The following is a 72,089-nucleotide window of genomic DNA, read 5'->3' on the forward strand; positions in this document are numbered from 1 at the left end:
TTTCATGGCAATAAAAACTAAAAAAGAGATGGGATGTAAAAAGGTGAAAGGTGCTCGCTGCGCTCTTCCTCCTGCTGAGAAGGCCTTCCTCTCTCCTCCCACTTTCTCTCTCAAGGCTTGGGAAGCTGGCGACAGTGCCAGCAGAGTCACATGATCTGTCACATGATCAGCAGCCTCGCTCACATGCCGTCACGCAGCAGCAAACAAAACAACAAACAAGTGTACACATGATTTAAATGTTGTGTCTGTGAATGCATTAGTGGTTACACAACACAAAACAATAACTGCTATATGCATTTATCCTTATAAATAAACCAAAATTTAGACTGAAGAGGAAACTGTTATAAAACAGTCAATTCATGATCCTGTGAAAGATGCTGCTGGATGCGATGTGACTAATGTGAGAACATGTCAAGGTTTCAGTGATTTCCTCTTCATACCATGGTACGTCCTTTAAACTGTGAGGCTGTCGTAGGGAGGGGCCAAATGTCTCTGCTCACATTCCTGACTGAGTTTTGTGTGTTTGTACCTGGAAGAAGGAGGACGACGATCTGCTGTTTGACCACGTCTCTGTGTCCTTCTTCATGATGACGGTCATGATGGGGTCAACTGAGGAGACAGAAGCAACACTCTGACCTAATATAGACAAATAATATGACCCTTACACTCTGACCTGTGTGTTCACCTGCGTGTTCACCTGTGTGTTCACCTGCGTGTTCCGATGCGTGTTCACCTGCGTGTTCACCTGTGTGTTCACCTGCGTGTTCGATCGTGTTCACCTGCGTGTTCATCTGTGTTCACATGCGTGTTCACCTGTGTGTTCACCTGCGTGTTCACATGCGTGTTCACCTGCGTGTTCACCTGCGTGTTCATCTGTGTTCACCTGCATGTTCACCTGCGTGTTCATCTGTGTTCACCTGCGTGTTCACATGCGTTTTCACCTGCGTGTTCACCTGTGTGAAGGCTGACACGTTTTTACACATCTGATCCACTGAGCTCAGTGTCATTTAACCTGAAAACAGACGAATCATGTGGAACCAAAAGTTCCTGACAGTCATAGTTAAAAAAAAAAATGCAGAGCATCAAACTTTAATAGAGCTGCTGCCTTCAGAGAACTGTCACTTTATTTTCTCTCCCTTGTTGAGAGACTTGACCCGTCCACTCCAATGACCACACTGTGTACATGTTAGTTAGTAACACTGTGTTCCATTTACATCAGAACACGGAGCTGGGAGTGATGTCATCTCTGAGTTCACTGCAGAGGGAAATTCTGGGAGAGTCATTGTTAACAATACTTGTCATTAATACATTTTTACAGTTTCGGAGTTTGAAATTTTGAGTCACAAATGGAAAACAGTATTTGCTCTTATTAAGAAAAATCCCTTCATGGACGTAATCACCCTACATACGGCTTTTCTTTGAGCTTCTTTGTTCTCAGTTGTTTCGTTTATTTTTGCTGCCTTAACACTTTATCTTATAATAATAATAATAATAATGATAATAATAATAATAATTTCAGTCAGGCTTTTACAAGTAAAAATCTCAGGTCAGTCAGGTTAATTTTGAATTGACCAAATGCAAATAAGGCATGTCATTCTTCTAATGTTACTAGTTTATACATGTGATGTTTTAAAGATGTAAGAATTAATTGATTAGAAGTTCAAATTGTTACATAAACAGTTGTTACAGTCGGGCTCTGATGAAACTCTTTTTCACTGAGGCTGGTCTGGCTCAGTGGACTGAATGGACCATCAGTAAACCTACACTGGTGGGACACTGCTGACCTCCCGGTGTCTGTCCCAGCTCTGCTCCATGCTCACAATGTCAGTGACACTCATCCTTCTCTGGTTTCAAAGACAAGCAGTACTCTCGGGCCACTAGAAAACCTTTTACTCCTCTGACCTGACCTGACCTGAACTGACCTGACCTAACCTGAACTCACGTGACCTGACCTAACCTGACCTGACCTGACCTCATCTGACCTGAACTGAACTCACATGACCTGACCTAACCTGAACTCACCTGAGCTGACCTGACCTGACCTGACCTCATCTGACCTGAACTCACCTGACCTGACCTCATCTGAACTGAACTCACCTGACCTGACCTGACCTGAACTGAACTGAACCTGACCTGACCTGACCTGACCTGAACTCACCTGACTGAACTGAACTGACCCTGAACTGAACTCACCTGACCCTGAACTGAACCTGACCTGACCTGACTGAACTGGACCTCACCTGACCTGAACTGACTGACTGAACTGAACTCACCTGACCTGACCTGAACTCACCTGACCTGACCTGAACTGAATTCACCTGACCTGACCTGACCCTTCCTGAACTGAACTCACCTGACCTGAACTGAACTCACCTGACCTGAACTGAACTGAACTGAACTCACCTGACCTGAACTCACCTGAACTGAACTGAACCCTGACCTGACCTGACCTGACCTGACCCCTGACTGAACTGAACTCACCTGACCTGAACTGAACTGAACTCACCTGACCTGAACTGAACTGAACCTGAACTGACCTGAACTGAACTGAAATCACCTGACCTGACCTGACCTGAACTGAACTCACCTGACCTGACCTGAACTGAAATCACCTGACCTGACCTGAACTGAACTGAACTGAACTGAACTCACCTGACCTGAACTGAACTGAACTGACCTGAACTGAACTCACCTGACCTGAACTGAACTGAACTCACCTGACCTGAATTGAACTCACCTGACCTGACCTGACCTGACCTGAACTGAATTCACCTGACCTGACCTGACCTGACCTGACCTGACCTGACCTGAACTGAACTCACCTGACCTGACCTGACCTCACCTGACCTCACCTGACCTGACCTCATCTGAAAGCTAAAATGAAAAAACATTAAAGTCTGTTTTAATCAAAAAAAAAAAGATGGTTGCTGGAAATGACACGTACTTTCTACCATGAAAACATAAACGTGTTATTGTATCTATGAAGAACTTGGACACAATAAGTGTTCAGAGATATAAACCACTGAAACTTTAACACCATTGTTGGCTCAGATTGGTATATATTACTATATTACTTGACATCATGTGAACTTTGAACTAAATAGTGAGATGTTTCATGTTTACGGAACATTAGTTATCACATTTGTCAATAATTACTGATTATTCATCAGTAATTCAATTCAATAATAACTGATAAGTAAATCAAGTAATCTGCATCCTTGCACAGTTCAGAACTGCATGTGAATGTCCCTTCACGTCTATCTTTGTAACAACTGCCTGCAAACTAACTGCAAATGAACCTAAAAATAATCTTTTAAAAGAGTCAGACAATAAACACCATTAAACATTAAACACTCATTGTGGGTGGAGCCTATCAGAGATGGAAACTACATCCACACTACCCTGTTTAGTTTAAACACATTAACAACAGAGTTGTCTGAAAACAGGCAACAGTGTGTGGCAGAAGCAGCTAAGGATACATCCTAAAATGTTATGATTTAATCACGTGTAGATGAGACAATCCGTCGCGCTGATGATCCTGACGACTTCAGCTTGAAGAAGCATCTGAACTCAACAAAGTGACGAGCACCTTTAAACTTTAAATTTACAAAAACGACATGAAAATTTGACTATTTCCTGGCTGGAAGTAAATGTAGACCATAGGAAGCCAACCTGAAAGTAACAATCTGGTGATTAGCCAGCAGGGGGCGACACCTTGGTTGCAAATATAATTCTGTTTGATGGGAAGTTTAATTTCTAAACGTCAGTAAACTTTTCCAGAGGAGCTAGTTGTTGTTTTTTCTTTTTGTGAATGATGTTCCTGTTTCGAGGAAAATGGATGAGTAAAATAAGTACAACATACACTATATGACTGGCTGATTATTGCAGGTGACGACTGGTTGTCACACAACTTTATGGAAGACGATCAGAGATCTGAGACTCACTCAAACACACATCCTGGCTTCAACCTAAACCAAGTCAGACGAGCTCGAGAGTTCCAGATTACTGTTTAGAATCAACAATAATCATGTTGAATCCTGATGTTTCTTTAAAGTGTGTCTGTAAAAACATTCCATTATGTTTCTCCTCTGTGTCTCAGTCATCACATCCTGGACCTGTTCACACCTGTTAACACATTAACACACACTCTCATTGTCGTCTTTACGTAACCTTGAAGAAAATAGTTTTAAAAAGAAAACAACACACAAACAAAAAAAAAGTGCCGTACAAATAGAAGCCTAACATTTTTGGTTTTGGTTTTGTGTGAGTGTACTGTACACCTGTATAATGTATATTTTAATATTTATATGCAGCTGTTGTATTAAAGTATATTTTTAAAATAAAAGTACATGGCTGATTATTTTACAGGATATAAGAGGATGAAATGATTCTGTCCCCCACCTCCTCCTCTGAGTCTGCTTCTGTCAGAGACTGATTTTGACAGTTTGTGTAAATCTGAACTTACTGATGGAGGCAGCAGTGGATCAACGTCTCCTGTGTGCTGTACACGAAGTACAAGAAGTACACGTTTATAAACTCACACAAACTTAAGTTTCCAGTCAAAAAAGTGGACTCAGGATGTAGCATGTGACCTGGTTCTTGTTGGTGGGGTCAGTCATAGATGCTGCACAGCACCACCTGCAGGTCAGTTATGAAAGTGGTTTTTACATGACTTCAATGAAGGCAATGATTATGACACAAAATGTGTGGTCTTCCAGGAAGCTACACTGATGATGTCATCAGCCTGTGACAACACATGTTAACTGACCAGGACAATCATCGGTCAAATATAACCCTCAGACATGACATGACATCACATGACATGTGATGTCATCATAATGATCTTAAAGTAACAGTACTTTTACTCGAGTCATAATGATCTTAAAGTAGCAGTACTTTTACTCGAGTCATAATGATCTTAAAGTAACAGTACTTTTACTTGTCATAATGATCTTAAAGTAACAGTACTTTTACTTGTCATAATGATCTTAAAGTAACAGTACTTTTACTTGTCATCATGATCTTAAAGTAACAGTACTTTTACTCGAGTCATAATGATCTTAAAGTAACAGTACTTTTACTTGTCATAATGATCTTAAAGTAACAGTACTTTTACTTGTCATAATGATCTTAAAGTAACAGTACTTTAACTTGAGTAATAATGATGTTAAAGTAACAGTACTTTTACTCGAGTCATAATGATCTTAAAGTAACAGTACTTTAACTTGAGTAATAATGATGTTAAAGTAACAGTACTTTTACTTGAGTCATAATGATCTTAAAGTAACAGTACTTTTACTTGTCATAATGATCTTAAAGTAACAGTACTTTAACAATAATGATCTTAAAGTAACAGTAACTTTTAACTCTCGAGTCAGTAATCATCACTTAAGTAACAGTACTCAGTCATAATGATCTTAAAGTAACAGTACAGTACTTTACTAGTCATAATGATCTTAAAGTAACAGTACTTTTACTTGTCATTGATCTTAAAGATATAAAGTAACAGTACTTTTACTTGTATAATGATCAAAGTAACAGTACTTTGATCTTAAAGTAACAGTACTTTTACTTGTCATAAATCTTAAAGTAACAGTACTTTTACTCGAGTCATAATGATCTTAAAGTAACAGTACTAATAATGATGTTAAAGTAACAGAGTCTTGAGTGATGTTAAAGTACAGTACTTTAACTTGAGTAATAATGATGTTAAAGTAACAGTACTTTAACTTGAGTAATAATGATGTTAAAGTAACAGTACTTTTACTCGAGTCATAATGATCTTAAAGTAACAGTACTTTTACTTGAGTCATAATGATGTTAAAGTAGCAGTACTTTTACTCGAGTCATAATGATCTTAAAGTAACAGTACTTTTACTTGAGTCATAATGATCTTAAAGTAACAGTACTTTTACTCGAGTCATAATGATCTTAAAGTAACAGTACTTTTACTTGTCATAATGATCTTAAAGTAACAGTACTTTTACTTGTCATAATGATCTTAAAGTAACAGTACTTTAACTTGAGTAATAATGATGTTAAAGTAACAGTACTTTTACTCGAGTCATAATGATCTTAAAGTAACAGTACTTTAACTTGAGTAATAATGATGTTAAAGTAACAGTACTTTAACTTGAGTAATAATGATGTTAAAGTAACAGTACTTTTACTCGAGTCATAATCATCTTAAAGTAACAGTACTTTTACTTGAGTCATAATGATGTTAAAGTAGCAGTACTTTTACTCGAGTCATAATGATCTTAAAGTAACAGTACTTTTACTTGAGTCATAATGATCTTAAAGTAACAGTACTTTTACTTGAGTCATAATGATCTTAAAGTAGCAGTACTTTAACTTGAGTAATAATGATGTTAAAGTAACAGTACTTTTACTCGAGTCATAATGATCTTAAAGTAACAGTACTTTAACTTGAGTAATAATGATGTTAAAGTAACAGTACTTTTACTTGTCATAATGATCTTAAAGTAACAGTACTTTTACTCGAGTCATAATGATCTTAAAGTAACAGTACTTTTACTTGAGTCATAATGATCTTAAAGTAACAGTACTTTTACTCGAGTCATAATGATCTTAAAGTAACAGTACTTTTACTTGTCATAATGATCTTAAAGTAACAGTACTTTTACTTGTCATAATGATCTTAAAGTAACAGTACTTTAACTTGAGTAATAATGATGTTAAAGTAACAGTACTTTTACTCGAGTCATAATGATCTTAAAGTAACAGTACTTTTACTTGAGTCATAATGATCTTAAAGTAACAGTACTTTTACTAGAGTCATAATGATCTTAAAGTAACAGTACTTTTACTTGAGTAATAATGATGTTAAAGTAGCAGTACTTCGTCTTTTACTCAGTTCTAGAGTTGTGGAGGGTGATTCTCTGTCGTAGTCTTGTCTCGACATGTACTGAGGTCATTTTTTTCACAGTGTAGAAGCTGCAGTTTAGTTTGTTTTTTAAGAGAAAAATGATTTTGGTAAAATGGATCTTTAATTCAGAAGCAATTACTAAAGGCTATAAAACTGGAACCAAAGCAAAGAAACTAGAACATAAATTCACATTTTATAAACTGGAAAAACAGAACTGATTAATCATTGGTGATTAGTCAATTAATAATTAATTGTTGCAGCAGTAAATTCTACAATTGTCTTGTTTTAATAATAGAAATAATTGTATTTAGTCATAATTAACATCTCACTAAATATGCCAGAATTTGATGTATGTATATTATCCCAGTAATTAGGAATATGTAGTAAAATGTTGTAATGTTGTAATGTTGAATAAATAAATAAATGAATGAATGAATGAATGGATGAATAAAGAAAGACAGACAGACAATCCTGTCTTTCTTCCACAGCTCCATCTCTTCACCGACAGTAATAGGAAATCCTGACAACAGAACAGGAGACATGAATATAAACAAACTCAGTGATCAGTCTAACATTTGTTCAGCTGTGTAAAGCTCCACAGCTGCCACTCAAGTCGTTTCCACAACAAGACTCAAGAGTCTAACAATGAGAGTTTAATGGGACTAAAGGGCAGTTTGTGTGGATCAGTAATGATGCAGAAAAAACACACACAAACGGACCAGAGTCAAGACTTAACACAAGAAAACGGAAGGACGTTAAAAGGATTTAATGTTCAACACTGCACGTCGCCAAACTCCATCACTGTTTGCTGAGCTCATCGCGAGGAGCAGCAGAAATCAACATCAGGGGGAGGTCAAAGGTCACTGACTGAGGAAAAGAAGGAAAGAAAGCTGCTCTGAAGAAAGTTTCTGTTTGTCATTATTGTTGTGAATTCACTGTTTATACTGAAATCATGGCTGAGTGTGTGAACAGGCCTGGTAATATAAAGCCTTGTCAAATCTATAAATATGTTACTTGTCCAAACACAGTCCAACGATGCAATATGGGGATTAGGTCAATTGGATACTCTAAATTGACCATAGCTAAATGGTTGTTTGTCCCTGCGAAGGACTGGCAGTCTGTCCAGGGTCAGCTGAGACTGTGGATGGATGGATGAATGGAATTTCAAACACTGAAGACATAAAATAAGACATTTGAACTTAGTGATGGAGGCAACAGTAGGTCAACAACTCCTGTGTGCGGTCATGTAAAATCACTCATTGTCTTTGTGGAGTTTGGTGCACTAGCTATAGGAGTTTATAAAGTGACACAATCCAGAAAATCCACTGACCCATAGTTTAGAGAGAAGCAGCTGATTTAACATTAAGCAATAATGGCTCAGCATACAATAAAATAAAATTTACAGGTAGAACAGGTTGTTCTGCTTGATAGAACTTGTACAGCCTCTGCCACACACACATTTAAAATGAATGGGTTTCACTGTAATACAAATACATGCTCCTCGTACCAAACACGCTAATGAGGATCACCTCATTAGCAAGGGGGCGGGACAGGAATGTAAGGACAGCAGCAAACAGGAAGTTAGTGAAAATATGACATCACTAAGAGGTAAGAGTGACAGGTTAAAAACAACAGTCATCATCGCGCTGACAACATTACTGGGAAATTACAGACAGTTTTTTCATTAATATTATTATTGTTATTAACAATAACAATAATACTAATAAAAAGCTCCTACTGTGGGATCAACACACGATTCAACATCTCAAGTTTAGCCTTGTGCATCCAGGGTCTTGGTCTGTTTTCTGGTCCCTAGACTGAGCAGACTTCGGCTTATCACAGCTCGGTGTTAATGCCGACAGAATGTGGACGTCCTGGCAGGATAACAGTAGTATTATTCAAGTATCAAAGCCCAACCTGAGGCTAGAGCTCCACAGCTGACATCATCCCATTGGGGATGCACAAATGCTCAGAAGAAACACTATCTGCCGATGGCGGCCACTCACTCACTCACTCACTCACTCACTCACGCTGAAGATCAGTGTGTGGCTGTGGAAGCTGGTGGTGGTTCAAAGAAAAATCAGCACCAGCTTCATCTATGTTTTTCCTGACAGAGCAGCAGTGATGAGACGTGCAGCAAACGTCACACAAAAACACTGACAATGAAGAGAGACCAGGAAAATAAAAGCAGAGTCTGTGTTTTTTTTGCCCAGCACCCCCATGACCCACATGACCCTCATGACCCCCATGTCGAGGATAAAGCGAGAGAAAATGAATGGATAGTTTTTCCAACATCACGACTGCAGCTAAATGTGACGTTTACACTAATCAATCATTAATGTGGCAACATGCTAAGTGTCCTGTTAGCTCCTGGTTCAATGACATCATACTAACATTTGACATTGTGTAAAGCTAGCACTCATGCCTTCAAATGTGTTTATGAGAAGAATCCTCCCTCATGAAGCTCATTATTTGCCAGATGGTAAAATTAATACATTGTAGTTCAGGATATTTTAATATGTCTTTTTAGCTGAACAATGGTGTTATTAACTTTTACTATCTGAATACCAAACATGTGACAGCGAAGTTCTTATTCCATAAGATCATGTGTCCTTGGCATGTGTCGCTCCATGTAAACATGTACATATCTGCCCTCAGAGGAAACTCATGAGCTCACAGTTATGGGTGTCAATCATAAGAACACTGCTGCTAGGCAACAACACGAATACCAGTGTTACTGTAACGTCACCAATAAATCTGTTGATTATTTTCTCGATTAATCGAGTAATGGTTTGTTGTTTGTCAAACCTGGAAATGATGATGCTCTTATATGAGCAAAGAAATTAAGAAAACATTCACATTTAAGAAGCTAAAACAATCAGAAATCTTCTTTTAATAATGAAAAAAGCTTCAAAACCAATTAATCAATCATCAAAATAGTTGACGATTAATTTAGTAATCGATTAATCGAGTAATTGTTTCAGCTCTGACAGAGGCTAACATTTAGCATGCTAGCAGGCAGCAGATGAGGCCTACAATGTCTGCATGGCAGATGTGTCACTTTTTTTGGGGGGGTGGCGTTTGACTAATACTAAGCATGCTGTTGATGACAAGATTTTTTTTCTTACAATTCATCTACTTAATGACTTTTGCTTGAGGATGATCTGGAATCACAGATTAACATTGTTCATTCGTGTCGACATTGATGTGAAAAAGTCCAGGGTTGTCAGTGTGAATGTGATTGGTCATGTTATTGAGCAGCCACCACCATAAAATGCACCTTTCTGAAACAATCTCCTCGTCACTGATTATTACCGTAAGCAGTAAAGACGCTGAACTCAGTTTCTCTGTCATCTGAAGCAGAAATGGTTTGTGTTTGATCGTGCAATGAAGAGGTGATTCTTTTCAGCCCAAATTGTCATGAAGAGAAGAAAGTGAAACCCAGAGAAACCCTGAGATGAGCTCTGAACTTCAAGCTGCATGATTAAAGAATAAAAAGAGGAGTTTGATTTCCAGGCTCATTAAACCATTGCAGAATCGCCCTGCAACATAAAAGAGTGATCTTTGATGTTGTTGGTGGGTAAAAAGAACCATTCACAGGTGTCTATCTCAGGGGAGGAGGGCCTCTCCCTCCTCAGCCCACAAGAGGTTGAGGGCCTCAGCCTGCCGCTGCTCCCGCTTGTGGATCCTCTGCAGGCGCAGGATGTAGAGCAGGATGGCGAGCACCACTACCAGGATGCAGAGTGAGAACAGGTGGTGGTTGTAGACAAAGGACGAGCGCAGCCAGTTGGGGTGGCTCTGCCGCAGTGTTTCCTGCTGCAGATCCCTGGAGGAGAAACACATAGGTACATGTCTCATTAGAGAAGAAAACATCTGATGTAACAGTGTTCTGTAGTGTGTCCTCCTTTAACATGATTTGTCTGTTTGATTCATCCACCCTGGAAAAGACACAAAGTTCCATGTTTAAATATGATTGTGTGATTTAAGACATACGTTACAGGGATAGTAGTCTCATAGTCTACTGTATGTCTGAGGTGTCGGCATCCCTGCTGGAATCCTGCGCCAAGAACAGGCATGAGAAAGACATGCATGCTCTCAGTGAAAACATAGCTAAAATGTTTCTCCCTGTTCTCTCTGCCTTTTCTAACTGAACTGTCTTTGTCGCTGTGTAAACCACTCACTCTCCCACACCAAAATCCATAGAGAAGATATGTGATTTAGCTCAAAGACAACAATTTAGCAATTTAACAATTTAGACAACAATTTAGCTCTTGATCAATGGTGTCAAATGCAGCACTAAGATCTAACAGGACAAGTAAAGAAACTAGACCATTATCTGAGTTACTAACTTTAACTAGTTTCTGTGCTATGGTTTAATCTTAAACCTGACTGAAAATCTTCAAACAGGCCATTAATGTGCAAATATTCACATCATTGATTAGCAACTGCCTTTTCTAAGATTTTAGAAACAAAGGGAAGATTAGATATAGGTCGGTCAAGGGTCAAGGGTCAATATCTGGGTCAAGGGTCGCTTTTTTGAGGAGCACCAGTTAATGAGGATAGATTAATTTGAGTTAATATAGAGCTGTTAATTAAAGGAAACACATCTTTAAACAGTTTGGTGGGGATAGGATCTAACTGACAGGTTGATGGCTTAGATGATGAAACTAATGATGTTAACTCAGGGAGATCTATAGGGGAGAAACTGTCTAACTGTGCACCTGGTGCTTCTAAAGCTCTTGTGCTAGAAGATGAGTCAGTCCCAATATGAGGGAGGAGATTTCTTCTCTAATTGATGTTATTTTATTCACAAAGACGTTGATAAAGTCATCACTGCTCAGTGTTAAAGGAGTAGATGGTTCAGTGGAGCTGTGGCTCTGTGTCAGCCTGGCTACAGTGCTGAAAAGAAATCTATGATTATTCTTATTTTCTTCAATTAGAGAAGAATAATAGGCAACTCTAGCTTTGTGTAGGGCTTTTTTGTAAGCTACAAAACCATCTTTCCAGGCTATATGAAGTTCCTCTAGGTTACTGGAACACCATTTTCTTTCTAATCTACGTAACGTCTGTTTAAGAGCACGAGTATTGGAGTTAAACCATGGTGCTTGTCTCATCTGATTCACCACTTTCTTTTTCAGAGGGGCAACACGATCTAATGTAGTACGCAGTGAGGCTGCTGTACTATCAACACGGTTATCTATGAGGGCGGGAGTAAAATCACAAAAGGTACCTTCAGATGTACTGACATATGGCACCGAGTTAAATAAAGGTTGCACTGTCTCTTTGAATGTATTCATATTATTATCAGACAGTATTTCTTATTTATGTTATTGTAGTTCATTATTGTACAATTAAATGTGAGTAAATGATGATCAGTAAGGAGAGGGTTTTGAGGAACTATGTTTAAGTTATCAATATCAATACCATAAGTTAAAACAAGATCAAAGGTGTGATTAAGGCAATGATAAGATATTCAGAGAACTCTAATAGGAACTCTGAATAAGGTGCAGGTGGACGATAAACTGTGACTATCATAACTGGTTTCTGTGATTTACAACTAGGATGAGATAGATTAAGAATAACGCTTTCAAACCATGAATATCCTGGTTTGGGTTTGGGATTGATTAATAATCTAGTACTAAAGATGGCTGCTACTCCTCCTCCTTGGCCTGAGCTTCTAGGAATATGGGTATTAGCATGAGTGGGTGGAGTTGACTCATTTAGACTAATGTAATCTTCTTTATGTAACCAAGTTTCAGTTACACAGAACAAATCAATACACAGGTTAGGGTTAAAATGTCCTAAGCTGCTAGATAAGAGAGCTGCTCCATCCAAAGTGGGATGGACGCCGTTTCTCCTCATGAGACCAGGTTTCCACCAGAAGTTTTGCCAGTTATCTAAAAACCCAGTGTTGTTTTCTGCACACCACCTCGACAGCCAGCGATTGAATGACGACATGCGGCTATACATGTCATCACTGGTTACATTAGGCAAAGGACCAGAGAAGATTACGCTGTCAGACATAGATTGTGCATACCTACACACAGACTTAACATTAACTTTAGTGACCTTCGATTGGCGTAATCGGGTGTCATTACTGCCGACGTGAATAATAACTTTACTGAATTTACGATTATCTGTAGCCAGCAGTTTCAGATAAGACTCTATGTCGCCCGCTCTGGCCCCGGGAAAACACCTGACTGTGGTCGCTGGCGTCGCTATTTTCACTTTCCTCAGGATGGAGTCACCAATTACCAGAGTTGGTTTCTCAGTCTGTGTGTGTGTGGTGCTGAGAGGGGAAAACTTGTTTGAGGTGTGAACAGGTTGGTGGTGGACAGGACTATTAGGCTTAACACTACAGTCACCCAGCTGCCCTGTTTGTCTCCCGGCTGCACGGGAGCTGCTGAGGGAGCTAATGCTAATGCTATTTGGTCCACACCGACTACAGGGGACTGGCTGACTGATTTAGCTTCTATGGTGCGGAGCCGAGTTTCTACCTGACTAAGCCTCGCCTCCACCCTAGCCAGTAAGCTACACTTTTAACAAGTACTTTTATCGCTAAAGGAGGCAGAGGAGTAGCTAAACATGTGGCACACAACACAGGAGAGAGCAAAAGAAGAAGAGGGAGAAGCCATCGCTGCTAAGCTAACTTGTTACGCTAGCAAAGAAAGAAACACCGTACGTGAATCTACGTAAACGATAGACTTTAAGCAAAAGTAGCGAGTGAAAGTATTAACCAATTTATCAAAACGCACTCCAGTCAATCGATCGTTACAGTAGATACTCATTCGCCCAAAAAGCAATTTTCCCATTGAGCACAATAGTAAAAGAGACGCCTATAAAACTGGAGACATGAAAAACTACTACTCAGTGTGGCAGCCCACTGCTCCTAATTCTAGGATAGGTCAAAATGCAGAGGAATACTTTCCCTAAGGGGATTAATAAAAACTAACTAGCTAACTTTTATGGACACAGAACACATCGTGACACAGATGACGGTGTGATGCACTGAGACCTGTGCTCACTTCACCACTGATTCCCGGTGATGAAGTTACTGATAAATGTGATGAACACATGAATTAGAGTTGAAGATAAACATGTTGAATGCATTTATAAAACTACTTTTAATACGTTGTAATTGTTCCTAATAATTTGATCATGTTAAGTGTCTGCAGATTTTCTGGCCTGACTTAAATTGAATATTGTATGATTACTATATTAACCATATGACTAATAATAACAATAAGCTAGCTTCATTTGTAAGCCACCTACAAAAACAGTTAGAAATATGAACTTTGAAATTTAAACCAAAATACAAAGCATATCAATGAGACCAAAATCATATTTATGGTTAATATTCAATGGAATTGTTTTTTAATCATCATAAAAGTACCTGGTACTTGGACAATAATATATAAAATCCCTGAGTTCTGTGACAGCAACATTTTGTATTTTACAACATTTTTGATGATTATCATACAGTTTGTCAGTGATTGGAAGAAAACAACATCACTCCTGTAACGACACATATAAACTAATATTCACGGTCAATTAAACGAACCATTAAATTGATCATTTTATCTGTAATGACGTCATTATACTTTTCACTTCACTGTATTCACTATCGTTGGTTTTACATTCATTTACAAATCCATGGTTTAAAGACCGAAGCTAACGTGACATCAGTATTCATGAAATCCACACAGTAGTGTACTCCCATCATGCCTTTCAGTGTTCATGGACGCGCCGAGCAAGTCGAGAACCCGGGCGGCTTGTTCACATAGATGAAAGGCATTATGGGAGTAACACAACTGCACATGCTCTATGTGCCGCACAACTCGGAAATAAACGCTGAAGTCAGAAGTCAGACTTTTTGGCATATGTGCTCAGTGAGCAACTCCATACGAATGAACGGAAGCAAAGGGGCGGAGCTACATCCAGGTCTTATAATACATCCATGCAGGAGACACACACAGCGTAACACCAGTGGAAGAACAGGAAGTGACACAATACGTTACCGCCAAACCCAAACACTCAAATTCATTGAGTTTGATTAACCAAAAACTTATGACCTTTCATAGAGTGACATTTTTGTAAAACACCTAATTCATAATTTTCATGTGTGATATGATAAACTATGACCAGGCAGCAGATGAACCCTCACACTTAACTTTCTAATTTCTAGATTCGAGAAAATAAATAAGCTTTTCTTAAAGGGGTAACTCTTGACAAATAGAAAACATGTAAACTCCTATTGATATTCACATGCTGCAGCAAACAAACAAAAGAAGAAGAACAAGAAGCTGAAAAAGCATTTAAAATCTTGTTTTAATCATGAATAAAGCTTCAAACCGATTCATCGATTATCAAAATAGTTGTCGATTAATCGTTTCAGCTCTACATGTCTCCCTGTCACTCAAGTAACAGTTAGTAAATAACTTGTCTATGGTGATAGTTGAACGAAAGTTTGTCAACACAATGTGATAAATGTATGTTGTGTGTCTGGTTCTGAAACAAGATAATAACCAAAACAATCATATTAATTGTGTCATCTGAACATACCGTGTACACAGTATACAACCATATAGTGCACAGACTGACTTGCAAACACCCTTACACATGTCCAAGTCAGATAAACAATAAAACCACTGAACAATAACACTAGGGGTGTCACGATTGTAGATTTTCTTGCTACAATTATTGTATTACAATTATCACGATTACTATGTGTTAATTGATTTCACAACACTATGAATGTGTAAAATCACATAAACACTGCTTATAGGTCTTAAAGTTTCATTTATTTATATCTTTTGATGCCAACAAAACAAAATAATGTAGCAACAAAGTAAAGTAACCAAAAATTAAAAATACAATAACTAATAACTCCTTGCATTTCAATAAGGTTCAAACAGTAAAACAAGGAAGCTGCTGCCATTTGAAGAGATCATACTTGTGTACTCCCGTACTTGGCGAGTATGTAGTCCAGTCGTACTTCCCAAGTACGCAAGTACTTACAAAACTGAAAAAGTGTGGGTGTTGAACCCTCTCACCGGGAAAAGTGTGGGTTTTAAAACACCCACATCCCCCACGGAAGCGACGCCCCAGTGTGTGTGTAGGGACGCAGGGAGAGGGAGAGGAGAAATAGGTGCGAACTTGCGGCTCATGTATTGTCATTTTAACGCAAAATTAATTGTATCCCCCCATTTTCTGTCCCATTTGGCGCTATACAAATAAAATTGAATTGAATTGAATTGAATTGTATCGTAAGTGATATTGTCCGGTGTTATATCTCGTTTAGAAATATATCGATACATATTAAAATAACGATATATCGCCCAGCCCTACCATTAGCACTTGGTACATTCCTCCAGATGAAATCAAATTAACCATAGACTGTATGAAATGAACATGTCGACTTATCAGAATTTGAGTCGAACCAAAATGTATCTACTGATTAATTGACCAGTCGACCGGGACTCTACAGCCCTAGAATCTTCCCAGCTCGGGTGATGCCCTCAAACCTGACACAGTCAAATAGCTAGAGGTTCAACAGCTAAAGCACATACGAGGGGGGTATTTTCACCGGCTCTACTCGCCTCGCCTAGGCACGGCACGGTTTAAGTAGCGTTTAAGTTTCCACTAGCAAAGCACCTGATACCAGGTACTATTTGTAGTACCTGCTCCGGCAAGGTTCCAAAAGCGTGCAGAGTAGGTACTATGCGATGATTAGTCAGACTGCCGGCACAGGAAGAAACGTCCCACACACAAATCAAGCAGAACAGTGCCGAACTGTAGATCACTTGTGTGTGTTTGTGTGTGTGTGTGTGTGTGTGTTGAGTAGGTACTTTTTTTGTAGTGGAGATGCAACCTAAAGTGTCGTGCTGTGTCGAAGCGACTAGAGCCGATGGAAATACGCCAATAGACCGCATTTACTCGTGTCCATGTATCAATTCCTATCGGTTAATCTAGTCATCCAGAGTAAATTCTGTGAGCTGTGTTTGGTTTTCTCATCTCACACAGTAACTATGATGAAGAACAAACGTTCTGACAACAAATAGATATTGAGTCTCTATGTCTATGTTGCTCTGTAGAAAAACAAAACCATGTCTTCAGGGACATTTGAACCATAACATGCCTCACAGTGACTGAAGGGAAACACGCAGACCATTTGTGTACACTCTGTTTGTAGTTGTCGTTGTTGTTGTTGTAATGATGGATTTACCTGAGAGGCATGAAGCGGGTTTTATACAGGATGGCTCCCAGAGTCCACTGCACCTCCTTGTCATAAACCAGCTGGGCTGTCTTCAGACTTGGGTAGTCAGAGGGGAAACGGAAACCGCGGTGCAACACCTCGTACATCCAGGCAGATTTGAAGCACTGATGTCTGGGTTAGACAGAGAGAGGCAGACTGAGTCAGAAAGAGATAAAAGTACAGTTTCTTACACTGCTGTTTCTCTGAATTAAATTGATATTTTTCCTAAAAAAACAAACAAGTTGCACATATCATTCTCAAATAATAATAATAATTAAATAATAGCAATAATTAAACACAGGAATTGGCTCCTACACTGACTTAAAATGCACTTAATCAACCTTCTCAAAGACGGATGAACACACCCAGATAATGCCATTTGGAGCATGTATTCCTTCAAACAGTGTTAGGTTCAAACCCACCTCTGCAATCTGTGCACACACTACAGTTCCAACTCCAGCTAATACTTATTTATAAAAGAAGAAGTTGTTAACCACAGAATAATTCAACAGTGACAAAAGCAGGGTGAATCTGAAGAAATAAAAAAAAACAAATTACCTACAGAACCTTAACACATTGGAGAACATGATGCACTCATGAAAACTACAGTTTGGGTCAAGAGAGATGAACCTACTTGAGTCTGCTGACGTCAGCCTGCTGAGCGAAAAGTTGGTTGTCCAGACGCTGCTTCAGCGTTGACCACTTTGTGGAGCAGTAGTCCTTGTAAATTTTTAAAAGAAATTTAAAATTTTCAGTCCAAATACTCAAGAAAAGTTGAAGTTTTATATTCAACAGTTGTGTTTGTGATTACCTTAGCAGCACGGGAATATTTAGCACTGTTGTACTGTCCTCCCATCCTCAGCACGTCCTCCATACAGTAATAAAACTCAGAAAAGCCGTAGAACTCACTGTTGCTGAAGTTGATGGGAGCCTGAAAAAAAGAAGTCTGTATATATAGTCTGTATATTTCCATTCCTGTTTATGTTTCTTCTCATAGATATTACAAACCTAACAATCATTCACAGCATCACCGTAACCTGTCCTCACTTATCTATCCCACCCGCTCCACACACATCCAGCACCTTGTTGCAGGGGGCCTGTGGAACTGCCAGTCAGCTACCCGCAAGACTGAGTTCATCTCTGGCTTTGCTACTGAGCAATGCCTGGACTTCCTCGCTCTTACTGAGACTTGGATAACACCCTCCAACACAGCCACCCCTGCGGCTCTCTCCTCCGCCCACTCCTTCTCCCACACACCCAGATCCACTGGAAGAGGTGGCGGGACAGGTCTGCTCATCAACCCCAACTAGACTTTCGGACTTTCGCCACGATACGGGCAGCAGAAAGGAAATGGAGGAAATCAAAACACCCTGACGACCTGCTTTCCTATCACTCTCTTCTCTCCACCTTCACTGCCTCTATCTCTGCAGCCAAACAATCTTTCTATCAGACTAATTCAGCTCCTTCTCTATCCTCTTTCTCCTCTATCTCATGATCAAGTTCTTTCCCTAATAACCTCTGCCCGTCCCACCTTCCTCCCCCTTGACCCCATCCCCTCTCACCTTCTTCAGTCAATTTCTCCTGATCTTCTTCCTTTCCTCACCCACCTCATTAACACATCTCTATCATCTGGTTGCTTTCCGGACTCTCTTAAAGAGGCCAGAGTGACCCCCCTCCTAAAAAAAAACTCACCCTTGACCCGTTTGAAGTAAATAACTACAGACCTGTCTCTCTTCTTCTTTTTCTCTCCAACTCTGGAGCGCGCTATCTTTAATCAACTCTCCTCCTACCTTCACCGGAACAACCTTCTTGATCCTCTTCAGTCTGGTTTTAAAGCAGGTCACTTGACCGAAACTGCACTTCTTGCTGTCACTGAGCAACTCTACACTGCCAGGGCTGCCTCTCTCTCCTCTGTGCTCATCCTCTTGGACCTTTCTGCAGCGTTTGACACAGTTAACCACCAGATCCTTACTTCCTCCCTTCAAGAACTAGGTGTCTCAGGCTCTGCACTTACCCTACTCTCGTCCTATCTTCAAAACCGAACATACAGAGTAACCTGGAGAGGATCCGTGTCGGAACCCTGTCCTCTAGCTACTGGGGTCCCTCAGGGTTCTGTCTTGGGCCCTCTCCTCTTCTCTCTATACACCAACTCTCTTGGTTCTGTTATTCTCTCTCATGGTTTGTCCTATCACAGCTACGCCGATGACACCCAACTCATTCTCTCTTTTCCCAGCCCCGACACACATGTAGCAGAACATCCAGGACATGATCAAAACCTACACCCCAGCCCACCCACTCCGCTCTGCATCGGCAAACCGGCTCGCTGCCCCCTCACTGAGAGGATCACAGAGGCATTCGCAGAACTCAAGACTGTTCATTGTCCTAGCTCCCAAATGGTGGAACGAGCTCCCCATCGACATCCGGACAGCGGAAAGCCTCCACATCTTCCACCGCCGACTAAAAACACATTTCTTCCGACTCTACCTCGACTAAGACGACGACGATGACAAAAAAAAACAAAAAACAAAAAAAAACAAAAAAAAAACTTTTACATTGCACTTATGACTAGCACTTCATAGTTTGGCTTACTTGAAGCTCTTACTTACTTCTAGCTCTTATTTGTACCCAAATGTTTAAATGCACTTATTGTAAGTCACTTTGGATAAAAGCGTCTGCTAAATGACATGTAATGTAATGCTACCAGGTACTATTGTTAGTACCTGCTCTGGCGAGGTTCCAAGTGTGCTTAAAAGTAAGTACTATGCTATGATTGGTCAGACTGCCGGCCGCTGAGTCCCGTCACAGGAAGAGACCTCCCACACATAAATCAAGCTGAACAGCGCCAAACTGTAGATCACTTAAAGGGGACATATTATGCAAAATCAACTTTTTAATTATTTTAATACTTATATTTGGGAATCTGGAGGCCCTACCAGTCGCCACAGGTTTCCCTGGTAGTTGTTGGAGATTAACCTACGTTGTTAGGATTGTTAAGTAGTTTTAAGTAATCTACAGTTCGGCACTGTTCAGGTTGATTTCTGTGTGGGAGGTCTCTTCCTGTGACGGGACTCAGCGGCCAGCAGTCTGACCAATCATCGCATAGTACCTGCTTTTAAGCACGCTTAGAACCTTGCCTAAACCGTGCCGTGGCGAGGCGAGTAGAGCTGGTGGAAATGCGCCATTAGTAGCTCAGTGATGACATTGGAGCAACGCACAAGTGAAAGTCAGTCGTACCTGATATACACCTCCTGGGGACATGGTTCCATTGTGGAGTCCCAGGAAAGGCTGTACAGCCTGCTGACATTGCTCCCAGTCGCCCTGACCCCTCAGGTAAACAGTCTGGTTGTCCCTGACAACAGTGTCTGAAAGGCCGACCGGCAGACAAGGATCCAGATACGGTTTGTCCTCGCTCAGTCCCGACTGCAGGGTTTGAATCCTGGACAAACAGTCAATTGTAAATGAGTATCTGTCTCTCTTTCCATGGCAAGATCATAGATCATTAAAGATGATCACTGAGGTCATATTTGACACTGCAGACTTCATCTGATGAAGCGTGAATCATATTCATGAGGAGATATTAGTGTCATTGGCATAAACAACAGATTGCTGAGAGTGACACACAATGTGTACAAAAGTACACATTGTGGTCCAAACAATAATACTGTGTGTGTGTTGGTGTGTGTGTGTGAACCTGTTCTTGGTGAGTGTCACATTGACCAGCTGGTCCTCGTACCGCTGCCTCGCCATGTTTCCTCCAAAGCCGAGGAACGTTGTGACGTAGACGCGGTACACGTGTTGCGTGTGCTCAACGTCGCAGCCCAGATTGAACTCTGCAAGGACACTCTTCCCCGCTTCCTCCTGGAGAACATACACCGTGACTTTACACTGTTGCAGAAAAAATGGCTTCACAGATGATTTCAACTTGCGAGTGCAAATTTTTTTTAATTAATTGGAAAGAGAGAACAGAGCATCTGTTGTTTTACTGTAAACAGAAATTTGAGGTTTTACACATAAAACATTTGATGACATGACATATATTGATTAGAATCAGAATCTTTTATTGTCATTGCACATGTACAACGAAATTATAACAGCAACCGATTGCCAAAGTACGTAAAAAAAGTACAGGTAATAAAAAAAAAGGAACAATTTTCAGTGCAAAAAAGGATATAAAATACATAAATAGATAGATAGATAGTATATGCACATTGTCCTTGGGTGGTGTGTGTGTGTGTCAGTCAGTGTGAGTGTGTGTGTCAGTGTTTGTTTGTGTTCAGTGCAGTGATGGCTTGTGGGTAAAAGCTGTTTCTGAGTGCGTTTGTTCTAGTTTTGATGGACCTGTAGCGTCTGCCAGAGGGTAACAGGTCGTAGAGGTGATGTGCGGGGTGGGAACTGTCAGCGGGAAGAGTAGATGTCTCTGAGGGAAGGGAGGGGGCATCCGATGATCCTCTGCGCTGTCTTGACCACTTGCTGTAGCCTCTTCCTTTCCGCCTCTGTGCAGTGGGAGAACCACACCGTGATGCAGTAGGTTAAGATGCTCTCGATGGTAGAGAGGTAGAAGGCCACCAGCAGCTTCTGGCAGATGTTACTTTTCCTGAGCACTCTCAGGAAGTGCAGACACTGTTGTGCCTTCTTGATGACAGCTGAGGTGTTAGCAGAGCAGGAAAGGTTTGCAGAGATCACGGTGCCCAGGAAGGTGAAGGTGTGGGTCCTCTCTATGCAGTCCTCGTGAATGTAGAGGGGAAGTGGATCTGACCTGTGTTCCCTGAAGTCCAGGATGATTTCTTTTGTCTTCGTGGTGTTCAGAGACAGGTTGTTTACTGAACACCACTCAGACAGTTTCTGGACCTCGTCCCTGTAGGCAGACTCGTCTCCCTCCGTGATCAGTCCCACCACCGTTGTGTCGTCTGCGAACTTGATGATGGTGTTACTGGAGTGGGTGGGTCTGCAGTCAGTGGTGTAGAGGGTGTAGAGCAGTGGACTCAGCACACACCCTTGTGGGGAGCCTGTGCTCAGTGTCCGGGTGGAGGAAATGTGGTGACCCAGTTTGACCGTCTGAGGTCGGTTGGTGAGAAACTCCTTGATCCAGGAGCAGGTGGGTGGGGGGAGTCCCAGGTCAGACAGTTTGATCGCCAGCGGCACGTGGCGACCTGAATAAACTGCCGCTGTATGTTACTGTATCAGACCGGTGACTGTGCTCCGGAGACCTCGCCACCGCTGACCAGCTCCGGTGCTCCGGCGAGCTGGCGATCAGCGGTGGCGATCGGCGGTGCTGTCCCTAAGTATGTGTCGGAGGTCTGTTCCTGTGACGGCACTCACACATACAGCGACAGTTTAGGCAGCTTGCTGCTCGCCGCTGGCGATCAGCGGAGAGAGTGCAGCACCGCTGATCGCCACCGCTGATCGTCAGCGGCGAGCTGCATAAACTGCCGCTGTATATGTGAGTGTATCAGACTGAGTCTGTGCTCCAGTCATGGAGGACGTACTGAACAAATATTTTTAATTAGGACGTGTCAGAATGGTCAGTTATGAGCTCTGTGTGACCTTTTCTTAACAATGTGTGTGTTTGTACGTCGGTGAAATACGTTCACTGACTAAATACGGCGACCGCTGGCCGCAGTCTGATGTGAAGTGGTGCGAACACACGAACACACGTTTGCTGACTTTATCCGGCACATTAGCTTCATATATAAGATCCTCTGTAAAACACTGTGCTCCACTGTGCAGCCACCAACAGCACACTTGTCCCTCCGCGTTGACATAATACCGCTCTTCCTCCCTCGCCTGCACTCTCGCAGGGACAAGGTGGAGCTCTCAAGGTAATTTTACTTGTGGGGCGGTAACATTCGCGGTGAAATGCGCATGCTGCCGTCATAAGCGCAGGGAATTCAACATGGAGTGTTTTATCTCCTATACTTACACTAAGGGGGACCACGAAAACATGACTGAGTATTCTTTTTCCACACTTTGGCGACTGGTAGGGCCTCCAGAGTCCCAAATATAAGTATTGAAATGGTTAAAAAGTTGATTTTGCATAATATGTCCCCTTTAAAGGCTGAGCTGAAGTCAATGAAGAGCATCCTGACGTAGCTCTCCCGGTGTTCCAGGTGGCTCAGAGCGGTGTGGAGTGTGATGGCTCTGTCGACCTGTTTGCTCTGTAGGCGAACTGGTGAGGGTCGAGGGAGGGAGGCGGGTCTTGATGTGGGTTAGGACCAGCCGTTCCAGGCACTTGGTGATGATGGGTGTGAGTGCGACTGGGCGGTAGTCCTTGTGGGTGGCGGCGATTGATTTTTTAGAGATTGGGATGATGGTGGACGATTTCAGGCAAGCTGGGATGATGGATTGTGTCAGGGAGAGGTTGAAGATTGTGGTGAAGACCTGCGAGAGTTGTGTGGAGCAAGCCTTGAGCACCTTCCCTGGAACACCGTCCTGTCCAGAAGCTTTCCTGGGGTTCACCCTGCTTAGCATCCGTTCCACTTCATGTGCCTGCACAGTCAGTGGTTGGGGGCTGGGAGCTGGGTTTGGCTGGGGTGGTGTGGCTGCAGACTGTTGGGCAGGGGTCTCGAAGCGTGCGAAGAAAGAGTTTAGCTCCTCGCTAGTGCGATGCTTGAGTCCACTCCTGTGTTGGTCTGTCCTCTGAAGTTGGTAATCTGCTGGATTCCCTGCCACACCTGTCTGGGGTTGCTGTTAGAGAGGTGGTTTTCAATCCTCTGTCTGTGCTCTGCTTTTGCTTTCCTGATTCCTCTCTTCAGGTCAGCTCTTGCCGCTTGTAGAGTTCTCCGTTTCCAGACCTGAAGGCAGACCTGTTTCTGTCTTTGAGGAGTGTCTTGACCTGGCATCCAGGGCTTCTGATTGGGGAACACTCGGATACGTTTCTCCACTGTTACATTCCCCATACAGATGCTATACAGACCCCATGTACTTGATGTAGGAAAGTACGGCCTCTGTGTGTACAGTCAGGTCCTGATGTTCGAAGACACTCCAGTCAGTGTGCTGGAAACAGTGCTGTAGTTGAGGAAGCGCATCTTCAGGCCAGGTTGTGTTAGTTTTGGTTACTAGAGTTTTGCTTCTTCTTAGAGGCGTGTATGCAGGGGTGAGGAGCAGAGAGAGGTGGTCTGACTGGCCTAGGTGTGGGAGTTGTAAGGCTCTGTATGCATGTTTAATGTTTGTATAAACATGATCTAAAGTGTTGCCTCCTCTCGTAGTACAATTTACATGTTGGTAGAATTTAGGCAGGACAGACTTTTTGTCTGTCCTGCAGGTTTGCCTTGTTAAAGTCACCTGCAACAATGTGTACACCGTTGGGATGAGACTGCTGTTGTTTGTTAATAGTGTCTGACAATAGCGAGAGAGCTATGCTAGTGTTAGCATCAGGTGGGATGTAAACAGCCGTGATTAGCGCGACTGTTAGCTCTCTGGGCAGGAAAAAAGGACGGGCTTTAATACAAATGAACTCTATGTCCGGACATTGTTACATTGTCTAAATGATTGATGACAGAAATAAAAAGTGGATATGAACTATTTGCAACCCTTATCGTTAACCTCTTTACCTCTTGTGGTGAGTGGAATGTGATGGCACTCGGCACCTCATATGCAATCTGCAGAGAAGCGCCACCCATGTCCATGATTCCCACTGTGCGCCTCCTGTTGATTGACTGCTGGTTCTGGGACCCAGTGGTCACCTCGACAGTGGCTTCCTCTGAGAAACAAACATTAAGGAACTTTAAAAGATGATTATTACTCAGGAAAAGCACAAGACTAGATACACTCAGTACTTTTTAAATTATACATTTAAAAGCCAAAAACTGCATACAATGAACACGTGAAAGTGTTTCAAAAATATCTTGTTGCCCCCACTCACCCTCATCAGCGTGATCAAAACGGCCCAACACAAAGTTAATGCCAATCCACGCATACACACCTACAGTGGAAACACACACATAACAGGCAGGCAATCATAATGACACCAGGACATAAAAACATTGTAAATAAAGAAAAAGTCTCTCCTCTCACCCTCCTGTTTCCCAGAAATGACCTCAGCATGTGAAACGGAAAAGAGAAAATCAAACTCCAAAGGAACATCACTGACCAGGTCTTCCAAAATGGCCAACTGTTGGCTGCACACAGGACACATAGTAAAACAAATGAAGCATGTACTTTGTAACATAGAATATTTCTCTTCTTTTGTATTAGAGGGTGGATTAGTGACTGGGTACATGAATAGACAGGTCTTGCTGGGATGGGATATGTTGGCTAGGCAAGGCAATTGTTTTACATGACGAACAGCTAAAAAGAAACAGAAACTCACATCAGCCCAACATTAGCCTAACTAAGGATGGATTGAGTGACTGTGTTTATTGGGGGGTTTATTAGTTAGTTTATTAGTTTAGTTTTCATTCATGATATTACATTACTGCCATCTTCTGGAGTTAGAAAACTACTACACTACCCACACTCTTTCTTCCTTCTCATGTCTTGTCCTTTTCTAAGTTGATTTTAGAGTTGATTTGGAGACAAGAACCAGAATACCATTGGGACTTAGGTTGGGTGTGAGTAGTTTTCTCACTCGCTCAGATTCTTCAACAGTAGCTTTTACTTCATTCAGATTTTACATCTTGCCTTAATGCCTTGCATCAATAAAGGCTAGTAAACAGACATCATACATATGACATATTTGTAAAGCTGAAACAATTAATCGATTAATCAATTATTAATGCATTACTAAATTAATTGGCAACTATTTTGATAATCGATTTAAAGCTTTTTTCATGATTAAAACAGGATTTCCAATTGTTTCAGCTTCTTAAATGTGAATATTTTCTTCATTTCTTCGCCCCTAAAAGAATAAAAGTTAATAATTTTGGTTTGTGGAAAAAACAAGACATTTGACAACATCATCATTTCCAGGTTTGACAAACACCGATCAACATTTTTTAAGGTTCTCTGGACCAAACGAGAAAATAATCGACAGATTATTCGATTATGAAAATAATTGTTAGTTGCAGCTCTACATATTTGTTATTAAAATATGTGATATATACAACAGATTTATTTAATAAACTGCATAATAAGTCACTCTTCACCGTGTACCTCTCTGGCAGCAGCCTCATGCCAGCAGTGCACAGGATGTAAAGCGGCGTTTCCTTGTGTTTGTTCTTTGGGACATGAGCAGCAGCAAAGCTGAGGAGGGGTTGGAGGTAGTCGCTGGCCTTTGTCGGTGTCTTTGCCAAAGTGGAGATACCTGGGAGGAGTCAGACAATCAGAACACTGATATTTCAGTAAAGAACAAGATAAAAACAGGTTTTGTTTTAATAAGACATGAAAGATAAGTCTGTTCCAGGTTATTCCAAAGGTAGCAGTTAATGTGTTTAAAAATATAAGGAATTTTACAGGATTTGTTCTTTGATATTTGTGAGCTGTATATATGTATATATTTGAATGATGTGTTGCATTTACTGATGCATTTTTGAGAATTGTACAGTAGAAAAGCCTAACCAGGCACCTGGATTACAAATTATCCATGGCTAGAAATCATATACATACAATGTATCTATCTGTGATGTGTTCATTTAACTTGTTACAATGTTTTTGTATTTGTTTGTTTTTGTTTTTGTTCCTGACAAATGAACTAATAAAATAAAATTAAAATTAAATATTAAAACATTATATGAAACATTTTAAGTGAACCAGTGGTTCCACAAAGGCTAACAGTACATGATGTCTCAGGGTTTAAAAGACTATGTGGCATTTAACTGCTGCTGCTCCTGGAACAAACACAGTGTCTCTAATTAGCCTGCTGTGACTCTGTTTTACCTCAGTCACAGCAGTACCTTAGCTAATAAATTAACACTTTTATGATTTCTTTTCCGTCTTTCCACTTAGTATTCTGCATGAATGTTTTTTCTCTGTTCAATTCAGACACTCAGTATATCATTGGCTGTGAGCCAAAAGGACAAACAATGATAAGCAATGATCCTCTTGTTGGCAGCAAAATAACTCTGTCTCCCATTGTAAAGTCACACAATGATGCAACAGGAAAAGTTCAAGATACAAAAGTCAACCAAGGCTCTGCAGAATTATCTCCATTTGGCAGTTTTACACTGTACATATAATTTTGTTAACACTGACAAAACCCAAATGAATAGAGCTGCTGAGAGTTGCTGCTTTTGTCCTCACTGATCAACAACCATTTTTTTGTGACGCACAAGAAATTAAAGTTCTTGATGGATTACAGCAAAAATATGAACACAGACTTTAAACGTTTGTAAATCAATAGCAGGGCTTTGACTGTATACATACAACGAAGCATGAATTTAAAAACAAAAAATACTTCCCAGTGTTTCTTAGTGCTCATGAATGTTAGGTGAAAGGACTAGGGACAAAAAAAACTAACAATATGATCCACCTCCTCACCAGGTTTGATCTTCTTGACGACAGGCTTGTGGTCATGGTCCCTCATCTGTCGGATGTCCAGCAGGGTGTGGGGGTTCCCATTGTGTGGGGGCCAGTAGTACACAAAGACTCTAGAGCCGCTGCTGCCGCAGTCCACCACAATCCCATAATTCAGAGCTGGGTTGAGGACGTCAGTGGCCTCCATTGTCTCTGCAATGGAGAGGTACCTGGAGGAGAATAGCCATCTTTAAAGCTTAAACCCTAATACTGCAACGAACCGAGGCCTGAAAATTGCAAGGGGTGAAATATATCAGTTTGAGAGGTATAGTCTGCTCTTGTAGCTCACTGTGGGAAGTTACATGTGTCGATGTTGTTGAAAAATATTTTGAGGAGGAAAATAAATGGACTGGAGCTGCAAGTTTGCACGTTTTATGACACTACTTATGAAAATTATACAGCTATAATTGTTTTTTACTGTGTTTACAACCCAGCCTTATTTTTGTCATACCATTAATAGCACTGTATTCTCTGAGTCTCTTCCACATCATATACTGTAGGTCGCAGCATGTTAAAAAGATTACTTTGGCGTAGGGCTGGGCGATATATATTAATATATCGATATATTTCTAAACGAGATATAACATGGGACAATATCGCTTGTATCGATATAATTAATTTTGCATTAAAATGACAATACATGAGCCGCAAGTTTGCACCTATTTCTCTTCTCCCTGCGTCCCTACACACGCACGGGGGCTACTCCCGTGGGGGATGCGGGTGTTTTAACACCCACACTTTTTCTGCGGGTTTTCCTCAGTTTTGCCTGACAGCTCTGAAAGCGTTTTGCATCTTGTGCATCTGCAATATCATAGCGCATGATTTCTGAAAATATACTATACTATACTTTGTTGATATCAGCGTGATATCAACTGTTGAGGAATATTGAGATGATTAGTCTCATGTCCTCACACAGAGACACAGGAGCTCAGCTTCACGGCTGAGACACAAACAGATCGCTGCCGCCTGCAGTTATAAAACAAATCAATGATTATTAGACTAAAACATTGAAATATGCTAATTCTGATATGATCATGTACTCAAAATGGACGGAGCAACATAACACAGACGAGTTAGCTAAGTGTTTTTATATGATGTTTGTAGTCGAGCTCTGAAATGAAAACTGCTGCTGGCAAACTTTGCATTTGACTTTTTTTATCAGCATCTTTTTTTGTAAAATGCTGCCACACTGTGACGTCTGTGACATTTTCGAGGACGACTGACTGTAGCTCAACATGAAATAAAACCACCACACGTTCTGTAGTGTTTCTGTCTCTTGTGGGTTGGACTAATCCAAAATACTGAAAACAAGGGTGGTGTTCTCTGAAGACACGCTGTGATCTGTGGAACAGAGGTGCTCTGAAAACATCCCCATTAGCACTTGGTACATTCCTCCAGATGAAATCAAATTAACCATCGACTTTATGAAATTAACAAGGCAAAAAGTCGATTTATTAAAATTTGAGTCGAACCAGAACGTATCAACTGATTAATGGACCAGTCGACCGGGACTTTACAGCCCTACTAATATGCTTTAATACTTTGAGGGAAGTCACAGAAAAAAATTACGTCACAGAAAAAATATCCAGATATATATCGAGTATCGCCATTCAGCTAAAAAATATTGAGACATGACTTTTAGTCCATATCGCCCAGCCCAACTATGGCGTAAAGAATTATCAAGTAAAGAATGAAATAAAGTTTCTCTCTGAAGGGGACCGAAGCTGCTGTTGCTTCTCTACATGTTGGTTGAACAGGTGATTTGATAATGGAGGTTTTATGTTTATATTCTGACCAAACACTGACAGTGATATTTACCTGTTTTGGTTCCAACTTAAAGCCCACATAGACCAGAAGCTCCAATTAACGCTGCGTTTGTGTGTGTATCTGCGTCATGACCTCGTTTATGAAACCCTAAAGTTTCAGAACAAACAGTTCAGCCACTGCTGAGAAAATAGTGTTGTATTGTTTTCCTGGGCTCTACGAAGCGGATCGGCACTCCTCTCACCACCGTAGCTCCTCCTGGTGCGGGCACATCCGGTTGCGTACATTCAACCGCAGAAGAAGAAGAAGAAGAAGAACTACTCTTGTTGTAGCTGCTGAGATGCAGAGCATCCACCGTGCCAGAGGGGGAGCTGTGTATCTGAGAGCTGGCCTATCTATTACGTCACTTCCAGGTACCTGGCCAATCACAGGACAGTGGGAAAGCTCTCGTTGGCTGGCCAATCACAACACAGTCCACATTCTGGGGGTGTGGTTTTGGTCTGAAACAGCTGGCTGACGAGAGCGTCAGTGAGGAGATATTTTGATCGGCTCGTTTGCAGCGATTAGGAGGTTTTTAATCATGAAAACAAGTTCATATATGTAAGTAGACCTCCATAACTAACATATATGTGTGATACAAGCATTCTGTGTCACCTTTAAGTACAGTTGAAACCAGAAGTTTACATACACTATATAAAAAGACACATATGCTTTTTTTCTCACTGTCTGACATGAAATCAGACAATCACTTTTCCTGTTTTAGGTCCATTAGGATTACCAAAATTATTTCCATTTGCTAAATGCCAGAATAATGAGAGAAGGATTTTTTAGACATTTTTAGACATCATGGATAAGTCAAAAGAAATCAGCCAAGATATCAAGAAGAGAATTCTGGACTTGCACAAGTCTGGTTCATCCATGGGTGCAATTTCCAGATTGATTCAGAAGCAGTATGCTTCTGAATCCCATTTGCATTCAGAACCCATTTGCACCCAAGCTTTAACTTCCTGGCTGATGTCTTGAGATGTTGCTTCAGTATTTCCACATAATGTTCTTTCCTCATGATGCCATCTATTTTGTGAAGTGCACCAATCCCTCCTGCAGCAAAACAACCCCACAACATGATGCTGCCACCCCCGTATTTCACAGTTGGGATGGTGTTCTCAGGCTTGCAAGCTTCCCCCTTTTTCCTCCAAATCTAACGATGGTCATTATGGCCAAACAGTTTGATTTTAGTTTTGTCAAACCACAGGACATGTCTCCAAAAATGAAGGTCTTTGTCCCTGTGTGCATTTGCAAACTGTAAGCTGGCGTTTTTATGTTTCTTTTGGAGCAATGGCTTCTTCCTGGCAGAGTGGCCTTTCAGCCCATGTTGGTACAGTAGTCGTTTCACTGTGGATAATGACACACTCTTACCAGCTTCAGCCAGCACCTTCACAATGTCTTTTGCTTTTGTTCTTGGGTTGATATGCACATTTCGGACCAAAGCACGTTCATCTCTGGGACACAGAACCCGTCTCCTTCCTGAGCGCTATGATGGCTGGACATTCCCATGGTGTTTATACTTGCATATAATTGTTTGAACAGATGAATGTGGCACCTTCAGGCATCTGGAAATTGCACCCAAGGATGAACCAGAATTGTGCAAGTCCAACATTCTCTTCCTGATATGTTGGCTTCTTTTGACTTTCCCATGATGTTATACAAAGAAGCAGTGTGTTTCAGCTGTGCCTTAAAATACATCCACAGGTGCGTTTCAACTCAAACGTTGTCAATAAACCTATCAGAAGCTTCAAAAGACATGACATCTTCATTTGGGCGTTCCCAAATTGTTTAAAGGCATAATAATCTTAGTGTATGTAAACTTCTGAAGAAAGTAATAAAACATTGTCTAAAAAAAATCCTTCTCTCATTATTCTGGCATTTAGAAAATAGAAATAATTTTGGTAATCCTAACAGACCTAAAACAGGAAAAGTGATTGTCTGAACTTTTTTTTTTCTAACACTTGGTGACCATTTAATCATTTAAATTTGGTAAGTAACACATTGCCTTGAGAGGGTGACAAAGACAGAGGAGATATTTTTACTTCTGTGTGATCATGTGCTGTGTGGCCGTTACTGGTACAACTTTAATTTATACTGGTGCTTCCCACAAAAAAAACAATTAGACAGCAGGAGGTTCCGGGAGTGACTGTACAAATTTCACTCTACAAAAAACAAGTAAAATGTTGCAAATTTGGTAAACAACAAAATGCTCAGACAGAACCTGTTGTCAAAGAGTTAGAAATTAAACATAACAAGTTATCTTTGGAATTTTATCAGTCAGTGTTGAGTGGAGGAAGCACCTGCAGCTGGTCTCACACACTAAGACACTTCAAGCCAAAAATACAACTGATAATGATCTCACAAACATGGTTATCTGCTGTCAGTGTTTACCAAGTCCAGCAGGGATAAATAAGAGTTTATATAAGAGAAGACGAGCCACTTACACGCAAAGAAAGCTCTGTACAATTCTCAACATGAGTGGAATGTACTGTATAATAATGAATGAGCAGCAGTACTTAAGTGTGATAACAGAAACTTTGTCAGTTGCTCTGTTCATTGAATTGCACTTACCACCATCCTGTAGCAAGACAGAATGAGTACTTATTTTCCTCCTTTAACTTCTTTTGTTTATCAAGTTTGTGCGACATTAACTTGATTCTAGAGCAGAGGTCTCAAACTTGTGGGCCGGGGGGCCACATGCGGCCCTCCAGTCCATTTCATGAGGCCCACCACTTAGTATCGAGTTATTTATGTATGTTATTTATTAGTAATAGATTCATTTTGCATCATAAATACATTGTGAGCTGTAATTGCCATATCATGGTGGAATTCTGTGACATAATATTGAGTTCATATCACCCACCCTCCTACTGAATAGTTTTTGAGTTTGAGAGCCCTGTTCTAGAGGGTGAATTTAGTTTTCCAGTCCTTGGTTCAAGGATAAAAGAAAATACTGTAATATCCACTTTCTTATCTAACAGCTTTACATCATAGGATCTAAAGCTTGTTGGTATCAAATGGAAACGTACTACACCTGGAAAGCCCAAACTAGCATATCAGTAGAGTTGTCACGATACCAAAATGAGTAACCACGATACTATACCAGACAAAGTATCACGGTTCCGGGTATTATAGCGATACTTTTTTATTATTATTATTATTTTTATGAACTGTAATGTATTTGTACAAGTTATAAATACTTATTAATTACTTATAATGTTGTTTCGTGCATGATATGTTTAACTAATATAAATAATCAACTTAAGATAACAAATAATGCTTCTTCTCCAACACAATAAACCATAGAGAACAAAATACAATAAACAGGAACTTATTCCCTGTGAAAACTATATTTTTTATTTTCTATGTGCTATATACTTTGACATCCTTTAACTCTTCATTCCTCAGCCTGTACACGGAGCATATAGCCTAATATTAGCCAATGAGTAAATAAACAGGGCACACTAACCTGGTATTCCACATACAAATCTGGGTGACAACACCACAGGTGTTTTATGAGCTTGGATGTGTTCACTCCTCTTGGCTTGGTGGCAGTGCCTGCACAGTGGACGGCCAGCGTCTATTGCTTTACTGTCTGTGCCTCATTTAAAGCCAAAATAGTTCCAAATGTGACTTTTGGAGTTTGGTTTTTTGAGCAAAGTTAGCGGTGCCACTGACGCCGCCGGCGCTCGGGTCCGGTGCTTCTGTCATGGTGAGTGTGTTGTCTCGTGTTTGTGACTGTAAGCCGTGCGCGCATCTGGCCGAGACAGAACTTTAGCTTGTTGTTTGTTTTGAAGTGAATTTCTATTCAAGCGGAGCTGTCTTCATGGAGCTCGTTGTTGCCGACAGAAACACACGAACAGCCAATTAGCTAACAGACGGGTGGACCCAGCGTGCGGAAACAGCCTATCATATCCCCGGACATCACCAGAAACAGGCAAACAGCAAATCATTCAGCAGCTGTGAAGTGCGGTTGCAGTAGTTGCAATGTGGGTTTGTTGTGTAGAATTTCTATTTCTAGTATAGTAGGAACTCTACATATCAGTAATTACAAATAAGCATTTTGACCCTATCAGACCTCATTTAATCCTGAGTGATCTAATTAAAAGTGTTCAGCTCTAAATTCAAGTATGATTAACTATTCGGGTGCAAAGATCATTTCTAAAATGACAAAGTAAACCAGCTCACTGAGAGAGACAGTAAACCAGTTAAGTAGAGAGGGACACTTTCCCTCTAATGCTGGTGTCGCTGTCCTGAATTTATGTTGGGTTGATATGAGATGACATTGCAATGAAAAAGTGTGTGTGATTTCCTTGCTATTTCTTTCACTTCACCATGTCTGTCCACTCACTTGTTGAATTGGGCCCCAGGCCATCGCTGGGGGCCCCACAGTAGGCGCTGGTGGGTCCCCAGGATGACAAGGGTGGAGATAAGGAGGAGCAGCAGCAGCAGTAGGAGCCTCTGTTTGGGAGCACACCCCAGAGATAGCAGGGACACGCTGCAGTACCATGAGGCTGGCAGATAGGACAAAGAGATCCTGCACAGGAAAAAAAAACAACATTCAGTGGAGGGCCACTAAATGTAATCGGATGATGTCCAACAACAAAAGTTACATCAGAGTCAAAAACATCAGAGTCTATTTTCAGATTGTTACCTTGCCATAAGTCCACGTCAGAAAAAAATACAAGACACAACAGTCGTCACCTCATGGCGTCTGTAATCTGATCAGGGTCCTGTTGAGATGCAGTTTCTTTTACCTGAGGGAATAAAAGACAGAAACAACCATAAGATATAAAACATTTTTTTAAATTGGCATTATATACTTGATTGCATAATTTTTTGATTTTCTTTACTTTTCACATATACCGACAATTGTACATAAACCATAAATAAAGTATTACAGTTGCCTTATAATGCATGCTTTTTCTTTTCATATTCACATAAGCTTACACACATTATATATACATTCATGTGGGGATCACCAGGTCCCCACTGCCCTCACTGCACAGCATCTACTACCGCAGAGTCCACAGGAGAGCTGCCACCATCATCAAAGACAGCACCCACCCACAACATGGACTGTTTACACTCCTGCCCTCAGGACGGAGGTACAGGAGTGCCAAATGCAGGACAACCCGTCTAAAGAACTCTTTTTACCCCACTGCCATCAGAATCCTCAACAGCTGAACGGGACTACAATAATCCTGTCACCTGGTTACACTGTCACTTTAATCTGTTACCGTCACTTTAAACCCTGAAACATGTCACTTTAAATCTGTTAAATTGCACAACCAGTGTTCACTTTATGTACAGTTCTTATTTCTTGTTTATATGCATATGTTTACACTTATTTTATGCATATATGTTATGTTAGTTTTTTTTTGTAATACTCTTATTCCTTGTATATATGCATATGTTTACACTTATTTTATGCATATATGTTATTTTAGTTATTTGTAATATTTATATTTTTCTTATGTATATTTATACTTTTTTTTCTACAAAAGCATCTCTTTTTCTACTTTATGCTGGTGTTTTGTGAGTGGACAGCAAAGTAAGAATTTCATTGTACAGGGAAACGTGTTTCTTTACTGTGCATATGACAATAAACACTTTGAATCTTTGAATCTGAATGTGCCCAATGTAGCAGTAGCACACAGGGTTAAGGAGAAACAAAACAGATAATATAACATAAAAAAACAAAAACAAACTAGAGACATTACAAAGATTAGAAGATGGGCTTTGGTATGTCCATCCATTATAAATAAATTGTGCATAAACTTTGCTTCGCTGAATAATTTATCTTGTTCATTTTGTAAGTTAGTTTTATTGTTACAGTAAAAGAGAACTATTCCACTTTTAGTGCTTTCCCACTGTGATTCTTCTGAGAAAGTAGGTAAAACAGAAAATAAATCTTTTTTAATAATATAGGCTGCAGTTTTCCTTTAGATGACCACAGATAAATAGGATTATTCAATTCAATTCAATTCAAAAAACTGTATTGATCCCCAAGGGGAAATTCAAGTATAATGAGTATTCCAGGTCCTGATTAGCAAAAAAGCCAAACATTCACTGGTCGATGCCTCTCTTACATAGTTATACTTATATTTACTGTTTATCTGTGTGGTATTAATGGAACTATTGTTCGGTTATAGACTGCTACAGACTGATAGAAAAACACGAAATTACACTTCGGGAAACTGTGACACTATTAACATTATTGTCGTTATTTCCACGCAGTTAACCCAATACTTTTTCAGCAGTTGCAGCCACTGAACCTGGTACTACTACTACCTAGAGACACTTTAGTTGTCTCTATTCTCGGATTTTAATGAAGCTATTTTAAGGGCTACAGGGAGGAATACATGTCAGAGAATAATGGTTAACAAAATACATTTAATAAATGATAGAGCAGTAAATGCTACCTATTTAAGATAAAGCAGTTATATAAAAACACAGAAGTGTGACTGATGAACAAACACCAGTCTTTTTATAAAGGCTGCTACTGTCCTTGCTAGCGAAAACACAACAGATATGTGTTGGCTGACGTGTTTACGGTTCACATGCTTACATCGTGTGACATAAACGTACCTACTGACGCCTCTCCGCCGCCATAACTGTCAACTCCCTCAGCCACATTTTCTATTTTCCTGGACAATAAATACACACAGAGATGTTTTCTAGTCGTCCTGTACTTTACGAAGACAATTTAAACAGACGACATCAAGCTGAAGTAAAGGAAGTGAACGACAGCAAAACCCGACATTTTCCGGTCGGCGCTTCGAATACTTCTTCCTTCTTTTCTTCCTTCTTTTGGCAAACAACGATTTGGTGCATTACCGCCACCATCTGGTATGGAGTGTGTGTCAAAATGTTGATCAGCTTCAGTAGTACTTACTTCTCACGTGAGAGGCAGGGCAGGACAACTCATGCAGTGGTTTATACAGATAAATAAATAAAAATGATCAGGTTATCAATAGTATTTCAATCCGTGGGGCGGATTGAACAATTATACAACAATATATACCAATAATTATATATATACATATATATACAGTATATATATATATATATATATATATATAGATATAAATAAATATATATATATATATATATATATATATATATATATATATATATATATATATATATATATATACTATTGGTTCTTTATTATTTTCTGTCACGCTCTCATCCTCTCCAATGAAGGAAACTCAAAAAAACTCTTCTCTGTTATGAAGAAAATCCTCCAGCCACCCAATTCTCTACCCCTCCACCTGTATTCCACAGAAACCTGCAACTCCATAATGGACTATTTCAACCAGAAAATCCATAACATTCATCAGCACCTACATCACAATTCGCCACCCCTCTCCCCATCTGAACCTTCTCCTCCTTGTCATCTCTTCTCCAGTTTTCTTCTTCCCACTACCTCTGAAATCTCCGACCTCATACACAAATCAAAGCCCACTACATTTCAGTTCGATCCCCTCCCCACAACCCATCCGGAATAGTCCCTTCACTTTTCAAAACTGCCACTGTCACCCCCATATTAAGAGAGGGGTCTAGCTGCAGACCTGCACTGTCAGGACCCTTCGTTGCAGACCTGCACTGTGAGGTCTCCTGCACTGTCAGGACCGGAAGTTGATTTGAAGCCTTTCAAAATAAAAGTGACCATACCGGAAGCATATATTCAAAATAGAAGCGAGCATTCTTGAAGCACGTATTTTTCGTTCCCCATGTGAAGTGTGAAAACGACGAGGTGGGTAACAGTCAAGTGACAACAACTTTGCGTCATACGAAGAAACAGAAACAGTCTTTATTCACTAGAACGTTATGTTGCACACTATATATTGTCCTGTAAAGTTATATTAATTTGAAAGAATCGGGTTTTGGACTTTTGGGTAGTTTTTAGCGTTGTTATCGTATGATAGTGCTCACTTAAATGTGCCATTTTTTTACTCAAAGACCAAGAAAACTGAGTTATATCATATAATTTTTATATAATTTTGTTTTACTTATTACGACATTATTTGTCTCTTAGAGATGCATATTTCGATCTTAACAACCGGCACTACGCCGAAAGTTGAACGCTGCAGCGGAATGGGTGCAGGCGAATCAACACTTGTTTGCAGCCAGAGTGGAGATGCCTCAGATTTTGAGCATGAACAGCACCCAAACTGAGGAGGCTGCGCAGGAAATGGGAAAGCTGTTTGACACCATGGATCCGAATGAGGAAGAGAAAGAATTAATTCTTGAGCCTTTTAAATTCATTTTTGACCAGATTGAAGATATGTGGCTCTTCTGTGAAGAGATTATGGACAATGTTGTCCATAATCCATTGTCCACAGTCCATAAATCGACTGTTGTTGTTGTTGTTGTTGTTGTTGTTGTTGTTGTTAAAACACTAATAATTTAAATCATTAAAAAAAACTGCTTAGAAGATATTGGTTATCTGGGTCATGTAACTAGGTATTCAGTAATTCACTTTTAATACACAAAGCTAAGTTCATTTAAAATCATCAATCCTCACACCCATGTGGTCCAACAGCACAAGGTAAGAACGTAGCACAAACAATATTAAGCAATTATTAAATGAATTATGAAGTGTTATAATTGCAAACAAACATAAGATATGCCTATATAAAAAAAATAAGTAAATCAATATGTAAATGGATCCAGCAGTGCAGGGAGCTAACTTTTCAATGATAAATAATGGTATAGAAGCAAAGAACAGTCAGCAATAGGTTGGAGTGTAGATGCATTATGCCATCACACATTAAGGTGTATTTACAGAGATGTATTGTTTCAATATGAATTTGTAGTGCAGACTACAATTTGTGAATTATATTAAATTAAAATACTGGCGTAAAATAATGCATGTTTTGAGTAGGCTAATAATGTTTATAGGGGATCATAACAATAGCTGTACATCTAATTTGCACTGATTATCTGTAGAATAACCCTAGAAGTGGTCATAACGTTTTGTATTTTCTTTTTTTTATATATAATATTTTGTTCGTTTTTTATCTTGAGTTTTTTCACCTTATACAGTTGAACTGGAAAGATATACAGTTTTTTTAAAAAATCTCTTTCATTAAACACATGGATACACATAAACATATTTACATTTAAACATAAAATAAAGATCCAAGAAACATTGGGAACGAAAAATATGTGCTTCCGGTATGGTCGCTTTTATTTTGAAAGGCTTCGAATCAACTTCAGGTCCCGACAGTGCAGGAGACCTCACAGTGCAGGTCTGCAACGAAGGGTCCTGACAGTGCAGCTAGACTGTCTTGGCATATTAAAGAAACCTGGTTCAGACCCCAACAATTACGATTAACCTCCGCCCCATTTCTAACTTACCTTTAATTTCCAAAATCCTTGAAAAAACTATTGCCACCCAACTTCACTCTCACCTATCCCTCCATTCACTTGACGAGCCTTTCCCGTCACAGCACAGAGACCGCCTTAATCAAAATCACCAACGACCTCCTCATTGCAGCTGATTCTGGTTCTGTCTCCATCGTCATCCTCCTTGATCTGAGTGCTGCCTTCGACACCATCTCACACCCCATCCTCCTCAGTAGACTCTCCACCATTGGCCTCTCTCACACTCCCCTCAGCTGGTTCCACTCTTACCTCACAGGCCGCACTCAGTTTCTATAGCTCAAATCTTTCACTTCAAAACCTTCCCCAGTCACTAACGGTGTGCCCCAGGGATCTGTCCTGGGGCCCCTTCTCTTCATCATCTATCTCCTCCCCCTTGGCCACATCCTCCGTAAATTCAATATCAAGTTCCACTGCTTCGCGGATGACACCCAGCTCTATCTTTTTTGTAAACCAAACTCCACACTACTACCCCCCTCCCTCATCTATTGTCTCTCCAAATTAAAAACCTGGTTCACCTCAAACTTTCTTAAATTAAACTGCAATAAAACTGAAATCCTCCTCCTTGGCACTATATCCACCCTTTCTAAAGCTAACAGCTTCTCTCTCACCATTGACAGCTCCTCAGTTTCCCCCTCCCCTCAGGTAAAGTCGGGGTGTCATCCTTGACAGCACACTCTCCTTTCACTCACACATCATCACTATCCGCACTGCTTATTTTCATCCAGGGGGGCTGAGCCTTCAGCCACTCTGCTCCTCAGCTCTGGAACACACTACCACCTGACCTCCGTAACTGTGACTCTCTCTACCTCTTCAAATCAAGACTCAAAACTCACCTGTTCCGGACCGCCTACTCCCTCTAACCTCCCTGCTTTTACCGTCACTTCCCTATTTTATTGTGTTGATTTCATGTGTTTTTTGGTTTTATCTAATTGTGTGATTTTAATTCATTCTGTTTGTAAAGTGTCCTTGAGTGACCTGAAAGGTGCTTTTAAATTAAATGTATTATTATAATTATCATATACATACACATACACACATATACACATATACACTACAAAACACACACAAAAAACCTGTATGCATACATATACATACACACACACACATCCTTTATCCTCCCAATCAACTTTGTGGTTTTAAGAAAGTGAGGTAATATCTTGTAACACTCACTCCAGTTCCTCCGCGATACTTCTACCAACTCCAATTCCTCATCAATGTCTCTCAGCTTTCTAATCATCACTTCTCTCTCCCTTTGGTGTTTCTGACATTGTGTTCTAACATGATGAATGGATTCCTCCTGCCCACAGTGATCACATCTGTCTGTCTTGTGTTTATTGATGAGAAATAATGTGTTGTTTGGTCAAATCTGATCCTCGATATTATATTTTCCTTTTTCCTGCTTCTTTCCGTGCGCCTAGCCGCTCCCACTTTTCTTTGGATACTGTAAAACCATCTTCCTTTCCTCTCCTCCTCCCACTGTTTTTGTATTCTCTCCCTTTAGTTTTTGTTTAATTATTCTCAAACAAGTTTTCCCCTCTCAGCACCACACACACACACACAGACTGAGAAACCAACTCTGGTAATTGGTGACTCCATCCTGAGGAACGTGAAAATAGCGACGCCAGCGACCACAGTCAGGTGTTTTCCCGGGGCCAGAGCGGGCGACATAGAGTCTTATCTGAAACTGCTGGCTACAGATAATCGTAAATTCAGTAAAGTTATTATTCACGTTGGCAGTAATGACACCCGATTACGCTAATCGGAGGTCACTAAAGTTAATGTTAAATCTGTGTGTAGGTAGCACAATCTATGTCTGACAACGTAATCTTCTCTGGTCCTTTGCCTAATGTAACCAGTGATGACATGTATAGCCGCATGTCGTCATTCAATCGCTGGCTGTTGAGGTGGTGTCCAGAAAACAACATTGGGTTTTTAGATAACTGGCAAAACTTCTGGGGGAAACCTGGTATCATGAGGAGAGACTATCAGAGTTCTCTGAGTTCTTATCTGAGTTGGTGCTTAAAACAGATAAAATCATAATTGTAGGGGATTTCAACATCCATGTAGATGTTGACCGTGATAGTCTTAGCTGCGCATTTAACTCGCTGTTGGAATCAATAGGTTTTATTCAACACGTTAATAAACCAACTCATTGCCTTAATCACACCCTCGACCTTGTTTTAACTTATGGTATTGATATTGATAACTTAAACATAGTTCCTCAAAACCCTCTCATTACATTACATTCAATTCAATTCAATTTTATTTGTATAGCGCCAAATCATAACATACATTATCTCAAGGCACTGTACATAGATAACATCAAAGAGAGCAGAGAACCCCAACAGTTCACACAATGAGCAAGCACTAGGCATCAGTGGAGAGAAAAAACTCCCTCTTAACAGGAAGAAATCTATGACAGAACCAGGCTCAGAGATGTGCGGTCATCTGCCTCGACCGGTTGGGGTGAAAGGAAAAATGGGGGACAGTGGAGAGGTGGGGGACAGAAAATGGGGGGAGAGAAAGGACAAGAGGGAGATGAGGGAGAGACAGAAGAGAGAGAGGGAGACCAGCAGCAGATACACAACAACTGTATCAGGTTACAAGTTTATACAGTTACTGATATCGACTTTTTAATTACAAAATAATAATAATGGTGATGATGAGCGTAGCCTCGGAAACTGGATCTTGATCCTGCAACCTGCATGATGAGAATACAGAGAGAGAGAGAGGGAAGGAAGGAAAGACACAAACTAGGGAGAGAAAGAGACAAGGGTAATGACATATAAAAAGTCATAATCAAATGCTGAGTGTTAGAGAGTGAATGTGCGTGTACCACAGGAAAATCCCCCAGCAGTTTAGTTCTATAGCAGCATAACTAAGAGATGGTTTAGGTTTCCCTGAACCAGCTCTAACTATAAGCTTTATCAAAAAGGAAAGTTTTAAGTTTAAGTTTAAATACAGAGAGAGTGTCCGCCTCCCGAACTATCATTGGAAGCTGGTTCCACAGGAGAGGAGCCTGGTAGCTAAAGGCTGTGCCTCCCATTCTACTCTTACAGACTCTGGGAACCACAAGTAAACCTGTATTTTGTGACCTAAGTGGTCTATTAGGATGATAGGGTAAGACTAGGTCTTTCAGGTATGAAGGGGCCTGACCATTAAGTGCTTTGTACGTGAGGAGGAGGATTTTAAATTGAATTCTAAACTGTATGGGGAGCCAGTGTAGAGAAGCTAACACTGGAGTTATATGGTCTCTCTTTCTAGTTCCTGTCAGAACTCGTGCTGCAGCATTTTGAATTAACTGGAGGATTCTAACAGACTTGTTAGAACATCCTGCTAATAAGGAGTTACAGTAATCTAATCTAGATGTAACAAAAGCATGAACTAGTTTTTCAGCATCCTGTAAAGACAGAATGTTTCTAATTTTCATAATGTTCCGCAGGTGGAAGAAGGCTGTTCTGGAAATTAGTTTTATGTGTGAATCAAAAGACATTTCCTGGTCAAAAGTAACTCCAAGGTTCCTCACAGTGGAACTGGAAGCCAGGGTGATGTCATCTAAAGTGACAATGTGATCAGAAAGTTTTTCTCTGAGGTGTTTAGGGCCGAGTATAAAAGTTTAAAAGTAGAAAGTTACAGGTCATCCAGGACTTAATGTCTCTGAGACATTCCTGGAGTTGAACAACCTGATTTATTTCATCCGGCCTCATCGATAAATATAGCTGTGTGTCATCTGCATAACAATGAAAGTGTATGTTATGCTTTCTAATAATGTTCCCTAGAGGAAGCATATATAAGGTAAAAAGTATAGGCCCAAGCACTGAGCCTTGTGGAACTCCACAATTAACTTCTGTTTGTAGTGAGGCTTTATCATTAACGTGAACAAACTGGAATCTATCAGATAAGTATGATTTAAACCAGCAGAGGGCAGCACCTGTGATACCAAGAGTCTGCTCCAATCTCTGCAGTAGAATATCATGATCAATGGTGTCAAATGCAGCACTAAGATCTAACAGGACAAGTAAAGAAACTAGACCATTATCTGACGCCAAGAGAAGATCATTACTAACTTTAACTAGTGCTGTTATTACATGTCATTTAGCAGACGCTTTTATCCAAAGCGACTTACAATAAGTGCATTTAAACATTTGGGTACAAATAAGAGCTAGAAGTAAGTAAGAGCTTCAAGTAGATCAAACTATGAAGTGCTAGTCATAAGTGCAATGTACAAGTTTTGTTTTTTTTGTCGTCTTAGTCGAGGTAGAGTCGGAAGAGATGTGTTTTTAGTCGGCGGCGGAAGATGTGGAGGCTTTCAGCTGTCCGGATGTCGATGGGGAGATCGTTCCACCATTTGGGAGCGAGGACAGTGAACTGTCTCGAGTTCTGCGAGTGCCTCTGCGATCCTCTCAGTGAGGGGGCAGCGAGCCGGTTTGTCGATGCAGAGCGGAGTGGGCGGGCTGGGGTGTAGGTTTTGATCATGTCCTGGATGTAGGCTGGACCGGATCCGTTTGTAGCATGGAGCGCAAGCACTAGAGTCTTGAAGCGGATGCGAGCAACTACAGGAAGCCAGTAAAGGGAGCGGTATAGTGTGGGAGAATTTTGGTAAGTTGAAGACCAGTCTCCTTACTGATCATCATTTACTCACATTTAATTGTACAATAATGTACTACAATAACATAAATAAGAAATACTGTCTGATAATAATACATTTGAATACATTCAAAGAGACAGTGCAACCTTTATTTAACTCGGTGCCATATGTCAGTACATCTGAAGGTACCTTTTGTGATTTTACTCCCGCCCTCATAGATAACCTTGTTGATAGTACAGCAGCCTCACTGCGTACTACATTAGATTGTGTTGCCCCTCTGAAAAGGAAAGTGGTGAATCAGATGAGGTGAGCACCATGGTTTAACTCCAATACTCGTGCTCTTAAACAGACGTTACGTAGATTAGAAAGAAAATGGCGTTCCAGTAACCTAGAGGAATTTCATATAGCCTGGAAAGATGGTTTTGTAGCTTACAAAAAAGCCCTACACAAAGCTAGAGTTGCCTATTATTCTTCTCTAATTGAAGAAAATAAGAATAATCATAGATTTCTTTTCAGCACTGTAGCCAGGCTGACACAGAGCCATAGCTCCACTGAACCATCTATTCCTTTAACACTGAGCAGTGATGACTTTATCAACGTCTTTGTGAATAAAATAACATCAATTAGAGAAATGGATCATCTCCTCCCTCATATTGGGACTGACTCATCTTCTAGCACAAGAGCTTTAGAAGCACCAGGTGCACAGTTAGACAGTTTCTTCAGTGCTTGGGCCTATACTTTTTACCTTATATGTGCTTCCTCTAGGGAACATTATTAGGAAACAAAACATACACTTTCATTGTTATGCAGATGACACACAGCTATATCTATCGATGAGGCCGGATGAAATAAATCAGGTTGTTCAACTCCAGGAATGTCTCAGAGACATTAAGTCCTGGATGACCTGTAACTTTCTACTTTTAAACTTTTATACTTGGCCCTAAACACCTCAGAGAAAAACTTTCTGACCACATTGTCACTTTAGATGACATCACCCTGGCTTCCAGTTCCACTGTGAGGAACCTTGGAGTTACTTTTGACCAGGAAATGTCTTTTGATTCACACATAAAACTAATTTCCAGAACAGCCTTCTTCCACCTGCGCAACTTTATGAAAATTAGAAACATTCTGTCTTTACAGGACGCTGAAAAACTAGTTCATGCTTTTGTTAATCTAGATTAGATTACTGTAACTCCTTATTATCAGGATGTTCCAACAAGTCTGTTAGAACCCTTCAGTTTATTCAAAATACTGCAGCACGAGTTCTGACAGGACTAGAAAGAGAGACCATATAACTCCAGTGTTAGCTTCTCTACACTGGCTCCACCCACAGTTTAGAATTCAATTTAAAATCCTCCTCCTCACGTACAAAGCACTTAATGGTCAGGCTCCTTCATACCTGAAAGACCTAGTCTTACCCTATCACCCTAATAGACCACTTAGGTCACAAAATACAGGTTTACTTGTGGTTCCCAGAGTCTGTAAGAGCAGAATGGGAGGCAGAGCCTTTAGTTACCAGGCTCCTCTCCTGTGGAACCAGCTTCCAATGATAGTTCGGGAGGCGGACACTCTCTCTGTATTTAAAGTTAGACTTAAAACTTTCCTTTTTGATAAAGCTTATAGTTAGAGCTGGTTCAGGGAAACCTGGACCATCTCTTAGTGATGCTGCTATAGAACTAAACTGCTGGGGGATTTTCCTGTGGTGCACGCACATTCACTCTCTCACACTGAGGATTTGATTATGACTTTTTATATGTCATTGACCTTGTCTCTTTCTCTCCCTAGTTTGTGTCTTTCCTTCCTTCTCTCTCTCTCTCTCTGTATTCTCATCATGCAGGTTGCAGGATCAAGATCCAGTTTCCGAGGCTACGCTTTCGTCACCATTATTATTATTTTGTAATTAAAAAGTCGATATCAGTAACTGTATAAACTTGTAACCTGATACAGTTGTTGTGTATCTGCTGCTGGTCTCCCTCTCTCTCTTCTGTCTCTCCCTCATCTCCCTCTTGTCCTTTCTCTCCCCCCATTTTCTGTCCCCCACCTCTCCACTGTCCCCCATTTTTCCTTTCACCCCAACCGGTCGAGGCAGATGACCGCACATCTCTGAGCCTGGTTCTGTCAGAGATTTCTTCTTCTGTTAAGAGGGAGTTTTTTCTCTCCACTGATGCCTAATGTTTGCTCATTGTGTGAACTGTTGTGTTTCTCTGCTCTCCTTGATGTTGTCTATGTACAGTGCCTTGAGATAATGTATGTTATGATTTGGCACTATACAAATAAAATTTAATTGAATTGAACTCTATTTCTGTTTTGCTTAATTTCATTGCTAAATCTATATTATTATGTCCTGTTGCTTCTTTTACCACCTTGTCTGCTGTTTTGTTCCCTTTAAATGTGTACTGGTATCCATAAACACATTACTGTAAGTCCCATCATGAGTGGTTGTATTTCTGCTAATAGAATAGCAGAAAGTTCTCCTGTGTAGACGGATACATTATCACTTATTCGTTTCTGTTTTTTAATTTGAAACTCTGCTATGAAGACTCCTATTCCTGTTTTTTTGACGCATCTGTGTATACTTATCCATGATAACTGTCTATATAAACTTGTATTAACAGTGGATTCTGGCTCTCCATACCTTTGTTTTTCTTCTCCAACCATGTATGGTGCTATTGCTAATGCTGTATTGATCTACTTTAGGCTCTGATTGACAAGACGGATCAGATAGGACTCAGACGCAGAGGCCTTTTAATTGTCTTTATTGGCACTCGTAAACAAAACACAAGACAGATCCTCTTTACTGAGGGAAAACAAAAGCGTGGCTATAACAAATGGAGAGCGCAACGCTCTTCAAAAGAAACGTTGCGGAACTATAAACGCGGAACAAAAAAATCACTCCGAAGAGGAAGCAAACTCAGACTATGGTTATCATGTAAAACTTAAACAGAAACTCTCCAAACGGAGGAAAACAAAGCTCTAAACACTTCAAAATGAAAACTAACTCAAAAGCACAATCCTATTGATTGGCGATCATTAACTAACAAAGAACGAGGTCAAAAACAAAGCGCAATCTAAATGATTGGATCTAATCAATCTGACTAATAAAAGGTATGTCACAATCCTAGTGATTGGAGTTCCTAAAAGGCTGTAAAAATGAACAAACAGAAATCTCTCCCAAGGAGGAAAACAAAAGGGGCTATAAATCTTAACTAAGGTATCAGCTATCAGACTATGATAAGAAAACTTACAAAACAATGCATCACTCACAAAGAGGATCAGACTTGTGGAGTCTGTGGCTGTGAGGCATGGGCGAAAACACACTGGCACTGAAACAGGGAAACAGAGAGTTTTTAAAGTCCACATGGCTTAATTGTCAGCAGGTGTGTGTAATCAGGGCCGGCAGGCTGGCAGAGGAGGGGGCGGAGTGACACTGATGCTGTCTGATTGATTGTCCATCCAAAGCTTTTTTTGTTCCCTTTCTCCTTTTCCCAACATGGTTTTAATGTGTCTTGTATTGGATGATTTTCATTATGACCCTGTAGTCTGGTCCAGTAGTTCAATGAGTTCTGTATTCTTCTTAGTTCTAGTGGCATTTCCCCATTTCTACTTGGAGTGCTGATGTTGGGGTTGTTTTAAAAGATCCTGTGCATAATCTTAGAGCCTGATACTGAAGTGTATCCAGTTTTTTGAGATGTGTGCTTGCTGCAGATCCATATACCACACATAATGTGGCAGGGAATAAATCACATAACAAACTATAGAAGCAGTAACCAGGCGACTGCTAGGACTGATGCCTCGCTGGCAGAGGAACTAAACAGCTTCTTTGCCCGCTTTGAGACAGACAGGCCCTCAGCAGCCACAGCACTCCCACCCGTCCCCAGCACTGGCATGATGACACTTCAGGAGCATGAAGTGAGACATGTGCTGAGGACTGTGAACCCCAGGAAGGCGGCTGGCCCCGATGGAATACCCGGCAAGGTACTCAAAGCTTGTGCCGACCAACTGACTGGAGTCTTCACAAACATATTCAACCTGTCCCTGGTGCAGGCCATCATCCCACCCTGCCTCAAAACTTCCACATTAATTCCCGTTCCCAAGAAGACAGCAGCGCACAGCCTCAACGACTACAGACCTGTTGCACTTACGACTGTAGTCATGAAGTGCTTTGAGAGGCTGGTCTCCCAGCACATCAGGGCCTGTCTGTCTCCCACACTAGACCCACACCAGTTTGCCTACAGGGCAAACCGATCCACGGAGGACGCTATCACTATAGCACTCCACGCCGCGCTGAGTCACCTGGAGCACTGGGGGAGCTATGTCAGAATGCTCTTCCTGGACTTCAGCTCAGCCTTCAACCACATCCTACCGGAGATCCTGGTGCAGAAGCTCTCACACCTGGGTCTCTCCAACCAAACCTGCCTTTGGATTAAGGACTTCCTTTCAGATCGTCCTCAGTCAGTCAGACTTGGTCCACACCTCTCCAGCACCATCACACTCAGCACCAGCTCCCCACAAGGATGTGTATTGAGCCCCCTCCTCTTCACTCTCTACACATACGACTGCTCCCCGACCCATCTCTCAAACAGCATTATAAAGTTTGCGGATGATACCACCGTAGTCGGGCTCATTTCAGATGGTGACGAGTCTGACTACAGAGATGAGGTCAACAGACTAACAGCGTGGTGTTCAGTTAATAACCTCAAACTGAACACCACTAAAACAAAAGAAATAATACTAGACTTCAGAAAGGGCAGAGCGGCCCCGACCCCACTGTACATAAATGGAGACTTAGTGGAAAGAGTCCACTCCATCAGGTTTCTGGGCGTGCAGATATCTGACGACCTCTCCTGGACTGTCAACACCACGGCGGTGGTAAAGAAGGCCCAGCAGCGTCTCCACTTCCTGAGAGTGCTCAGGAGAAGCAACCTGGAGGAGAGGCTGCTTGTAAACTTCTACAACGCCACCATTGAGAGCATCCTGACGTACTTCATTACAGCGTGGTTCGCAGGGTGCTCTGCAGCAGACAGGAGAGCGCTACAGAGGATTATAAACACAGCCCAGAGGATCACGGGGTGCTCTCTGCCTAACCTGGAGACTATTGCCAGCTCTCCCTACCGAAGCAGAGCTGGAAACATCATCAAGGACTCCTTCCACCCAGCTAACCACCTGTTCCACCTGTTACCCTCTGGCAGGCGGTACAGATCCCACAGAACCAGGACTAACAGGCTTAGGGATAGCTTCTTTCCCAGAGCCATCACAGAACTAAATAAATAAACGAAAGCAAAAACATTCATAGGGAAACACCACTGGAAAGTGCAATAACTGATGCTTCAGTCACTTTGTTTACACAAATACAGGACAATCACTTCTCTCTTATAAAGTGCCTTCTTTTTTCTGTTTTTACACCGGTCTTGCTGCTATATTTTGTTATCTTATGTTAATTTATACATAGTCATAGTTTCTGAAAAAAATGTGAAAAACATTTCTTATTCTTATTTTATTGTTAATATTTCTCTTTAAAATTGTTATTTATATATTTGTATTTTGCACCAAGGGAGTGGCACCCAAATTTCGGCTTTCCACTTGGCCCAAATAAAGGCTATTCTGATTCTGATTCTAATCTAGCACTGATCTCAGTATGGCCCTTAAAGCATTCCTACGTGCTCCCCATTCCCTACCAACGAAATATCTCATTATATTTTCTTACATTTGTCTATTAATTTCTGAATATGTATCTTCCATGTACGTTTCTCATCAAACCATATAAAGTATTTCACTCTCTCCAACTCCTGATTGTGTTATTTCAGTTTTACTCTATCTTCTATTCTTTTATTTGTAAATAAATTCAATCTCTCGTTTACATTCTTTATTTAATGTCCCTGTACTCTTTTAGCTGCTTCTGCATAGCTTATGTTGTTAGTTGCTTTTACATTTCCGATTTTGGCAGCCCTCTTCCTGATTTCACACCCTCCATATGTCAGTTCCAACATTTCTCTTGTACATTTTCTCTGCATTCTTCGATTCAATGTTCACGTCCACCTTTGGGACACCTCTGCTTTACACACCGCTGCACTGTGACCATATCTCTGACATCTGTAACAGGAATAGCGTCTGACCGGAAAACTCATGCATCCGATTGTGATTTTATCAGGAAGTGTGGACTCCTGAAACTCTAGAAGCACAGACGTGCGGTTAATCCGCTCTCCGATGACGTTTATTACCAATCTTTTAATCCCGCCTATTTCAACTCCATTAATTATCCGTTTGAGGTTTTCTAAATCTTCGTCAACAGGAGTGCCTGTTATATCTCCCCGTAATCCCCAGTTCTCTACAAGAACCCTTCTTTTGCTTTCCTTTTTTTGCAAATATTTTCGATATGTCAGTCAGTCATTATCTACTGCTTTATCCTCCACCAGAGGGTCGCGGGGGGTGCTGTGCCAATCTCAGCTACATCGGGCGATAGGCGGGGTACACCCTGGACAGTTTGCCAGTCCATCGCAGGGCCACACACACACAGCTAGAGACAAACAACCATTCACTCTCACACTCACTCCTACGGTCAATATAGAGTGTCCAATTCACCTAATCTCCACATTGCATGTTTTTCGACTGTGGGAGGAAGCCGGAGAACCCGGAGAGAACCCACGCACACACGGGGAGAACATGCAAACTCCATGCAGAAAGGCCCTTGTTCCAACCGGGGCTCGAACCCGGGTCTTCTCGCTGCAAGGCGAGAGTGCTAACCACTACACCACCGTGTGGTCATTTTCGATATGTAATGCTTTATTTTCCTGCTCTTATGTGGTCTGAGGCGTTACGGCCTCTGCCGTTTTGGGTTTGCAGTTGTGTGTTGTCCCCAGGATGCAACTATGTGTGAGTGCCCGTCTTTGATTGGTTCCCTGCCTGGAAGCTCGGAGGTCCCGGATTGGTATGGCGTCTGTTCACCACTGCCAACCCGTTTTTTCCCGTTAATACCTCACCTCCTTTTGTTAATTGAAGCAATTTGACTTTATAAATAAAAAATATCTTTGTTTAACTGTAAAACATCTGGTTGTTATGTTACTTCTGTCTACCCCTTCAGCCTGGTCGTAACATTTACAGATTATTAACGAGTTTCCATGTCTTCCCGACCTCCTTTTTTAATTCCCGTGACAGCACGATTGGTCCCAAACTGATATGCTCATCTTCCTTTTTAAATTTTAGAATTAGTTTGAATTCCTCCCTCGCTACCTTTTTAAGGTTAAATCTTCTCTACTCATCTGAACTGTCCTCTCTCCACCCTCTTTCATTGCTTTGATTTACTTCCTCCCGTTGCCCCTGTGCCCATTCTCTCCTACTAGGATCTGGTGTCCAGCCACCACACTCCATATCATCCTTATCTTCATCCCCCTGGCTTGCCAGCTCGATCCAGCCTCAAACCAGATTATGCCAACTGCCAACAAACACTCAGATATCACCGTGTAGCTTGTTCAATTTTCCCTCTGTCTCAAGCGCTTCCGCTTCCCGGCTCTTAGAATATGCCATCGAATACATCATCGAATAATTTGGCGAATGGATTTGCATCGGGGATGTATTATAAGAACTGGATAAAGCTCTGTTCATTCATATGGAACTGATTGTATGTATTAAACTACACATTAATACTACTTATACATACTACATATTTTCAGTAAACCAGGTAGGCTACAGACAGCCATAAAAACCTTATTTTGTAAACCGTAAAACGCAAATGTCCTGTGTAGTTGAGTTGCGTCAACTTGTTGGACGTGGCACTAAACGTATCTAAAATAAAACATCTTTTTCTTGACATGGATCAACTGAAAGCATTGTAAATACTAGCTTTACTAGATATTTGATAAATTCAGTAAAATAAAAAATATAACTACATAGCAAACAACCTTATTTTGTGAACTGGAGACGCTTAAGTATTGTGTAATTGATTGGCGTAGTGTTTTTTTTGCATGGCTCTAAACAGTTAAAATAAAACTTTTGTTTTCTTATTCTTAACAAAGCTCGGCTAAAGACGCCAACGTTACAAGTTTGGCTATACTGGATATTTGTTAAATTAACGATAAATATAATTTTATAACTCCATTTGAAACAATACTTTGCAATTGCAAAGCCTACTTTCCAAGAACTACAACTATGGCAGTACATCAAGCTACATCATGGTTGGTTTGTTATTGGATATTGGCTTGACATTCGGTTGAGGCCATCTGCATGTCTGAAAATTACATGAAAAATGTTCACTAAAAATCAATGAAATTAATTTTTACCATTCTGTTTGCTGTAGTAGATTGCAATTAGATTAGATTTGCAATGCCCTAACTACTACAAGTGAGTCATTTTCTGGCAAAAAAACCTTTATATGGACATAGTATGCATTTAGTACCTGAAAATATTTACTTAAAATCAATGAAATTACTTTTACTGTTCTGTTTGCTATCGTAGATCATATTTACAATGCCCAAACTACTACAGTTGAGGTTATTCTGAAACAAAATCTTATGGACATCTAATGCATTTAATCAATACTCTTCTTCCTAAGATCCGGCAGAAGAATCGTAAATAGAACCTGCTTCCCTCTACTTTAAGAGTAACTAATCCCCAAAACCATTTGTCTCAGATGAAGACCATTGTATTAATTCAATTCAATTCAATTCAATTTTATTTGTATAGCGCCAAATCATAACATACATTATCTCAAGGCACTGTACATAGACAACATCAAAGAGAGCAGAGAACCCCAACAGTTCACACAATGAGCAATCACTAGGCATCAGTGGAGAGAAAAAACTCCCTCTTAACAGGAAGAAATCTCTGACAGAACCAGGCTCAGAGATGTGCGGTCATCTGCCTCGACCGGTTGGGGTGAAAGGAAAAATGGGGGACAGTGGAGAGGTGGGGGACAGAAAATGGGGGGAGAGAAAGGACAAGTGGGAGATGAGGGAGAGACAGAAGAGAGAGAGGGAGACCAGCAGCAGATACACAACAACTGTATCAGGTTACAAGTTTATACAGTTACTGATATCGACTTTTTAATTACAAAATAATCCCCTTAGGGAAATTATTTCTCTGCATTTTAGATCCTAGAATTAGGAGCAGTGGGCTGCCACACTGAGTAGCGCCCGGGGAGCAACCTGAGTACCTTGCTCAGGGTACCCAACCCCAGCCTTTTTGACCTGGTGGGGACTTGAACCGGCAACCGGTTACAAGCCAAGTTCCCTTTCCACTTGGCCACGGGCTGCCCTAACATATGCTACTAAGTATCTAGGCATTTAGTAGTGTTACTGATTGATCCAGATCCAAATCTTGAAATTTTAGAACAAATCGTTTAAAGGGGACATATTATACCCTATTTCCCCCATTAAAATAGTTCCCTGGTGTCCTAATGAACATGTTAGTGACATGCTTTGGTCAAAATACCATAAGGATGAAGCATCATAGCAGTTCAATAACCCTGCTAAACCCGCCCCTTTCAGAACACTCGGTTTTCGTGCATGGTCCCTTTATATGCAAATAAGACACAGGCAAACACACACCCACTTCTTCCAGGGGGTTTCTGATTTGTCCTCTTTACAGCACTCACTCGCTCAGCTTCTGTTCCCTCTGCTCCATTCCTCTCCCGCTCCCTCCACTAGTTCTCTGACAATATCAACATGGCAGCGTGCGCAGAAAACAGCGAGAGTGCTGTCACAGGAAGAGACGTCCTACATAAGGATTGAGCCGAACACTAGCACCACTGATCACCACTGCTGATCGCCAGCGGCACACGGCGAGCTGAATAAACTGCCGCTGTAAGTGACTGTATCAGACCGGTTAATGACTGATCGCCAGTGTAGTGGCTGTTTATACCATAGTCCAAGTTCCTACGGCCACTTATTTTGCAGTGGTTTTGTTTCTGACTCGTGTCCGATTATTTATTTTGAGAAACCCAATGTTACTCACAAGTATTCCACAGGAGGCAGGTAAACGTTTACGTCGATTTATTTGAAGACAAAAACCAAGAAAACAAAGGTCTGGTCCAGTACCAGAATATTGCAGTCCAAATTACGACCATTGCTTGCTTCCTTATCCAGTTTTATATGCACAGTCGCACGGTCAAAAACTTATACACATCCACACGTGCAAAATCCTCCATATCCTCACATTACTGCCCACGTGACCAAACTGCCTTAAAACCTCCCCTAACTGTCGTAAAGCTCAAATATAACATGCTTTTATCCAACACAAATCAGTTTCACACTCACAAATAAACTTGAATATATTAACAATGTATTACACATACTACATTACATATACTAAACTTAACGCTACAAAATTACTTTGAGTGGCTCTCACATTTCCGGCCCCTAATTATAAGGCAGGATGACTTATGATTGTTAAACATATTACAATTACAAGAGCCACGTCAAATCATAACAAATCTAATAACAGAACCAGCATACGGTACAACATGTCATACCCATCTTTTTTTTCTTTTTCTTATATTTTCATGTGCATAAATGAGGTGGCAACCTTCGCACACCTCTGCAGCATATTATACCTTCGTATAATACTTAAGTGTCCACTTCACATAAGAGACAAAGTTTAGCAACAGGTCTCTCCAAAGTATTGGATTTGGTTTTGACCAGAACTCGACGAACTAGCCCTTTAGAGTCTGATGTAGTGCTCACCACTCTTCCCAGAAGCCATGAGTTCCGGGGGGCGTTGTCATCCAGGATCATCACAATGTCTCCTGGCTTCAAATTTTGCTTGACATTGTTCCATTTCTGCCGTTCCTGCAGACTAGGTAGGTACTCGTGCACCCACCTTTTCCAAAATAGATCTGCCAGGTATTGCGTTTGTTTCCATCTCCGACGTGAATAACAGTCATCCTTGCTGAAAAGACCTGGGGGAAGCAAGGGCTGTTTCTTTAGTAGGAGCAAATGGTTGGGTGTCAACGGCTCTAAGTCGTTTGGGTCCTCAGAGGAAGTGGTTAGTGGTCTATCATTAAGAATGTTCTCCACTTCACATAATAAGGTCTGTAAACACTCATCGTCTATCGTTTGCTCATGCAGGATAGACTTTAAGACTTTCTTCACAGATTTTACTTGACGTTCCCACACTCCACTGAAATGAGGTCCGGCAGGTGGGTTGAAAATCCACTGGACTCCTTTCTGTGCAAGTGTATCCTGTATTTTGACCACATCCCACTGTTGCATGGCTGCACGTAGTTCCTTTTCTGCACTGACGAGATTAGTGCCATTGTCTGACCTAATGACAGAGACTTGACCTCTCCTGCACATGAAGCGTCTAAGTGCATTTAGGCATGAATCTGTGTCGAGTGTGTGGGACACCTCCAGGTGCACAGCACGAGTTGTAAGACAAGTGAACAATACCCCATATCTTTTAACGATGCTGCGACCTCTTTTGACTTCTATCGGCCCGTTTCTGCTGCATTCAGGTTTTGCATGGTCAGAGACCCCTTGTTCAAGGTTGTTTTATACTGCTGTATCTCTTTGTTTACATCGATCACTGCTTTGCTTGAGCCATCAGCCTGATGGTAAGTTGCAGCTTCCAGTTCCTTTTGCCTTTGGCTTAAGAATAGCAGACCTTCTCTCAGCCTAAGCATCCATGATACAGCTCTTTTGAGGCGATGCCAGTTAGAATAGTAGCCCATTAACTTGTTTACTGTGTCGGTACTTTCAGTAATTTGTGTACTGTGAACAATAGCAGTCTTTCTCACTTCATCATCATCCTCAGAGAGTTTCACTCTGTCCACCTTTGTTAGACACACATAGTCTGGATCTGTCAGAAGTGATGGTCCTTTAATCCAGATCTGATTGGCCATAAACTGCTCTGGAGTGAGCCCGCGAGAGGAACAATCAGCTGGATTCTCTGTGGTGTTGACGTACTGCCATTGCTCTACCTTGGTTGTTTCTTTGATGACAGCAACCCGGTTAGCAACAAAGGTTTTCAGACGTAGTGCCTCATTGCCAATGTATTTTAACACAGCAGTGCTATCTGTCCAGAACACTGAGTCCTTTATTTCCAGCTGGAGCTCCCTCCTCAAAAGAGCATCCATGTTAACGGACACCACAGCAGCTGACAGCTCCATGCGTGGGATAGTAGTTTGCTTGAGAGGCGCCACACGTGCCTTTCCCATCATGAAAGCACAATGCACATGGCTGTCGCAGTTTACCAGCTTCAAGAAAGACACTGTTCCGTAGCCACTCTCACTGGCATCCGAAAAATGGTGCAGTTGTGCAGATGCGATAGGTCCAAATCTCTCAGGCTTTAAACATCTCCTCACTTGGAAGCTGGAAAGCTGCGGCACCTGATTTATCCATGTGTTCCAGAATCGTGCCAGTTTGTCAGGAATTTCCTCATCCCATGTCAGTTTTTCCTTGCATAGTTGTTGCAGAAAGATCTTAGCTGGAAGCACAACTGGAGCAAGGAATCCCAGTGGGTCATATATGGAGCTCACCACTGATAAAACTCTTCGTCTTGTGTCTGCCTTTCTGCTGACATTAACTCTGAACTTGAAACTGTCTGATTCTATGCACCAGAGCACACCTAACGCTCTTTCCACTGGAAGTGCGTCTTTAGCCAGGTCTAAGTCTTTAACTTCTTTAGCTCTCTCACTCTCTGGAACTGTCATTAAGAACACTCGGCTATTGTGAAGATCCTGTTCTGTTCTCTTCTGCTGTCCTCCGTAAAGCGAAGTTAGCACAGCTTGGTGACGAGGTTGCACCAAACAGGTGAACGACCATTTTGTGCTCCACGATTTCCTGTGTGACGTCTCCTTCTGGCCACCACAGGAAGCGCAGCAGATCTGTATCCTCTTCTGGGACTCTCACTTGGTGGTACATGGCTTTAATATCTGCTATGACTGCAACATAATCCTGTCTAAACCGTGTCAGTACACCAATCAGGGAGTTAGTCAGGTCTGGACCCTGAAGCAGCTCCTTGTTGAGTGAGGTTCCCTGAAAGCTGGCAGCACAATCGAACACTACCCGAAGTGTCTTTTTTTGTGGGTGGTACACCCCGTGATGTGGAATATACCACACTCTTCCATCCTGCCGTTTCAACTGTGTTTCTGGAACCTTCACTGCATAACCTGCCTTTATCAGATCACCGATATAGACTTTGTATTCCTGATGGAATGCATTGTTTTTGATGAGTTTCTTCTTGAGACTCAGTGCTCGCTGCACTGCAGCACTTATATTGTTTGGCAAACTGACTGGTGATGTTTTGGTGGGCATGTTGATGTAATAATGCCCGTCGACATGATGCACTGAACTGGATACAGAATTGATGAACCGCTTGTCTTCTTGTGACATTTCTAATTTATCACTGTAGCTATGCTCAGGAAAGTCGACGTCAACGGATATTGTTCATTGCCATCCAATCCACTGTCTCGTTGTTCTCTTAAAGGGCCATTCACAGTCCATCCAAGGATTGTCTTAACTGCATAGGGCCCATTGTCCTGACTATGGACAACTTTCCATGGCTCGAATGCTTCATGCACATTATTACCAATAAGAAGCCCTATTTTAGCATCAATGCATGGCAGTTTCACTTCCTGTAGATACAGCCATTTATCAATGTCCTTTTGTGTAGGTATATTTTCTCTTGCCACTGGAATGGTCCTTTGGGTGAAGACTTTTGGTAAACTGATAGTTAGTTTCCTCAAGTCCACTAACCTCCATGTCTCTGAGAAGACAACTTTCCACTTGCTTAGTTGAGCTCATTGTGGTTAAGATAAGTTCAGTTCCTTTACCATGAAGATTTAGCTGTTGTGCTAAAGAGTCTGTGCAAAATGTGGCTGAGCTCCCAGGATCCAAAAACGCATATGTTTCCACAATTGTGCTGCCTTTTTTTGACTTGACGCGCACAGGAAGTATGGCAAGAACACACTTTTCTCCGGCCCCATCACAAATGTTTTTCTTTTGCTTTATGTGTACAAGAGCACTTGAGACCATTGTTTGCTCTGGACTGGCCTCCTCTTGGCTGCCTGCATTTGGCTTTTCTGGAACATCCTCCTTTTTGGGAATGTGTAGCATGGTTGGATGTTTTTCTGAACATATTTGACATGCCAGTTTCTTTTTGCAGTCCTTACTTAAGTGTCCTTTAACTAGACATCCGAAACAGAGACCAGCCTTCCTTATAAAATCCAACTTGTCCTTGTGAGCCTTTTCTGCTACCTGATGGCACTCTACAAGTGTGTGATATCTCTTGCAGCAGAGACATGGTTTGGTGAAGGCAACATTGCTTGATGTCGTGTCAATCTTTGTCTTGGACTTGTCAATTTCTTTCTCTCTTTGTGTGGTTATATAAGTAGCAAAGCTGCTCCCCCTTGCCTTCTCTTTCTTGGTATTTTTGTTCATCAGAGGTGTCTTCCTCTCTTTTTCAGGTGTGGGGCTTTGTAAATCACCAAAAAGAGGGTCTGCAGTGAGCTTTGCTTGCCTATCTAAAAAGATGACCATGTCTGTGAATCTAACCCTCCTGCGTTCCCTGTCCTGAATCTCAAATGCAAGTGCCCTCCACCTTTCTCTGATTTTGTAGGGCAATTTTGACATGATAACACTCATATTCGTCGGGTTATCTAGTTCATCCAGGTAGTCCACATCTTCTAAGACGTTGCGGCAACTCACAAGGAAGAGTGAGAAACTGTTGAGTGCCTGTGGCCACTTGAACATCTTTTCCATAAGCGCTGTGGCAATTTTCAATTTGTTGCCGTAGCGATCTTCCAATAGATGCATGGCTGCCAGGTAGCCGCGATCAGGGGGCATATGCTGACAACTTTTCACCAGATCACGTGACTCACCTCTGGTATACTGTTCCAGAAAATACAGCTTATCTGCACTATTGTCTGTTTTAGAGTCCACTGCATGCTGAAATGCCTTGAGAAAGGACCTGAAGTCCAGAGGATCACCACAGAAGACAGGAATTTCACGCTGTGGCAAACGAGCCAACAGTTGATGTTTCACCAGCATCTCTGTAATGTCAGTTTGCTGTTTCAATACCTTGCACATGTTATTTGCAGAGTCGCCTTGGTACTGGGGAACCCCACTGGCTTTAACGCCTGACTCTTTCGCGTTTATCACTTTAGGTATTGCTCCTTTTGATGGGAGTGGCGTGTCTGGGAGTTTGTCATAACACTGTGGGTTATGTTGATAGCGGGGTCCTGCCTCTCCTTGACACATTTCCTTCTTTACAGGAGTGTATGGTGTGTGTGTCCCATCAGCATATTGATTCATTGCATCACCTTTTTCCTGTGCATCATATCCTTCATAAACCTTGATTCTAGCATTTGCCTCTGCTAAGAATTTCCAATGCCTCCTTTAATGCCAAAGCATGTTTTTGTTTCAGAGTAGCTGCTTTAGCTTCAAGAGCTGCTCGTGTTGCTTCTGCTTGTAAACGTGCCGAAGATGTGTGTGATGCACTGGATTGTCCACTGCCAGCCTTTGATGCTTTGGATCGTGACACCATAGACACACTGTCCATATGAGTTACTTCATCCTGACCCATTTGAGTCTTTTCCATTTGAAGTTCAGCATTTTTAATCCACATTTCAGCGTCTTCAATAAAGTCATGGAATCTGACTTCCTTAGGTAAGAACCAAACTTCTTGGTCTGAAATGTTCTCCTCTTCATTGAGATAAAGCAGAACAGAACTGTTACTTTCTTTGAACTCCTCAAATGTTTTTTTGAGTACTTTCATCCTTGACTTAACTTCCTCTAAGTTAAGTTCACTTTCCATTAACTGCTCCATTTCGTTAGTTTTTGCAGTCATTTGTCTCAGTTTTCCTCTCCTCCCATCTATGTAATGAGACAGCCGTTCTTCCAAAAAGCTTTCTGTGTGTCTGACTGCCCTCTTGTGGCCATCACCTGCAACTGTGTCCTTATTGGCGTTTTCCTCCTCCATGACGTAGTCGGCTCCAATTAACTCACAGAAATGCGTCTTTTACGGTTGTGGTGAGCAGTTACTTATTTCCCACCAGTAACTGAGTTCAACAAACCGCCATGAAGGTAAGGTCAGTTTTTATAGTCACTGCTTGGCAAGTAAACCAATGGCTCACTGGGTTCCTTACCGCAGCTCCTGAGTGCGCTGTCCGTGCCTCCGGGGCTTTCCAGTAGTTAGTCGGATCCCTTGACGTAACGTTATCGTCCGTGATAGTCCGTTCGTTTGTAAGTTTTTGACTTGATGTAGTGGCCGTTTATACCACAGTCCAAGTTCCTACGGCCACTTATTTTGCAGTGGTTTTGTTTCTGACTCGTGTCCGATTATTTATTTTGAGAAACCCAATGAAACCCAAAGTATTCCACAGGAGGCAGGTAAACGTTTACGTCGATTTATTTGAAGACAAAAACCAAGAAAACAAAGGTCTGGTCCAGTACCAGAATATTGCAGTCCAAATTACGACCATTGCTTGCTTCCTTATCCAGTTTTATATGCACAAACGCACGGTCAAAAACTTATACACATCCACACGTGCAAAATCCTCCATATCCTCACATTACTGCCCACGTGACCAAACTGCCTTAAAACCTCCCCTAACTGTCGTAAAGCTCAAATATAACATGTTTTTATCCAACACAAATCAGTTTCACACTCACAAATAAACTTGAATATATTAACAATGTATTACACATACTACACTACATATACTAAACTTAACGCTACAAAATTACTTTGAGTGGCTCTCACAGCCAGCATACAGAGCATACAGTCACCGGTCTGATACAGTCACATACAGCGGCAGTTTATGCAGCTCGTTGCTGGCAATCAGCGGTGGCGAGGTCTCCGGAGTCACCTATCCACTGAAGGCTGCCTTGGTTCACCTGGTCGATATGGAGGACACCACAGTCCGATACTGTGTGTCAAACCTGACCTGTCAGGTAGCCAGCATCGGAATCCAACGGTTTATTGATGCTTGGAATTCTCACACAATTTCAGGTGTTTTATCCATTTGAGCAGTTGTATCCCCAACACAAAAATGAATTTCACTTAGCAGGGAGCCTGCTAATAATTGAGTGCCAGGTTAATCAATAACCTGGCACTCAACTCCTCAGAAACAAAGGAGTTGGTGCTGGACTTCAGGAGAGGGAAGGAGGATCTTGCTCCTATTCTCATTGGGGGAGACCTGGTAGAGAGGGTCAGTGACTTCAGGTTTCTAGGAATGTACATCTCTCAGGACCTCACATGGGGGACTAACACCAATGCCCTTGTGAAAAAGGCACAGCAGCATCTGTACTTTTTGAGGTCACTGGACCTGCTGCTGTCCTTCTACAGGTGCTCTGTGGAGAGCATCCTCAACCACAACATCTTGGTGTGGTTCAAGAGCAGCTTTCAGGCTGACAAGAAGGCTCTGGAAAGGGTCAGAAAGTCAGCACAGGGTACCATAGGAGTGCAGCTGTCCTCTCTGTCAGACATCTACGACACCAGGTGTTTGCGCAGAGCCACCAGCATCACCTGTGACAGCTCACACCCTGGGCACAGCCTGTTCTCACTGTTGCCCTCAGGGAAGAGGTACAGGTCCATCCAGGCCTGCACCTCTAGGTTTGCAAACACCTTTTATCCGAGTGAAATAAGAGTGCTTAACACTAAGTAACTCTTCCAACCTGTAAGTGCAATATTCTTACACTTCTTATTAGTGCAATATACACACCTCACATATATCTACCATTGTACAGTATGTATTGTATGTACTGTATTGTAAACATGCAATTTGCCTCTCCTTTTACCAAGTGCAATATATAAAATAACATCCATCCACTCTGCCGTACAATGTACAATGTACAATGTACTGTATCGTATACTGCATATTTTTCCCTTACAGGCTCCCACTGTATATACTTTGAAATACTTTTTTTTACAATTTTTATCAAAGGTATTGGTGCACTGTTTTGTTGTTTCTTCTTTTTTAAATTATTTTTTATCTCTTCACTTCTTCATATTCTGATTCTGATTCTGAGCCTGCTGTGAGGATTACTTTCCCCTTGGCAACATCTCAGGTCCCACTGAGCATTTTCAAATTCAAAATGTGTGAAGAAAATCATGTGTAAATACAGTGCATCTGAAAAGTATTCAGAGCCCTTCAGAGCCCTTTTGTCATAAATAAAAAAAATCCCTAATGATTAGATTTACATGAGAACTGATCAACTAGCTCATGTATTGTTTTTAAGGTGCATATCCTTGTTCCTTCCACATTCACATGGATCAGATATTACATAACTTAGGCAGCTGACAACACAATACTGTGGAATTACAGTTGCCTGATGGCCAAATCAGACATATACACCAACACAGATGGCTTATGTCAGTGTAAGTAGGCTTTAACAATACTGATACTGGATATCAGTATTGTTAGCCTGGAGCCGAGGGGCGGTAACATATTGTGTGACGTATTGTGTCACTTCCTGTGCTTCCACTAGTGTTACGCTGTGTGTCTCCTGCGCTCTCTACAGTTTTATACCTACTAGAACTTTCGTTTCACTGAACAAACACTCGTTTTATTACTAATACTAGTACTAAGACTAATACTTTCACCCGCTACTTTTACTTAAACTCTATCGTTTACGTAGATCACGTACGGTGTTTCTTTCTTTGCTAGCGTAAGGTTAGCTTAGCAGCGATAGCTTCTCTCTCTCCCTCTCCTTCTCCTGCTCTCTCTTGTGTTGTGTGCCACATATTTAGCTACTCCTCTGCCTCCTTTAGCGATAAAAGTACTTTTAAGTAATTTAGCTTGCTGGCTAGGGTGGAGGCGAGGCTTAGTGAAGTAGAAACTCGGCTCCGCACCATAGAAGCTAAATCAGTTAGCCAGCCCCCAGTAGTCTGTCCCTCGACCTACTAAAGTAAAAACTAAAGTAAATAAAGTAAATAAACCAATAACAAACAGAAGAGGAGTTAGACATTCTAACTTAATAAAGATTAATACCAACAATAAAATAGAGTCAAATAATACCACTTTCAAATGTGGACTATTAAATATAAGGTCTCTCTCCTCAAAATCTGTTTTAATAAATGATCTTATCTCTGACAATTGTATTGATTTATTCTGTGTAACTGAAACTTGGTTACATGAAGACGATTACGTCAGTCTAAATGAATCAACTCCACCCACTCATGCTAATACCCATATTCCTAGAAGCTCAGGCCGAGGAGGAGGAGTAGCAGCCATTTTTAATACTAGATTATTAATCAATCCCAAGCCCAAACCAGGATATTCATCGTTCGAAAGCCTTATTCTTAATCTATCTCATCACAGAAACCAATTATAATAGTCACAGTTTATCGTCCACCTGCACCTTATTCAGAGTTCCTATCAGAGTTCTCTGAGTTCTTATCTGAATTGGTGCTTAAAACAGATCAAATCATAATTGTAGGGGATTTCAACATCCATGTAGATGTTGACCGTGATAGTCTTAGCTGCGCATTTAACTCGCTGTTGGAATCAATAGGTTTTATTCAACACGTTAATGAACCAACTCATTGCCTTAATCACACCCTCGACCTTGTTTTAACTTATGGTATTGATATTGATAATTTAAACATAGTTCCTCAAAACCCTCTCCTTACTGATCATTATTTACTCACATTTAACTGTTCAATAATGAACTACAATAACATAAATAAGAAATACAGCTACAGCCGGTGCCTGTCTGATAATAATATTAATACATTCAAAGAGACAGTGCAACCTTTATTTAACTCGGTGCCACATGTCAGTACATCTGAAGGTACCTTTTGTGATTTTAACATCATTAATTTCATCATATAAGCCATCAACCTGTCAGTTAGATCCTATCCCCACCAAACTGTTTAAAGATGTGTTTCCTTTAATTAACAACTCTATATTAACTCAAATTAATCTATCCTTATTAACTGGATATGTGCCCCAAACGTTTAAAGTAGCAGTTATTAAACCCCTTCTAAAAAAAGCGACCCTTGACCCAGATATTTTAGCTAATTACCGACCATTATCTAATCTTCCCTTTGTCTCTAAAATCTTAGAAAAGGCAGTTGCCAATCAATTATGTGAATATCTGCGCATTAATGGCCTGTTTGAAGATTTTCAGTCAGGTTTTAGATTAAACCATAGCACAGAAACAGCACTAGTTAAAGTTAGTAATGATCTTCTCTTGGCGTCAGATAATGGTCTAGTTTCTTTACTTGTCCTGTTAGATTTTAGTGCTGCATTTGACACCATTGATCATGATATTCTACTGCAGAGATTGGAGCAGACTCTTGGTATCACAGGTGCTGCCCTCTGCTGGTTTAAATCATACTTATCTGATAGATTCCAGTTTGTTCACGTTAATGATAAAGCCTCACTACAAACAGAAGTTAATTGTGGAGTTTCACAAGGCTCAGTGCTTGGGCCTATACTTTTTACCTTATATATGCTTCCTCTAGGGAACATTATTAGAAAGCATAACATACACTTTCATTGTTATGCAGATGACACACAGCTATATTTATCAATGAGGCCAGATGAAATAACTCCAGGAATGTCTCAGAGACATTAAGTCCTGGATGTCCTGTAACTTTCTACTTTTAAACTCAGAAAAAACTGAGGTCATTATACTTGGCCCTAAACACCTCAGAGAAAAACTTTCTGATCACATTGTCACTTTAAATGACATCACCCTGGCTTCCAGTTCCACAGTGAGGAACCTTGGAGTTACTTTTGACCAGGAAATGACATTTGATTCACACATGAAACTCATTTCCAGAACAGCCTTCTTCCACCTGCGGAACATTATGAAAATTAGAAACATTCTGTCTTTACAGGATGCTGAAAAACTAGTTCATGCTTTTGTTACATCTAGGTTAGATTACTGTAACTCCTTATTATCAGGATGTTCCAACAAGTGTGTTAGAACCCTTCAGTTAATTCAAAATGCTTCTGACAGAAACTAGAGAGAGAGACCACATAACTCCAGTGTTAGCTTATACTATATACTGGCTCCCCGTACAGTTTAGAATTAAATTTAAAATCCTCCTCCTCATGTACAAAGCACTTAATGGTCAGGCCCCTTCATACCTGAAAGGGGGCTGATGGATAGATTACAGCGAACCGCTATATCCTGCCCCTCATGTCCTCTGTATTTGATCAGCTACAGCAAACCAAGGTTTTTACTAAACTGGACTTGCGTAACGCCTACCACCTAGTCAGAATCAGGGAGGGGGACGAGTGGAAGACGGGTTTTAACACAGGACACTATGATTATTTAGTCATGCCCACTCACTAACACCTCTGCTGTTTTTCAAGCCATGATAAACGACGTCCTTAGGGACTTCCTCGACCATTTTGTTTATGTTTATTTAGATGATATTCTAATCTACTCCCCCTACCTAGACACCCACAGAGAACATGTAACTAAAGTTCTTAAGAGACTATTAGAGAACAACCTCTATGTCAAGGCTGAAAAGAGTCAGTTCCATGCCGACATCATCTCCTTCCTGGGCTTCATTGTAGCAGAGTGCAGATGGACCCGGCTAAAGTTAGCGCTGAGTGGCCCACGCCTGATAGCCGCAAGAAGGTTCAGCAATTCTTTGGATTTGCTAACTTCTACAGGCGGTTTATCAGAAGCTTTAGCGCAATAGCTTCCCCGTTGCACACACTTACCTCCCCGGGGGTTCGACGGACTATGTTTGCCATCACCCCGGAGGTTCTGGTGGCCAGCCATGGAACCGGACGTCAAGGAGTATGTCGAGGCCTGTCCTGTCTGCGCCAGGAATAAGTCCTCCAATAAGCCAAAGAAACTGCTGAAATCATGACTAACCACGTCTTCAGGATTGATGGATCCCCCAAGGACATCGTTTCAGACTGGGGGCCCCAGTTCGTATCCCGGGTTCTGGAGGGAGTTATGCCGGCTCATCGGAGCCACAGCCAGCCTGACCTCCGGATACCATCCGGAGGCCAGACGGAGCGCCTCAATCAACAGCTGGAGACCGGCCTCCAATGCCTCGTTTCACAGAACCCCTCATCCTGGAGTAAACACCTGGTCTAGGTAGAGTACGCACACAATTCATTGCCCACCTCAGCCACGGGTATGACACCACCAGGAACCTGAGGTTTCGGTGCCCTCTGCCCACGCCATGGTTCGCCGCTGCCGCCTCATCTGGGCACCCGCCCGGCAGGTGTTGGTCCGCCAGGGGGATCGGGTCAAGACAGCTGCAGACGTAGGAGACGGCCTGCCCCCGCCTATCAGCCAGGGCAGAAAGTGTGGCTGTCTGCCAGAATCCATCATCTGCGGGTCCCCTCCAGGAAGCTGGCTGGTGTGTGGGGCCATTCCCATTTCATTTTAGGTGATAACCATAGTCTGAGTTAGTTTCCTCTTCGGAGTGATTTTTTGTTCCCCCGTTCATAGTTCCGCAGCTTTTCTTTTGAAGAGAGCTGCGTTCCACATTTTGCTATAGTTTTTCATAGCCTCGCTTTTGTTTTCTCTCAGTAAGAGGATCTGTCTTGTGTTTTGTTATCGAGTGCCAGTGAAGACTATTAAAAGGTCTCTGCGTCTGAGTCCTCTCTGAACCATCTTAACCGTCATAAACTACTAATACAAATTATGGATTTTATACTTCATCAAAAATGGATGACATGTAATCACTATAACATGATCGGGTTAGGGTTAGTTTTGATATATAATTGATATATAATCAGTACATTGTGACTGATGGTTGATGAGGTCGAGGGCTTCAGGCTGTGTCTTGACAGTCAGGATGAATTGAGCCCCAAACAAAGTGACACATTGTGTTTACCTGTAATTGCAACCGAAAGTCAAAAATATTCACATTTAAGAAGCTGAAAAATGACAGAAAGTGGAAAATATTCACATTTAAGAAGCTGAAAAATGTCAGAAAGTAGAAAATATGCACATTTAAGAACCTGAAATGTGTCGCAAAGTAGAAAATATTCGCATTTAAGAAGCTGAGAAATGTCACAAAGTAGAAAATATTCACATTTAAGAAGCTGAGAAATGTCACAAAGAAGAAAATATTCACAGTTAAGAAGCTGAAAATGTCACAAAGTAGAAAATATTCACATTTAAGAAGCTGAAAAATGACAGAAAGTAGAAAATATTCACATTTAAGAAGCTGAAGAAATTTCATATAATAAATTAAATTAACATATAATGTGACCATTTATTTTTCAGAATGTCCTAATTGCTTGGTTATGGCAGTTTAAGTAAAATTGACGAAAAAGGAGTGAAGTGAGTCCAGGTTACTATAAAAGTATACAGTAAAAGTACGTCATATTACTAGCATATGAAGTACAAGTGGTCCAATGAAAGTAAAATCATAAACCACTGATTAAAAGGTAAGGATTTATACTTCATCAAAAATGATTACCCTATTATTTGTTGATTTGTTGCAAAAAGTGAACTTTGACCCTATATTCCTCCAAAACATATAGAGTAAAAGTACTCCATACTACTAGTATATGAATGCGCCCCAATTATTTTCTTGTTCATATAATTCCAAAGGCCTTGTGTCATCTGTAAAAAAAAACAAAACAGCAAAAACTCAAGTAACAATACCGTTTCTCTCCAGTGGGTGTCATAGTGAGGATGATGAACGTGAATGACTGCCACAGGAAAGTAGAAAATATTTCACATTTAAGAAGCTGAAAAATGTCTGAAAGTAGAAAATATTTCACATTTAAGAAGCTGAAAAATGTCTGAAAGTAGTAAATATTAACATTTAAGAAGCTGAAAAATGTCAGAAAGTAGAAAATATTCACATTTAAGAACCTGAAAATGGTCCATAAGTAAAAATATTCGCATTTAAGAAGCTGAGAAATGTCACAAAGTAGAAAATATTCACATTTAAGAAGCTGAGAAATGTCACAAAGAAGAAAATATTCACAGTTAAGAAGCTGAAAATGTCACAAAGTAGAAAATATTCACATTTAAGAAGCTGAAAAATGACAGAAAGTAGAAAATATTCACATTTAAGAAGCTGAAGAAATTTCATATAATAAATTAAATTAACATATAATGTGACCATTTATTTTTCAGAATGTCCTAATTGAACTTTGACCCTATATTCCTCCAAAACATATAGAGTAAAAGTACTCCATACTACTAGTATATGAAGTACGCCCCCCCCCCATTATTTTCTTGTTCATATAATTCCAAAGGCCTTGTGTCATCTGTAAAAAAAGAACAAAACAGCAAAAACTCAAGTTACAATACCGTTTCTCTCCAGTGGGTGTCAGAGTGAGGATGATGAACGTGAATGACTGCCACAGGAAAGTAGAAAATATTTCACATTTAAGAAGCTGAAAAATGTCTGAAAGTAGAAAATATTTCACATTTAAGAAGCTGAAAAATGTCTGAAAGTAGAAAATATTAACATTTAAGAAGCTGAAAAATGACAGAAAGCAGAAAAAATTCACATTTAAGAAGCTGAAAAATATCAGAAAGTAGAAAATATTCACATTTAAGAACCTGAAAAATGACAGAAAGTGGAAAACATTCACATTTCAGAAGCTGAAAAAATACAGAAAGTAGGAAATATTCACATTTAAGAACCTGAAAAATGACAGAAAGTAGAAAATATTCACATTTAAGAACCTGAAAAATGACAGAAAGTGGAAAACATTCACATTTAAAATTAAAAAGATTAGAAAACATTTACATTTAAGAAGCTGAAAAATGTCAGAAAGTAGAAAATATTCACATTGAAGAAGCTGAAAAATGAAAGAAAGTTGAAAATATTCACATTTAAGAAGCTGAAAAATGAAAGAAAGTAGAAAATACTCACATTTAAGGAGCTGAGAAATTAAACAAATTAGAAAATATTCACCTTTAAGAAGCGCAATAATGACAGAAAGTATTCTTTGTAAAAAAGATATCATCTGCTCCAGATGTATTCAGGAATCTTGTCAAATGCATTTTGGTCTTTTTGTGACTAGTTTTATCCAAATGATAGTTTTTAATAATAATAATAATAATAATAATAATAATAATTCAAATCTCCCCCACAAATCAAACTAGCCTTTGTTTCTGCTGCTATGATATCAAATAAGTGATTTAGTTCTTCTGCAATGTGTTTTTCCTTGTCCATCTTCATTCAATGGTGAAAACACACAAAGTAGCAGTAACAGTAACAAGCCTCATGTAAAGTAGCCATATGTTTCCTCTGTGATACGCAGCTGATTGACGGAAAAAAACACCAAAAGCACTGGAATGTTCTGTTCTGTCAACTTGGAATCAGTTCACAGTGATTAAACAACCCAAATTCAAATACAAAGTGTATGGTTTTGTCTAAATAAAGAGCATCTAACGTCACCAGTAGAGGTCGCCATCGCCCACAGTCAAGACTGACATGGCTTCAAATTAATAGTATAGTATTATAGTATTAATAATCCTTTGAAAATGAGAACTGGTGTTTAAGTTATGATGACGTCAGTGTTGATGTTAATCCATCTGTGATTTCTCAGCTTCTTAAATGTGAATATTTTTTACTCTCTGTGATTTCTCAGCTTCTTAAATGTGAATATTTTCTACTTTTTCTACTATTTTAAATGTGAATATTTTCTACTTTCTTTCATTTTTCAGCTTCTTAAATGTGAATATTTTCTCATTTCTGTCATTTTCCAGCTTCTTAAATGTGAATATTTTCTACATTCTGTCATTTTTCAGCTTCATAAATGTGAATATTTTCTACTTTCTGTCATTTTACAGCTTCTTAAATGTGAATATTTACTACTTTCTGTTATTTTCCAGCTTCTTAAATGTGAATATTTTTCTATTCTGTCATTTTCAAGCTTCTGAAATATGAATGGCCTACTTTATTGCGCATTTTCCAGCTGTAAATGTGTGAATATTTCTACGTTCTGTAGACTGTCAACTCCTTTTAAATGTGATATTTTCTACTTCCATCATTTTCCAGCTTATTAAATGTGATATTTTCTACTTTCTGTCATTTTTTTAGCTTCACAGGAAATATGTGGAGATATTTTCTACTTTGTCACATTTTTCAGCTTCTTAAATGTGAATATTTTCTACTTTCTGTCATTTGTCAACTCTTTAAATGTGAATATTTTCTACTTTGTGACATTTTTCAGCTTCCTGAATGTGAATATTTTCTACTTTTTCTACTATTTTAAATGTCAATATTTTCTACTTTTTCTACTATTTTAAATGTCAATATTTTCTACTTTGTCACATTTTTCAGCTTCTTAAATGTGAATATTTACTACTTTCTGTCATTTTTCAGCTTATTAAATGTGAATATTTTCTACTTTCTGTCATTTTTCAGCTTCTTAAATGTGAATATTTTCTACTTTCTGTCATTTTTCAGCTTCTTAAATGTGAATATTTTCTACTTTCTGTCATTTTTCAGCTTCTTAAATGTGAATATTTTCTACTTTCTGTCATTTTTCAGCTTCTGAAAATCTAATTTTTCAGCTTCTGAAAATCGAATTTTTCAGCTTCACAGAAATCTAATTTTTTTCAGCTTCTTAAATGTGAATATTTTCTACTTTGTCACATTTTTCAGCTTCTTAAATGAGATTATTTTCTACTTTCTGTCATTTTACAGCTTCTTAAATGTGAACATTTACAACTTTCTGTCATTTTCACCTTCTTAAATGTGAATGTTTTCTACTTTCTGTCATTTTTCAATTTCTTCAATGTGAATATTTTCTACTTTGTGACATTTTTCAGATTCTTAAATGTGAGTATTGTCTACTTTGTGACATTTTTCAGCTACTTAAATGTGAATATTTTCTACTTTCTGTCATTTGTCAACTCTTTAAATGTGAATATTTTCTACTTTCCATCATTTTCAGCTTATTAAATGTGAATATTTACTACTTTCTGTCATTTTCAGATTCTTACATGTGAATATTTTCTACTCTCTGTGATTCCTCAGATTCTTAAACGTGAATATTTTCTACTTTCTGTCATTTTCCAGCTTCTTCAATGTGAATATTTTCCACTTTCCATCATTTTCAGCTTATTAAATGTGAATATTTTCTACTTTCTGTCATTTTTCAACTCTTTAAATGTGAATATTTTCTACTTTCTGACATTTTTCAGCTTCTTAAATGTGAATATTTTCTACTTTGTGACATTTTTCAGCTTCTTAAATGTGAATATTTTCTACTTTGTGACATTTTTCAGATTCTTAAATGTGAGTATTGTCTACTTTCTGTCTGTTACAGCTTTAAATGTGAACATTTACAACTTTCTGTCATTTTCACCTTCTTAAATGTGAATATTTTCTACTTTCTGTCATTTTTCAATTTCTTCAATGTGAATATTTTCTACTTTGTGACATTTTTCAGATTCTTAAATGTGAGTATTGTCTACTTTGTGACATTTTTCAGCTACTTAAATGTGAATATTTTCTACTTTCTGTCATTTGTCAACTCTTTAAATGTGAATATTTTCTACTTTCCATCATTTTCAGCTCATTAAATGTGAATATTTACTACTTTCTGTCATTTTCAGCTTCTTACATGTGAATATTTTCTACTCTCTGTGATTCCTCAGATTCTTAAACGTGAATATTTTCTACTTTCTGTCATTTTCCAGCTTCTTCAATGTGAATATTTTCCACTTTCCATCATTTTCAGCTTATTAAATGTGAATATTTTCTACTTTCTGTCATTTGTCAACTCTTTAAATGTGAATATTTTCTACTTTCTGACATTTTTTAGCTTCTTAAATGTGAATATTTTGTTTTTTCTGTCATTTTTCAACTTCTTAAATGTGAATATTTTCTACTTTGTGACATTTTTCAGTTCCTTAAATGTGAATATTTTCTACTTTGTGACATATTTCAATTTCTTAAATGTGAATATTTTCTACTTTGTGACATTTTTCAGGTTCATAAATATGAATATTTTCTACTTTCTGTCATTTTTCAGCAACTTAACTGTGAATATTTTCTACTTTGTGTCATTTTTAAGCGTCTTAAACGTGAATATTTTCTACTTTTTTCTACTTTTTGAATGTAAATATTTTCTACTTTCTGACATTTTTCAGTTACTTAAATGTGAATATTTTCTACTTGTTTCTACTTAAATATGAATATTTTCTACTTTTCTGTCATTTTCAGCTTCTTAAATGTGAGATATTTCTGCACTTTCTTTAAATGTGAATATTTTTCTACTTTCTGTCATTTTAGCTCATAAATATGAATATTTTTCTACTCTCTGTGATTTCTCGACTGTAAAAGCGTGAATATTTTCTGCTTTTCTGTCATTTTCAGCTACTTAATTCAAATTTTTTCTGCTTTCTGTCATTTTCAGCTTCTTAAATGTGAATATTTTTCTACTTTCTGTAATTTTCGAGAAACTTCTTACATGTGAATATTTTTCTCTCTGATTCCTCAATTCTTAAACGTGAATATTTTCTACTTTCTGTCATTTTCCAGCTTCTTCAATGTGAATATTTTCCACTTTCCATCATTTTCAGCTTATTAAATGTGAATATTTTCTACTTTCTGTCATTTGTCAACTCTTTAAATGTGAATATTTTCTACTTTCTGACATTTTTCATCTTCTTAAATGTGAATATTTTCTACTTTCCGTCATTTTTCAGCTTCTTAAATGTGAATATTTTCTACTTTGTGACATTTTTCAGTTTCTTAAATGGGAATATTTTCTACTTTGTGACATATTTCAATTTCTTAAATGTGAATATTTTCTACTTTGTGACATTTTTCAGGTTCTTAAATATGAATATTTTCTACTTTCT

General features: G+C 40.2%; 1 protein-coding gene across 1 annotated transcript; it reads right to left on the minus strand.

Moving 5' to 3' along the window:
* Positions 1-7,640: 7,640 nt before the first annotated feature.
* On the minus strand, positions 7,641-36,183 carry LOC122764083 (ectonucleoside triphosphate diphosphohydrolase 7-like). Its single transcript, XM_044018450.1, has 14 exons — positions 35,994-36,183; positions 34,057-34,159; positions 33,754-33,939; positions 27,558-27,763; positions 26,235-26,385; positions 25,158-25,261; positions 25,006-25,065; positions 24,695-24,843; positions 20,836-21,002; positions 20,379-20,580; positions 17,956-18,075; positions 17,779-17,864; positions 17,115-17,276; positions 7,641-10,715 (listed from the first exon to the last, which is right to left on the minus strand). Exons 2-14 carry the CDS (start codon positions 34,062-34,064, stop codon positions 10,499-10,501), a joined length of 1,818 nt encoding a protein of 605 aa, XP_043874385.1. The 5' UTR covers positions 34,065-34,159; positions 35,994-36,183; the 3' UTR covers positions 7,641-10,498.
* Positions 36,184-72,089: the final 35,906 nt, after the last annotated feature.

Source organism: Solea senegalensis, unplaced genomic scaffold (assembly GCF_019176455.1).
Source record: "Solea senegalensis isolate Sse05_10M unplaced genomic scaffold, IFAPA_SoseM_1 scf7180000017215, whole genome shotgun sequence".
Classification (NCBI taxonomy): domain Eukaryota; kingdom Metazoa; phylum Chordata; class Actinopteri; order Pleuronectiformes; family Soleidae; genus Solea; species Solea senegalensis.

What these genes read in the sequence shown, in the direction of transcription:
- LOC122764083 (XM_044018450.1), bottom strand. An exon ending in CATTTCTGGGAAACAGGAGG is followed by an intron (nt 25,066 to 25,157) that starts GTGAGAGGAGAG and finishes TTTCCACTGTAG; the next exon opens with GTGTGTATGCGTGGATTGGC. An exon ending in CATTCCACTCACCACAAGAG is followed by an intron (nt 21,003 to 24,694) that starts GTAAAGAGGTTA and finishes TATGTTCTCCAG; the next exon opens with GAGGAAGCGGGGAAGAGTGT.